The following is a 57,928-nucleotide window of genomic DNA, read 5'->3' on the forward strand; positions in this document are numbered from 1 at the left end:
CACCCCCCACGCCGCCTCCGCCCCCGCCACCGCTAGGTACGCTTCAGCGGCGGTAACGCAAACGCCCTCTGGCACCTCCTTGTTCGCCATCATCCCCTTGAGCTCCCTCTCCGCCTCCCCCACCCGCCCGGCCCCCAGCCACGCCCTCATCGCCACGAACCCCACGCTCGGGTGCTCCGCCGCCGCTCCGCCCGCCGCCGCGTCTCCCCGGAGAACCCTAACGCACCGCAGCACCCCCTCGTAGTCCTCCGCCTGGAGCCGCTCTGCTGCCAGGAACCGGAGGCACCGCCCTTTCAACTCCTCCAGATCTAGAGTTCCGCTGCCGCCGCCGCGGCCCTTCGCGGCCGCGATTCCCTTCTCGCAGAGATCGAGCGCCTCTGTCAGCAGCTTCGAAGCATCGGAATTCCCCTCCGGCGATTTCTTGGCGAGATCGAGCTTCCCGAACTGGAGGTACTGCTCCGCTAGGGTTCGGAATGCCGCAGGCGATCCGAAGAGGAGGCTCTTGGACCGATTGAGGAGAGCGATCGCGAGATTCCGATCGGCGACCTCCCACGCCGTCCGTGACCTTGAGAGATTGAGATCGAGGAGGAGCCTCAGCTCCTCCTCGCCCCCGATCCCATCGATCGGGACCGTGGAGGTCAGGTCGATGGCCCTCTCGAAGCAGCCGGCGGCGACATCGAACCGGCCGAGTTCGTGCCAGATCTGACCGGTCTTGTGGAAGAAGGACGCGGACTTGAAGGCGGCGGAGGGGATCCCAGCGGGGTTTCCGGCGAGGAGGAGGAGGTCCGCAGCAATCTGGCGGAGTTCAGCCTGGTCCGTCCGCCAGCGGACGTCGGTGCGGAAGCCGGCGGCGTTCGAGAGGTCGACGCAGGCGTTCCAGAGGCGGTAGCTGAGCTTCCAGATGTGGAGCTTGGCGGGTTCAGTGAGGGGGAGGGCGGCGGTAAGGCGGGAGAGGGAACGCCGGAGCCTGGTTGCGAGCTTCTCACGCGAGGAGAGGTCGTCTGGGGAGAGGGATTCGGCTTCTTTGATGGAGGACTCGAGGTCTTCGAGTAGGAGGCGGAGGGGCTGGGAGTCGTCGGATCTCGGCCGGCGGTCCGGCGAGAGCTCGGAAATTCTCATCTTCTTTTCGGATTCGGTTTTCGCGGGAACCGGGAAAGAACTAAGAAAGCCAGAGTTTTTTTTTTGAATGACGAAAAATCCGAATGTTGGTTGATGTTAAACTGAAAGCGAAATGCGACCGTCAGTTATTTTGAGACAAAACTTAAAAAAAATTATATGTAATATTTGTACTTATAAGGACTTTTATGTAAACGTTTCAGGTCAAATCACCATGGCGGAAACCAATGTATAATATTTACATATATCGGGTGTTAAATGTACATTTAATGTAGTCGGCAATGCAGTTGCTGACTTCCGTATACGTAGTATCATTTTACCGATAACACCCTTTAGATGAGGAAGTGTAGCTATACTTGTTTGAGCTTTTTTTTTTTTCTTTGATTTGGTTCTGTCTTTTCATTGACCTAATGAACTGACTACTGAACTAGCTTAATTGATAGGATTAAAATATAGAGACAAAAAAGGGTTAGAGAGAAATCTTGCCAAACTTATATATTGCATAGATTCTCAATTTTGGTCTTTGTTAAGTTGCAGTGTTATGATTATGCCATACACGTGAGTTTTTTTGGAGCCTTGTTGAGTCAAATTTGTTTCACTTTAGAAAATCTTAATTATATCGGACTCATTTATTTGTAAACTGAAGAAAATGAATCCATGTTCAACCTTTTTTTTTCTTTTTATGGACAAGCAATCCATTACCCTGATATTATAGCTTCGCCTAAGAGGCTAAGAGTTATGTATTAGCAATAATTTATATAAATAATATATTAAGTTTAGATAATTAATAAATAATTCAAATAATATTAATATATAAATAATTTATATTTTTTAATTAATATTATTTATATTAGTAATAGAAATCAATATAAATTATATAATATATTGCAACTATAAAATTAAAATATAACCAAGATTATTATGCCAAATTATAAATAAATATTTAGATAGAATCAAAATTTTGTTAGATTTTTTTTTTTTTAGCAAAAATAGCTCGAATGCAAAGAAGTCGTGCCAGAGCTAAGCCAGGCCCTTTCTTTTTTTTTTTTTTGTGGTACAAGTGGCTACTTATCTCATATACATCTAACATGAGTACAACCATTCAGTTCAGAGGGAAGTAAAAAGTATAAAGAAGGAGAGGCGTATGATGTGGGCGTTCAAAGAAAATTCTCGAAATGCCGGGCGACGAAAAAGACAACCCAATTTGCTGCCCGATTTATCTCCCTGAACACATGTACCTCCTGAAAGTCAGCCATCAACTGAGCCATCCTACGAGACTCCCGGAATAAGGGAATGACCACCCCCATATCGATCTGCTCCTCGGATCCAGTCGATCACCACAGATGAATCACTCTCAAGGTACATTCGCTCGGCACCAAGTACCTGCCTCACATAGGATATACCCTTTCAGGTTGTCTGCAACTTTGCCTCAACCATTGTAAGTCCGAGCAGGCGCCACCCTCTTGCTACTATCATCCCTTTTGACCTTCCCTTTTGGCAAACGAAAAACCATTGTTTAAGTTTCATCAAAAAAAAAAAACCATCGTTTAAACGGTCCAGATCGACGGGATCTGATTGGGATAAATTGTGATGATATACGGAAGGAAGGTGTGGTTGGCGGGGAGAGATGCATGCGTCCACTGTTCTCTGCTGGCTTCCTCCGGCGGCATCGCGTCGCGATCGTGGCTCTATCGGCGCCTCCGAGTCCGCGGCCGAGACTGACGGGATCAGCGGCTATTAACGGCTCGGTACTCTCCAACTCGACGGCGGTGGCGAGGATGGGGACCGGCCGAGGAGACCGCAGGGATCCGAGTTCGAATCCGAAGGTTGCCAGGCTCCGGGAGCTGATGGCCAGCGATGCCGCGAGTTCCGTAATCTCCCTCTTCTTCCTTTATTTTCTTATCCTCCTCTATCTTTTTCCTCCAAGTCTTCCACAGTACTTGGCTGTTGATTGGGATTTGGGGAGTAATTTATTTTCCTCTAATCTTTAACCCTTTTATTTCTTTTCCCCCCCTAAATTTTCACTTTTTCTTTTAAGTTATGATGCTGTGAGCTGTTCTGTTTAATTCTACGAAATGTTGTGCTTTCGCATTCTATGAAATAATTGTGAACTTTCGTTTAATTGAATCGTTACTTTTTAAGCTGAGAAGGTGCTCATGTGTTATCCATGAACTTGTTATGATGTAGGAGTAGACAGCGTCAACATATTGGCGAGCACGTAAGGTTAAATACTACTGTAATTGATGGCATTTTTGCCCCTAGAAGTTGATGATATTTGACAAGCTTATGCCTTTTAAACATGGAGTTTAAATCATTGCATGCATTTTGGGGAAGAGAAAAAATCATAAAGCTCATTCTAGAATTCATATATGGCAAAACGAGAATATAGAGAGCAGAACTAGGAAGAGTTGAGTGAGAAATTCTTGATCTTCTTCCTCTTGAATTTCTTCTTTGTCTTCTTCAAGGGGCTTTTTGAGGCAAGAGCGTGGTAGCCGATGCCTTGTTCTTGGGCTTCTCTGGCTTTGCTATGGCTGCAATTGAGAAAATTGGTATCCATAAATAAATCCATAAATAAACCTATTAAACAATGATCCAACCTCTCACATATTTATTTTTTTGGTAAATAACCTCTCACATATATTTGGTAGGGCATGATATGTGAGAGATCTGATCACTGTTAGATTTGTTTTATTTTTGGATGCGAATTCCCTCAGAGGCAGACATGGTGAAGCTAGAGAAGCTCAAGAATAAGGCAAAGGTGGCCATTGCTCCTGCCTTGATAGCCTCTTTGAAGAAGACAAAGAAGATATTCGAGGGAGCAAGATTATCAAGGGAAAGGCTGCAAAGGATTCAGTGAATGCAGGGGCCTCCTTGCAGGCCCCTTCCTTGGCCTCAACCTTGATTGCCACCTCAATTGTTAATAATGGCGAGGTGGAGGGAAGATATGAAAGGGCAAGCTTATATTGCTGTTCTGAACCAAGTGGATCTGAATATGATAGGGCAAATATTGCATGTGAATAGGCGACACACTTGACTTCTTGTTTTTCTTGTTTTTCCAAGTTAGATTTTATATGTAGGACATGATCCTGGCTTTCTTCTAATTAATGTTAAAAGATTTTTGTACTAATGGGAGGGAAGTAATTCATTATTTTATATGTAAATGAACCTTTACTTTTTTTTCTCTAGTTCACATGGAGAAGATCAGAAAATTTCTTATTTTCTCATATTTTCTTGGTCCATTTAGAAGAGTGAAGAATTTGTTTGGACCGTGTAGAAAGTGTCATCATGATCAAAGACACCTTCTCCAAGTCCCAGCTCTTCTTTCCTTCTACTTCATGAACAAAATGAATTTGCCCAAATTTCGGTTGGATCTTCCCCTCCCTCAAAAAAAGGATAAAAAAATAGAATCATACAAAATTATGCAGTTTTCCCAAATATATAGATCCTTTTTCATTTTATGTATGTGTGTGTGTGTGTGTGTGTGTATATATATATATATATATAAGTTTCTCTCATTTGGTTTTGGAGAAGATACATAAACAATTTTCCTTTATATTAAATCATTTATACTTGAACATTTATCAAGGAGGACCATCTAGAATCATATCCTTCTCTCAAATCCAAGCATAAGCCTATAAAGTTTCACATATGATGATGTTTGGTCTGCCTATGGCCTTTGCTTCCCTTTCTGGGTGGAGGAAGGACCAGATGTAGCAGTGTTACAGAAGCATGTGCTCCTTTCAAAAAATTAATGTGGTTTCTTTTTTGTTCTGTCACATTAATAAGGAGCATTTTTAGATTTTCTTCTGTGACACAATAAAGACCATCAAATATAGTGAGATCAAAGGGATCAATATATATAATGAGGAATCTAGATGCTAACTGAAAATATTTGGCATTCTATAATTGAACTTTAATTCTCCTTTTGTCTAATTAGCTTTTGTTGAGGTTGTTTTCATAGTCTTCTTTTATGCATTGATAAATGCATAACAAATTCATAACAATGTGAATTTTTAATCAAAATAGTACCTTTATTCCCGTATTGATCTTGCAAATTGCAATTCAATATGGATAAAAATGCCAACTTTTAAGCTGATGGGAATTGAGTTGGAGAATACATACAGACATTCTTGAAGTAATCAATTTGACCAACTTATAAAATAGTTTACCACATCGAAACAAGTTCTCCTGCCAATAGTTTGTATATTTGAGTTTGCCGCTGAGAAGATGCTGCAGCACCATGTAGGGCTTGATCCTTTCGCCAGTATGTGTATTATTTCTACATGTCCAATAGAATCAGCCCCCACCAAAAAAAAATAAAATCTCAGGGCACATTAGCCCTTTCTATATGTGATGCTAAATTTCCTGCATCATTCAAAGATTGGGTCAGCTTATTTGGCAGAAAAGCTTAACGTTAACTTGGCCTTATTTGATCGTTTGTTCCCAGCCCTTTCCATTTTCTTATAATTTCATGCTGATAATATGGACCAAAAGTCTAATCAATTCTCTTCCAAAACATATACTTCTAACTCATGTTTATCCTTGTGACTCATTAACAGTGAAGAAGAGTACACTGACTTGAAACTATATTGACTGTAAATGATTTTTGCCAATGATCAGGTGGTTGGGAAAAATCCTGGGAGGAAGGACTGACTCCATGGGATTTGGGACAGCCAACACCGGTGGTTCAACATCTTGTTCGAAGAGGAACCCTCCCAAAAGGAAGGGTTTTGGTTCCTGGATGTGGCAGTGTGCGAGGCTTGCCTTCTATTTAATAGTCATTGCAGTTTATATTCTCTGCTCGAATTCTGTTTTATTTTTTTTAAGGAATGGAACATCTTTTTCTTTTTTTAAAACAAATGTAAAACATCAACTAAAACTATATTGAATAAATTAAATTTTCCAAATCCGGATGGTGGCATCCACCATATTGCTAAAAAAAGTAGTAAATTATATATTGGTTAAACAGGAATTACAGAAATTTGTTATACTTTGGGTAGCATGATTTTCTGTTCTTAAAAGCACTGAATGTGCATGTCTTAATCATTCATTCTTTCCTAACAACAGAGGTTTTTCAAAACTCTTATATGCTAATTCTGACAGCATATTTTACTGGTTTTCTTAACTAGCAATGCATCAAAAGAAAGTATTATTAATTTGGCAAGTACACAGCAGCTGCAGTCGATACAATAATGGGTGTCTATTTTGTATACTAAAGGATCTTTCTTGCTAGCTGTATTGTTCCTTGATCTTTGATCTCTTATTTAGATTGATATTTTTTCCTGAATCAGACCTTCTTTTGTTGTAGTGCTTTATTTAGCTTTTGTAAGAACAGCCTGAGATGCATCCACTTTGATAGTTATTGCCTAGTTTATTTTGGCTATTTCATGTTCAAATTTTCCCCTTTTCATCTAGATTTCGTAACAATAGCATCGGTTATATCTGTTTTGATACTAGTTACTAAATTCATTTAGCTATTTTGATATTTTCAAATGATTGAGTTGTTTTTGTATAACAGGGATATGATGTGGTTACTATTGCTGGTCCTGAGCGATATGTAGTAGGCTTGGAAATATCACATAGTGCTGTTAAGAGAGCCAAAGAGGTACAGTTGATAGCAAAAGAGTTGAAAGATTTAAATGATTATTCAAGGTCTTGATTTTAAGCAAGTCAAAAGATTATTTTGAATTGACCTTGTTTTGGTATGAGATTTGCAATTAAAAAAATGTAGTATTAGGGAACAAAGGGGAGCATGTGAGACTTATAATCTATCCAAAAGAAACCCTCAAGAAGAGAGGCAAAATGAACATTGAATAGGTAATCTCTTATTTTAAATGTGAACTCAGCAACGCATAGGATTTGAACATATAACAAATGAAGTAACTTTTATGGCATAACCAGATAAGGGTTGCATGTCCGAACGACTTGTAATAGATATAACATATCCAAATGGAAGTTTTTGCAAAAGCATGAGTTTTGGTCAAAAAAATATGAACCAAGCTGCTGAAATTCATAGGAACACATTGATATTGGTTGAAATAAGTGAACTGCTTTTTCTTGAATATATGGATGAAGACTTGCTATGTGTTTTGAGGCATAAGTATTTAGATTGGCTAGTAAAATTTCAAAACATTTAGCAAGGAATGAACTATTTCAGCCAAAATATAAAGCATGGTTGAATCATTCTAAGAAGACTTGTGCTACATTGACTACTATTTTTTGGGCCAAAGATGTGTTTTTACATGCCAGTGAGTTAAATGTTATTCTTCTGTTTGCATCTGCAATTGCGTATGTTGTGCAGTAAAAGTTGTCACCTTTTCCATCAAATCATATCATTATTGCCTTGTCAAGGGATTGTGCAGTATTTACTATAAAATATCGTTACTTGGTAATCAATGAAGGATCTCCAATAGCCTAGAAGGCCCTAAGAAATTATAGTGTCAATTTAGATATATGAACAAGATAGTTATGATCCAAAAGGTGTCAGAATATTCAATCAAAAACTTTCATCGCATGATGGACTAATGTGAACTTATCTCCTTAGCTTATACAAAAATTTGCTCTCATGAAATTTGACGGTAGCAAGTCTTAATACAACCTAGTCAGCATTGATCTAATATGCCATAGTAATACTAGCTGGCATTGTTTGATCAATAAACAAATGCTAATAGGCAGTATTCAGATAATTATATATCTATTTATATAGCTGCTCACCATAGACTTAGAGTAGACTAAATAAGGTCTATTTATCGTAAATATATTACTTTTGAAGTTTAAACATATTTTTGAAAAACAAATAAGATAGTAAGATTTCACAGTAAAATTAAGAATAAATGAAAAAAATATAAAAAAGGTGTCCCAAGCAAGTACCAGGTTGCTTGACCGGGATGGGGCGGGACACAGAACAATCCATTCCATGGGAAAACCGGAATGCTCCGTCTTACAGGATTTAGAATCTTAGATATAAGTGAGCCCATTCATAGGGTTATTATTGTATTCTGAGCAAAATTAAGTACCATTCCCAGTTCTAAAGAAAACATGGAGTCTTAACTAGAAGAGGTCATATATTTCAAAGGAAAGACTGTAACCCCTTTCTTTTGAAACAGTTGGCACTTTATTAGTCATTCAAATGCACCCGCATCATGTTATGAGGCAAAAATAGTGATTATGGCCCTAACTGAATTGTTGCATGACCTCATAAACCCATCCAAGAGCCAGCATTAAAATTATAAAATAAATAAATAAATAAAATAAAATAACACTGCATTTCTTCTAAATCTGTAAATCATGCTACTATTTACCTCTTGTTTCATTATCATGTTTCTTGCATTTCTTTATCAAAATCGCTATCTTTAACTTGAGACATATTAGTCTGTCTTTCCTTGGATAATTGTGTTGGTTCTCCACTCTCTCTGGTTGTCCGCTTTCTATAGGAGAAAGTGCCTTCCAGGAAGATGTTGACTCACCTGTGTCAAATCACCTGATCAGCTGGTTGTTATCTTTACAAAAGTCTTGGATTGTAGCAATCATCAATTTGTCTATTTCAAGCTGAATGTGGAAGGGATATATGCACTTGAGAAATAATATGTTTATGTTGTGGTCCATTGCAGACTGTTAATGTAATAAGCTGTAAACAGCATCCTGCTATAAGTGACTTTGGAGGGATGTTTTACTTTTCATTACCATTCACGTCTCTCCATCCTTATTTGTCTTGTTTGATACTCAAACAGCCAAACTATTTACCTAAATTAGGTATCATGAATCTGACTTAAGATAATTCATGGCACAATATTTGTTCTCTTTGTTAATATATGATGGAGGGGACTTAGCATACTAGAGCTAAAGACTCTTTTCTCTCTTGTTGAACAGAGATTAGAGAGAGAGAGAGAGAGAGAGAGATAATGGCACTTTTTTTGCCATCCTTCCTTACATTATAAGCCCTTCCTCTTTTGATAATGACAATGTGCTTCCTTGGTGGAAAACAAAGGCAGAAGCTCTCGCACATTAATTGCCTTTTGAAGCATGTTCCTGTCCTACTTAATTTTACATTTGTTTATAACTAAAATCTTATAGATGTTGGAACTCTTTGATGAATGTACTTTGTTGCCATTTTTGTGTTCTGCCTCATATGATTCATGTTGTTTGCTCATGTATTTACATTATGGAGAAAGGATTTATTCAGTTGACGACAACTCAATGTGGTAAGCTGTCTTATAATTTTTGAGTTCAAATTAAGTTGACAAAATTCTTGTGATTTTACAGAGGTTGATGTCATCAACCACAGACACAACCATATTTGACAATAGCTAGAATTTGACCTATTTATTGTGAGATGAAAACTAGATTCTCACAAGATTCTCAACTAGTAACTCTGATCCTTTAAAAGTGCACTACTTAGAAATGTACCATTTGGATGAATGATGATACATACATGAGCTGCTCTTGTAAAAGTTTGGTTTTTACACAAGGATCTATCTAATGTTTTGCTCATCAAGTCAATGGCAGTGGTCTTCCTCTTTGCCAAATGCAAATTATTGCACCTTTCTGGTAGCAGATTTCTTCACTTGGCAGCCGACTGAGTTGTTTGATCTTATTTTTGATTACACGTAAGTTATCATCTTTGTGCTTATGAACCATTTCTTGCGTATCTTTTCTTATAAGAAGCTCATATATGCAATTTACTGCAGATTCTTTTGTGCAGTTGATCCATGCATGAGGGCAGCTTGGGCAAGAAAAGTTAGAGATCTCTTAAAACCAGATGGAGAGCTTATTACACTGATATATTTGGTGAGAACCCTTCTTATAGTTCTCAATAATACGACTTTGTTTTCTGTGTAAATAGAAGTTACTGTCATTGTTGTCATGACTTTTGCCGTCGTCATCCACATCTCTTCCTATCTTCATCACTTTCTCTGTGGACCCTCACAATTCTATGCTGAAAATGCTCATAAATGGGCCGAGCTGACTCTTGCAATTTGTTGTCGGCCTGATATCAACCATCTTATGACTGTGGTGTTGCAATGTTTTTTCTTTAATGGCAGATTAGTGATCAAGACGAAGGACCACCATACAATGTGACTGTAGCTGAGTGTGTATCTTTACCTCTTGGATTATCTGTTTACACACTCCCTTTTAGTTTTATTATTGTCTATCTCATCTTTAGTTACATTAAAATAAAAATGCTAACATATTTGAGGTAATGGTACGGCCACCAATACTTTGCTTTCTTGCAGCTATGAGAAGGTATTGAATCCTGTGGGTTTCAAGGCTCTTTCGATTGTAGATAATGATCTGGCAGTTGGGCCACGCAAGGTATGCTGTGTGCTCTTTGTAACTTGATTATGCTTTTCAGGGAAAATTTGCGCATGTCAAGTTGAAGTTGTTGTCCAGTACTCCAGTTTGTTTTGATATATTGCTTTTGCTTTTTCCTTTCATATTTGCTGTATGACTTCTTGCTTGCAGTGGAATCACCGATTGTAGGAGACCTTGGGGCAAGTGACAAGATTGAACTGTCAAATGATACAATAGAAAATTAATGAGAACTTTCCCGCACAAATTGAGATTTTACATTCGAATGACACATTAACTAAACCCAAGCTGCCTATCTATACATTCTCAGGCCAGTAACTCCTTCAGAATCCAGTGTCCACTTGTTAATCGCTATCACTGATTAGCATTAGATGGAACAAAGATTTGGTGTTAACAATATGAACACTTATCCAGTAGGCAGACGGCCTTCTCTAGGTTGCAATTCTGGTCCTTGCCACTTGCACTGCTTGCAGGGCAAGAGATATGGACCTTCCATTGAATGTGTGCAAGTCAAAAGGTTACTCCATTTTGGTCGCTAACTGTTGGTTGTTGCTTAGATTTCATGAATGGAATAAAATTTTAAAATTGTATGTGATTTTCTGAGGGCCCACAAAATGGTGGTGCTGCAGTTAATATTGACAGGCTTTGATGGTGACAGTGGCTTGGTAATTTAGGATCCTAGAACCAGAGCCATTCTGTGCTGGATGTTCATATGTACTAGTATTAGGTGTATGCAGATACATGTTGTATGAACCCCGGAATTTTCTCTTCAATGGTGACAGGTTTTAGGGTGTATGGTACAGACCTTTTCTATCTAACTTTCTTTAGGCAAATAAAGTGAATATCACAAATAAAGAACATATTCATAAGCTCTACTTTAGACAGTAGAGATGATTGCCCAGTACAACCAGGAAGTTTGCGTTATGATGGTAGAGATTTTGGTTCAGTGGGCTTCTTCGCATCCGCTCTTGTTGCATAAATTGCTTTGGCAAATATACATGTGAACCATACCCTAGTTTAGAAAAACTGTGTTCCAAGTTATTGGTTTAGGCATACTTTATTAAGCTTACAGTCTAGTGAAAGATTTTTGTAGTTTCTGGAGCTCTAATGCAATCATTTTCCAGGGAAGGGAGAAGCTTGGAAGGTGGAAAAGATGCATAAACCAATCATGCCTATGAATGAAGACATAATCAGGAGATCTCTTATCTCTCGATAGTTATTTGTAAATTGTAATAGGCTACCTGTTTTCTCCAGAAATAAATTGTCTGAACATAAGTCCCTGATGTGCAGGGAAATTCCTTGATTGGCAGTAATATGAAATCTTCAATTTCATTGTGAACAGAAGCATCAATACACTCATTTAGCTTGCAAGACAGCAAAGTTGTATGACAATTTGAAATACAGGATGATGATTCTCGAGTCAATTCTTTATGTTCATTGATTATTTTCATGTGCATTCTTTCAATTTGTGATTATAGTGAAGTCGTCATTCCTTGTGAATTAACTGTTGATTTGAAGGTATTGTATGTAAGCAATCACATATTTGCTCGCTGCACTAGTGTCGAATGAAGAGATGATTAAACTAAACCATGTCTAGCCAGGGTCATTTTTTTGCAACTGACAAATACTACATGTTTGAATCATTTTAATTGTTATACATCGATCACTCCAAATATGTCACTTCAGAATATCCCAGATTTTCAGCTATTGGATGGTCTAAAATTCTGACATCCTTGTAGTATCAGCTGTTACACATTACCTTTGAATTTCAAATTTTTTTGCAGGAGTTGCATGGTCACATATCCCTTTGCGTGTTACCCTCAAGTCAGCTTTGCATCACCATGAGTTTTTTATTTTGTACCATTGACCTAACAAGTGACAAAACCTCAATAGCATAGGGCTTCAGTAATTATGTAAGTACTTCTGTGGGGTTTACACCGGATGTACAGCCGGTCGAAAAATTTTCTTAATTCTTTTCTTGAACCTTCTTAGTTCCGACCGAAAATTGTCTTGATGGTGGCTGTACATGAAGAATTGCATAATAACCAGTTATTATGGTGCTTATTTTACAGACCATATGGATCACGAACTATCCCTAGGTGAGCTCGTTACTTTTAGAATTCCTGTTTCCCTGCTGAAATGAGATTGAAGATGGTATGGTTTTTATTTTCTATTTATGACGCACATCGAGACGCACATTGTTGCTAAAGATTGGAGAGATAATTCAATTAACTATAAATTCTAAAAAGGCTTGAAAATAATCAATTCATGTGTTTTTTTTCTTCTAATGTATTATATTTAAGTTTGGTCCAAGTCTTCCTCCAACCTCAAAAGTTAATAGAGTCTAGATAGACTAAGGTATCTTTTTAGAAGTTCTTGAATTCTATCTTTCTCGCCGAATTTGATTTTTTTTCCCTCCACTTGTTGGTTTGGAATTGCGATTCTTACCATCTCTCCTCCTTTTGTTCTCAAAGTCAAACAATGTTTAGAACTCTTCTTCTATAGAAGTCGAGCCTATTTTAAGCCTTTGAAAATTAAAATTATTATAGAAATATTCTAAATCTGGCAACATTAGAACATCTTTTATATAAGTCTAGCATGTTTTAATCCCCTTTTTTCCGATGAGAAATGAAACTTAAGATCCTCTTAAAAAGCCTACGCACAAGGCATCAGCATACAACAAATAACATAGAGTTCATCACTAGAATTCCAGATGAAGTCCTCACCTAAACTAGTTGCCTTTCTTGCAAGTCAATCAGCCACCTTATTTCCTTCAAATTGCGCATGCAAGGCTATAAAATTAGGAACCCTTTGAACTATAGACTAAATATCTAGCAAGGATGGGGTGATGAGGAATATCTATCTTGTCCTTGCCATTAATCCAAGAAATTACCATACAAGAATCACCTTCAATTTGATAGCCGCTAACATGATCCAAATGAAAGCTGCATGAACATCGTCCTGAGCTCCTCGAAGTTTACCAGCCATGAGAATGGCTCTTCCTTGATAATCTCTTGCAACAAAGCTAGCACTAGCATTTTCTTCCTGCCCTTCACCATAAATCTTTAAGATACATGGCTGTGAGGGGACACCAACAAAGAGAAATGGGAGAGGATAAGGGCTCTATAGCAACCAGATCTTTGGGAGCACCTAGAGAAATGGAAATTTTGAGCATCAAATGTGTGATAATTTACAAGCCAACCAACTGCCATGAGCAGTATAGCATAAGAGAGCTGATTCATTCTCATGGTTTACAGCTAGTTTGAACTATAAAGCCTGGAGAAATTCCTCCAGATCATTCCATGAAATATACTTAAAAACAAGAAAACCAAGCTCAGTAAATTGTATTTTGAGTAGGGTGATTTTTGAAATAATAAAAAAAAGCCACTTTTATATAGTATCAGGATTGTGCAAGCTAAATTCTTCTATGTGCAAGTTATGTTACTAATCAGTGAATATAAAAAAAATGATTCTTTATTTATATAAGTTAATGCATGTTTATAATTTACACATGTAACATTTATTTATTTAAATTTGAGTTCTTCTAAGTGGCTTTTTTTTGGGATACTCACGAGACTTCTTCTCTCCCTTTTTTTTCTATCTTTTTTTTCAAATTTATTTGTGCTAAAAATGTATGATTTACGGGATTTGTCATACAAGAAAAAAAAAACATTTCAACTTTGCAACACAGTTTATATATACAGTCAACTCGGCCATAGTGATCGGATAGATCCGGAGTTGGAGATGTGCTGCAAAGGGACGGTCGTTGCTCTACGATATTTATAGACTATTGAAGGAGTATAGCTCTTTTATGGCTACGCATGTCTATATAGGAAGGCATATGGCACGGCTGACTGGGTTACGTCATTTATTGCCAATCGCTTAGGGGGTTTTATATAAGAAAACTAAGAATTCTTGCCAAAGCCTTTCAGTGAGCTACTGTTTTCTAATTTTGTTAGCCTCATTCACACTTAATGCATGTAAGCAGTTGTACCAAAAAAACACGCAAAAAAAAAAAAAGGTATGTACGTATAGATATTTCTGTGCGGATATTCCGTAAGCTTCTGTGAAGTGGAGGTTGATCCAGATTCCAGTTACGGATAGCGAGCTCCGCGCTCCATCGTGCCACGTCCGCAAATTCTCTCTCTCTCTCTCTCTCTCGTCTTGCCTGATGATTCCTCTCCAAGACCACCGTTTGATCCCGAAACCCTTGCCATTTCTCCAAATCTCGGCTTCCCATCCTCCAAATCCTCACCAAAAATGTTTCCCAACCAAAAAGATCCCAGCTTTCTTCAAATTTCCTACTTCTCACTTCCCAAATTCTCTCGCGATCCAAGTTTCAGCCCAGAAGACTGCACCTTTCTTGAAGATCTTAGCTTCCAATCTCCAAATTCCCCTTGAGGACTCGGTGTTCACGAACAATCTTTTGAAACCTCACCACTTTCTTGCTCTCATGGCTGCCATTTCTTTCCCTTTCCCTTCCTCTGCTGCTGAAACGGAGCTTTCTGCTTCAGATAAGATCAATATCGAAGCAATTCTCATCTCGATCGATGATTTCTTGAACCAAAACCCATTCTTTGTCGCCGGAGTCACGTTCATTTGGCTCGTTGTGATACCGCTGACCCAAGAGTATCTAAAGAAGTATAAGTACATCAGCGCCATTGATGCTTTTCGGAAGCTAAGGGATGTGCCCAATTCACAGCTGCTGGATATTAGGAGTAAGAAGAGTGTTCAGTTTATGAGTTCACCCAATCTGAATATTTTTGATAAGGATGCGGTTCAGGTGGAGTTCGCTGAAGGGGAAGAAGAGGGCTTCGTGAAGGAGGTTATGAAGAATTTTAAGGATCCTGCGAATACCATCATCTGTGTTCTTGATAGGTGAGCATTGACCTATTCTGTAAACTTTTTATATTTGCCATGGTAGCCTTCTTTTAGTTTATTCGAGCATGAACGTGCTATGGCACGGAATCAGAACTTGGAATTTTAGAATTTCTAGACTTGCTTTCAGGATTAATATCCTAAACCCTAAACCCTAAACCCTTTTTATATTTTCCATGGTAGTCTTTTTTTAGTTTATACGAGCATGAACGTGCTATGGCAAGGAATCAGAACTTGGAATTTTAGGATTTCTAGACTTGCTTTCAGGATTAATATGCTGAGAAAATGCAAGGGAAAAAGATGAATGGAAAATATACTTCTTGTGGCTTCATGAGGTTTGATTCATGTGCTGCAATCTCTTGTGTTTTTCAGCTTATTATGTGGGAGAGTGGTGTTTGCAATTTGTGTATTTTATCAAATAATAAATATTCATAAATTTGGCGAGCAATCTGTATAGGATCTGTAAATAACTTGTGTTGTGCTTTGATCTTACTTGAAATCACTCAAATTATGAACTTAGCCATTGATTTTTTTTCCCTCTTTTATTATTCTCCAGGGATGAAATAAGCAGATTTATGAAAATTCTTGTAGTTTGCTATTTATATAATGGATGAATCTAAGCACATTCTTCATCTTGTTTATGTCTTTACTATGTGAAACAATCTTCATTATGATAGTATTTTGGTTTTCCTTATGAAGGAGACCATACCTTGTCTTACTGATAAATCAGATTTAGTTGAGGTCCTGCTTCTAAGATAAATAGGTGTTCAGTTGGGGAATTTGGTCTATCATTTCCCTGCCTCTCATTGGATTGTCTGCATCAGCTCCAGAATCGCTCAAACCATGTTCTGGACACCGTCATCATACTGCTTTGCTCCAATGAAATGAATGTTCTATATCTAATGCCTGGAGGATCCATGTTCAGATTTTGTTTTTCGAACATTCTTGATTCCATATGGTCAACCCTTGAATCAGCAATTGCTTTCCCATATATTTGGGGTTGGATTTACAAAACCACTTTATATTTGCTCATCAACTACAGCTTTGTTTTCAAATTAGGTTTTCTTCACATTCTTTCTCATTACTCTAATGCAGATTTTCTGATATTCTTCCTACTTTCTTGATGTTTCGACCCAGTGCCATTCTCTCTTCAGACTTTTGTCTCCTCTGACTATTGTTAGATATGCCCATATATCATATGTGGAACTTTGTACTAAACTGATGTAAATTCTTTTCTTTCTTTTATGTGATATGTGATCCATACTGATTCCTTTTTATTATTTTTTTTCAATGCTTCTACCTTAACATACTTACCTATACAATATGCATTTGGACCCTTTTATATGCCTACCATTATTCCTGTAGATCATTCCCATGTAATATCATTGGGCTATATATGACTAGGGAGCATATGGAACTCAAATGTACCTCATTTATTCCTTGCTCTGATTGAAGTGTATTCACCATCTCTCCATTCTCTTCCACAATAAATCCAAGTTAATGTGATATGGTCACCTAATGGTTCTGTTGGCCATCTATTCAACCAGTATGGCTTTCATTCTATATGTCCTTTAAAATTTTATTTCATATACTCTCCGTAGTCTTATTAGATTCTTCAGGCTCTTACCATCCTGATTTTCCTCCAGAGTTCATATTGAGCAATTACCCCTCCATAGTGCATATTGAGCTTCTGGTTAGACATGGTCTAGTTTTGAATGCCACTGGACATTTTCTCTACAAGAAGAACATAGTGATGAAAAACTCAACTGATTGTTGTTATTTGACTACTAGATATGGAAACTCACTGTTCTAGCCATTACCATGTGCTTTTCATGCTGCCACATATATCTTGAATGGTCTCAGAATTAGTTCATAATCGTTCCTTTCTATATTAATTCCACTGACCTCAATAGTTGAGCTTCCTGACCCATGACATAAGTCCATTAATCTCGATCTTTGTTCCTTTACAGTTTTCCACAATTTTATGGTGTTAGTAGTTTCTTAGCTCTGATTTTCCATATCTTGCCTAAACTTTCTTTTACATCCATTCTAATGCCTTTTCTATTGCGGCTTTATTACCATATGATAAGTGCATGAATCTGCATGTTGTGAATCCTTTGTAACAAGTTATGAAATATCTTCTCCATTGTTGATGATCTCATCATGCGGAACCAGATTGATATCTTAATGCTTCTCATTATCAGACCATCTAGTAAAAGAAAAAGGAACTTTAAAGCTTTGCATTCACTCTTCCCTTGTTCTTGCTTCGTTTATCATAGATACAATTAAAAAGTGGATTTTGACTGAAAAGATTAAGATTGACACGCTTCAAGGTTCCATTTTTCCTTAGATAATTTGATCAGGAGATGGAGAGTTTGAATTTCAAACTTTGATTTTACATTTTACAAGTTTAGATGTAAATCTTGCTTCGTGCATCACCAAATGCCATGAAAAACATGGAATTATGACTACATGCATGCATTTTTTCTGGTGGCTTACTTTTCTTATTTGTATACTACCAGAAACAGCTTTTACTGCCAGAAAAAATCTTTGTTGCGCTGGCTTGCAGTCCTGTTGCTGAGTATCGTTTCTTTTGTGTAAGGTAGCTTTGATGGTGTTTCCTTAGAAGTGGCCGAACTTTTGTTCAAGAATGGTTTCAAAGAGGCATATGCAATCAAAGGTGGACTCAGAGGCAAGGATGGATGGCAGGTTACTCTTCTGTTGCTTTGCTCGTAATGTTAATAATAAGAAGAATGGCAGCAATATTGATGTTGTTGTTTTGTGTAGGCTATTCAAGAAACCTTACTCCCACCATCCGTGCATGTTCACCCAAGAAAGAGGAGTAAAACAACAAACCCCTCTGAAGTTAACAGTCAAAGGACAGATGACCAGAACAATGGCAATGGTCAGGCACTGGCCTCTTCAAGCATTCATCACAACAGAAATCAGAATACAGGATATGATTGCATAGACTCTGTGGAAACTGCTTCAGAAGCAAAACTTGCTACCGAGAGACTGTTGTCTCCATACCCTAATGTACGATTCTCAACTTCAGCTTCTTATAGTGGAACTTTTTGTTCTAGGTTCAATTAATTAAATACATAAAAATGCCTCACATATATATCCATGTTATATGCATTCATATAGATGGAGTACTTAAAAGTGCTTGTAAACCTTTCTTCCTCTTGAAGGAGTCCCCTGAGCCATGACCCTAATCCTAAAACCAAAGTTAGCTATTCATGGAGTCTTATCATACAAATAAGTGATGCATCTACTTATGACCTACTTAATTTGTGAATGCAGTATCCCGACTTGAAACCACCCTCTTCTCCAACTCCTTCGAAGCCATGAGTATTTTTTTGTTTGGTGCTGATGTGCAAGGTTTGCTGCTGGAAGAGAGGAGAAGCCATGACATGCATAGAGCAAAATTTTTCTTCTTCTCCACCATATTTGAGCATTTGTCATGGGCATGAATGACTAGAGAGCTATTTGGATTTAGGGGTTGTTCGGCGGCATGTGGCTTCACTTACTTGCAATAGAATTTGCAGCTCAAAATAGAAATGTTGCAGTTGCATTTGTGGGTATCTTATTAGTTTGCCTGTGATTGTAGGAACTATTCTTTTTTATTTGGATGCCTACAGCTAACTATTTGTAATTGCAATAGATTTGTTTGATTGTTTGATCCACTAAGATTGGTCTTTTAGAAAATTTATGTACTTATTCAGTACAGCATTAAGCATTTTATTTCTAAAATACAATCATATCACTGTAATACATTTTTTATTATAGTATACATTAAATTATACAATATTATAATATAGTAAGTACATATATATGATTCATATATATAATATATTACAATTATCATTTGTTAGACTATAAATATATTGTGATATGATTATTAGATTATATTGATACAATGATATATTATCATATATTGGCATGATCTTGGTGTTATTATATTACACTAGTAGAGGTGGAGCAAGCTCTACGAGGACAAGAGAAGTGCGAGTCATGGTATCAAAGGGTGCAAGTTAGTACTTAGGGCATGATTGATTAGAGGGAGCTAGACTCTGAAGGAAAATTGGAATGAGTGACTTTCATTTTAACTGTTTGGTCAGAAGGAGTCTCATTGCCGAGAGAATCGGAATGCCTTAATCCCACAAAATTTAATTCTACTTTCTTCTAGTATTCAAATTTTACTCCGATTTTAAATCTAATCACGAACCAAACACATCGGAGGATATGGTTATTCCGTTTTTCATTTCAGTCCATTCTAATTTTGTTCCTAATTTCGGTCGCAAACTAAATATGCTTTTAGTACCAAAGATATATTGCAACCAATGATCATGTGAACTGGTGGTTGATTTTTTTTGTGACCAGTTTTGCAACGGAGGAGCCAGCGGAAGCTACTTGCGGTAAACTGACTTGAAAGCTGCCAGATGCAGACAATATGTATACAGCCAAATAGCTTCTTAGAGGAAAGTTCAAATCTTCCAAGGAAAATTGTAGCAGGCCAAGTCTTTTGATATTTGTAAAACTGAATGTACTACAAATGGGATTATGAAAATTTTTAAAGCAAAATGCAAGGGACTATGAATTTTATAAAACAAAAGGATTATGAAAATTTTTCTAAGCGAAGCCAAAGTGTTTTTAGATTTTTAGGATTGAATCTGCTAAGGCCTAGGCTAGCCAGCCCAAAGGATTAAACATTTCTACTTTGTAATTCAGAAATTCCATCAATTTGAGAATGACATTGGGGATTATGAAATATTTCAAGAAAAAAGAAAATGATTATGAAATTTTTTCAGCCAAATGCAAGGGTGCAAGGAGTTATGAGTTTTTCAAAAAAAAAAAAAAAAAAAAAAAACCTAAAAAATTTGGCCCATGCAGGTCTCGAACCTGCGACCTTCGCGTTATTAGCACCACGCTCTAACCAACTGAGCTAATAGGCCGGTTTGGGCTTCATGCGAGTCATACTTAATATGTAATATAGATCGTTGACTGTGTATACAACTCCCCATATTTTTCATACATTTTATCTTTAACCAACTACTATTGAATATGTATAATATAAACATGCACGTATATATGGTTAGTTTGAAATGGTCGCATAAATACAAAATATACCTTTACAAAATTTTTCCTTCGTTGATTTAGGAGTTGCTCATGTTGTTTCGTTTTGGTTTTCTTTAATAATAATTTTTTTTTAAAAAAATTGCATTTAGAGCTTAATCAGAAAATAAAGTCTTGCCTAAGAAAAAATAGCTCCAAATGACATATCTAGTTTTAGCATACAGACAATATGAGCAATCACTATTTTCTGAGTCTAAAAGCATTGTGTATGAATGTGCATGCCCCTAATTAAGGGTGCACATCAAATATTCTATGAACCTTAAGCTGCAAAATTTGGAAATGATTAGGTGCATTATAAGCTTTAACAAACTTATTCCAGTGTCCTGTGAAAAGTATAAAATATAAGCACTAATAAGGAGAGAGATCAAGCTCACTTTCATAAATGTTCACCTCATTCAAATAATCAACTTTGTATTGAGAATTCCAACAAGAAGAATTGTCCATAAGATACTCTTGATATGAGTTAGCTTGATGTATCATTCAACTTACCCAATATGGAAGTAAAAAAATAAGAGTTTAATGTCTAGACCACATTACAAAATGGTTACAAAAATTCTAAATTCTTTTCAATTCTTTATATACGGTAATCTAATATATTAAAATTGTAGATTCTGTGTTGTGTGCCAATATAAAATAAAAATTGTATTGAGGTTTTCTTTTTTCTCAAACTAAAAAGCGAACTCGATTCTCAAACTTCTTATATATTTTTTTTGTCTTTCTCGAGCACCGTTATCTAAGAAATAAATTATAGAACTCTTATATATTTTGTATGTGCACGTACATACATACTTAATCTACTTATGTAGACACAACAGACACACATATATATTAATTGAATTGTATGTTCATTGTATAGGATGATAATACATTACTTTTTCTAAATACTGAGAGAGAAAGAGATCTCAAATAAACCAAATATATTGGTTTAAAACTTTTAAATATATATGATAGCTGGATAACCCAAATACAAGTATCATGACTTTGAAAATTGTAAGATATTAGGCACCAAAATTAATAGTTAATCTAGTCAAAGATTGTTGCTAAATTATATTGTTAAATTTTGGGATTAATTGGTTACTTTATACATTATCAGAGCTCAAAAGGTGAATATCATTTTATGAGTTTAAATATAGAACCTCTCTGCAACGCATTTTCTGAATAGCGGATGCTCACAAACAAACTTAGTTCTTTGACCAAAAAGTATAATATCGCATGATCTATTATACATCGATGCTTAGCAACAATGATTCTTTTTACATTGAATACTCGTCCAATATATGTGATAGTTAAAATTGCTTATCATTGTAGAGAGCGAATAACATTTTCATTCTGTACAATAAAGTACACTTAGCTTGATATCTTTTTCTTTAAAAATAAGTTGTTATATGAATGCAAGGGATTATGGATTTTTTTTTTAAAAAAAATGGCCATGCAGGTCTTGAACCTACAACCTTCACATTATCATCATGACACTCTAACCAACCAATCTAATAAGCTAGCTAAGGAAATCCTTCTTAGTCCTAGTTGTAAAAGTAATACTCAAGCATTTTTGCTAGTTACCCTATAAATAATAGTGGTGTTTGTATATGCCTGTTCATGGCTAAGATGAGCATTATTGAAAATATAGCATACACACATATAAATACTATATTTTGCATTTATGCTACTAATTCAAACTTCCACAAAAAATTCTCTTTTTTGATCTAACACGATTTCATGAGTTAGGGGCTTAGTCTCTTTCTTGAACTTCTTTTTTTCTTTGATAACTATATCTTTAAAACTTGCCTAGAGAACTTAACCAAAAAAAATGAAGTCTCACCTAAAAAAAACGTCCCAAAGGATGCCTAGATTGTAAGTGCAAACAACATAGACAGTCACTATTTTTGAGCCTAAGAGCATCGTGTATGAATGCACATGCCCCTAAAAGTGCACATCAAAACTTCTATGGACCTTTGCAAAATTACAACATGATGGCAACTTGCAATGCTGAGAAGAATATAAGCTTTGCTGAATATATTCCAATGTCTTGTGAAAAGTATAAAAGTACAAGCACTAGTTAGGAAATAGATTGAGATGACTCTAAAAATTATTCACCTCTTTCTAATAATCAACTTAAAGTAAACAATTCTGTAAAAAGTCATCAAGGAGATAGTTTTGATATGAGTTAGTTTGATATGGGCCATTCTGCTTACCTAATACAAGAGTGAGCATGCAAGAGATTATGCCAAGCCCACATCAGAGAATAGTTGCGAAAAATTGAATTCCTTTGAATTCTTTCTATTGTAATCTAACATATCAAAACTATAAATTCTGTACTGGATGCTAATATTAAAAAGAAGAATAGAATGGAGGTTTTCTCTTTTCTCAAACTGAAGAGAGAACTTGAATTCACAAACTTTATTTTTTTTTCTTTGTATTAAATGGTAAAGCAAAAAGAAAAGTAATAACTAACAGGTAAGTGAAACAAACTAATGAAATTGATTTCATAAGGATATAAATACAAGCTTTGAAGCGTAAAAAAAGAGAGTCTTGATAAGAGAAGAGATAAATCATCTCCGTTTCTCCAAGCATGACCAATTCTATCACTCGAATTCCATATAAAAGGAGTAAATCGGCTTTTTTGCTTGTCTATGAGACTTGAGCTACTTTATTGATGATAGAAAGACGTCCATGACCAACTTCATACTTTATTTGAACTTTATGTGTAGGAAGGTTGATCCTCCTTTACTCTACTCAACCTCTACATGCAAACATGTTGAACCTACAATCCGTGAATTCTTCGATATTTATGCGAAAGTAGGTTGAACCTTCGCTCTAGGTTGCTGAATTCCCATATGAAAGTTTTGAACATCCGTTTCTCGGGCAACAATGGTACTACATTTGTTGATCGTTGGAAGATGACTTATCACCAAGAAAGATTTTGGGTCCTAAAATCCTAAGAAGAGATCATCAGACCAACCACTCTATAGAATTGTAAAATAGAATGTGACCGGTGCCTAGCAATACAAAATGTGTCAAAGGAGAATCATACCGATCTTTATTTCTTCTTTTATCATACAGATTGGACATTATTTCTAGTAATGACTTCTTTCAGGAGATATTATTTGGGACAGTTTGTTTTGGTAACTTCTTCTCTAGGGGTTGCTAGTGGTTTATCTGATAAATAACTCCATTTCAAGAAGTTGTTTTTGCAAATAACTATCTTACATTTTGATAGCTTCCTTTGTGAAGTTTATTTCAATGGCAAACTACTCATACATGGCCTCATGTCATGACCAAATATTAGCCTTCTAAGCATCCCAGCAGAAATAATTAACCAAATCTCATAATCAGTCTAATATTTTTGACCCTCTAAAATAGTTAGTACGGATTATTTTTCGAATATGAATATAAACATATTTTAAGTCTGTAATCGCTAGATTTTCTGAACCAAAAAAAAAAAGTTTTGCCAGCCCGAGGCCAAACCCTTCCCAAAACCAATCAACTGGACGGTAGACCTTGCATCATGGCATGATCCAACGGTCCTTGTTCTTCTAAGCGCTCCGGCGTGTCAAATCAAGTTCTAGCGGTTGAGCAGTTCCCGATGGACTCGATAACAAGTGCTCCTCGGATCAGCTATCAACACAGAACACAAACCAAACGTTCTCTGCCTTTGATGTCGACACGTATACAGTACACAAAGTTCTGTTCTTGCTGCAATTGTGGGACCCGCCTCTCACTTCGAACTTGATGCGTTAGTTAAAAGGATTTTTATTTCTCCGCTTGTAGGTTGCCACCGGAGAATATTTTACAACTGCGAACCAATAAAAGATTCCAATTCAGTGGCATATCGTAAATAAACGGCACTAACGGCTTCTTTTCCCAAACCAGTTTATTTCGGAGTCTCTCCGACTCCGAGAGTTCGAGTGCCGGCGTCGTCTCGAGTCGGCCTATAAATACTTCGCTCCAAATCCTCCCTAAATCCGCGCGTCGCCCCGGCTATTCTTCGCCCCAAGGGGCTCTCTAACGACCCTCTCGAGAACCCTAGAAATGGAGCAAGAAACCCTAGAAATCCCCGAGGATGGGATCGCCTCCACCGCCGCGGGCTCTCTAACGACCTTCTCGAAAACTGTAGAAATGGCGCAAGAAACCCTAGAAAACCCCGAGGATCGGATCGCCTCCGCCGCCGACCGGACGGCGCAGGAGCCCGCCGGCCCCTCGCTCTCCCGCACCGCCTCCTCCAGCCGCGGCCTTAACGCCGACGCCCCCGAGTTTGTCCCCCGGGCGCCGCCGCCGGGGCAGCACCCGCGGGTGGTGAAGATCCGCCACGCCCCCCCGCCGCCCCCGGTGATCCACGCCTTCCACCCGCCGCCACCTCCGCCCCCGGCGATGAGCCCGCCGTTCATCTCTCCGGTCCCGAGCCTTGGACCGTTCGAGTACTTCGGGGGCGGCGGCGCCGTCGCGGGCGGAGGATTTGGGGAGCATGAGGCGGTTCAGACGGCGGTTGATGTGGATCATGTTCCTCCGCCGGGGAGGGAGGGGCTCCCTGAAGAGGTTGTCCAGAAGATCACGAAGCAGGTCGGTGCTTTCTTGATTTTTTATGCTTAGTTTTTTTTTATTTTTTTGCGGGTGATTTTGGTTTTGATATGACGTTTACCTAATTCTTGCTGTCTAGTGACGAAGTAATTGGGGAGAATATTGACCAATTTGTTTTGTTTTAGGAATTTTTTGCAGCCAGTAATATTTTCACGTATTAAGAGTTTGAGATGCTCTTAGGAAGAGGTTATTCATTGGCGCATAATAGATTTTTTTGTATTTATGTGTGTGAATAATAGCATGCAATTTTTCACTTCTAATGCCTCTATCATTGTATTTTGGTATCAAGAAAGTTATTTGATGCCATGGGGTGTTCTGTTCGCTTTACTAAATTTCTATGTATTCTAGACGATACCCACTAAATGGATGATTTTGACATTGCTATTGAAGGCGTCATGCTTGTATATGAGGGAAACAGGCTGCTGAGGTTTCTAATTGCTTTTGTTGCTCTTCTTGACTAGTTTTTTCAGTGCAATACTTCTGTTGATGACTTAATCTATGAGCCTTCCTAACAAAGTATCCCCAGTCTACTTTATTGTATACTTTGCTATGCTGTACATTGAATAGTAAAAAGTTAGTTGAACCCGTCAATTTCAGAATGTTTGGACCAAGGCATTCTATTTTGTTGAATTTTTATTTAGAAAATCCTTTTCTATAGTTATTCAATGATATGATATTTAATTTAGAACTGAAGTGTTTCTTTGCATCTGATATTCCTTCATAAGATCAAATTCACAACCTTAGGGCAATTCCTCAAGTGCTAGAAATTGAGGAAAAAGTGTAAAGAAGGGAAGAGAGAAACAACAGAAATTCCTTTAATGTCCTGAATACAGTGGTCAGAGTCATGCAGGGCACATCATGTGAGAATAAAGAACACAAATACGTAAAACAGACTGATGGTTGGGCAGCTAGATAACAGATCCTTGAAGGAGCAAGCCGCTCCCTCCATAGATCTTCTTTTCTGCTGCTCCCTCCATAGATCTTCTTTTCTTTCTTTTTGTCTTTTTATTCATTGTCCCCCTATCTTATATCTCCTTTCCTTTTTCCGTCTTCCTGTCTCCTTCCTTTCCACTTAATTTACATTTTTTTCTTTTTATCTTCCTCTTTTCCCTCCTCTTCTCTTTTTTTCTTTCTCTTGTTCCATTGTTAGAACCAACTTACCTTCCCCATCCAATTCAAAATGAAAGACCTAATACCCATATAAAAAGGAAAATCAAAATTTTTAGAAACTAAATTGTGTTATCCCATGATCATGTATCGAGTGGCCACATACATACTATTAGTTTGTATTTTTGGAATAATTTGCTAGTATATAGGGTTTCTTTCATGTTGACAGGAATAATGAAATTTTAGGAGAATGTTTTAATAAACTCATCATGGTCTCATTGGTAATGAAGAGAATATGATAGTGAGGATAAAAATAGAGTTCCTAAAAGTTCCAACTAGAGTGATTTTGGTCTAATTAGCTAAAAAAACCTGAAACAGACCTTTAGTTGGAGGGGCATATGTATTTTGTAGGCTACATCTTACTTTTTCCAAAAAATTCTTCTTCTTTTTTTTTTAATCATTCTTTGCTTCTCTTTTATCTCCTTAATTTACTTCTTTTTCTTGCATGCTTCTTATCTTCTCGTTCCTTTCCCCTTTGTCTCCTTTTTTATCTCTCTATTCTCATATATTTAATTACTTTTCCTTGCCTTCTTTTTGTCTTTTCTTCATTCCTCCTCAAATGTTGCCTTGTGGAGCTCATGCCTTCCCCCCCTTGGCAGGCTCTTTCATCTCCTTACTTCTAGTTTGAAACTCATCTTAAGTTCCACATCATATATTAAACCTTCTTTATCATATATAACTTAAGATAATTCACTTAAGATTGAAGCATTCATGGAAGAAATGGTTATAAGTGAAAACAAAATGATTTGTTATGCAACTGTTGGAAAGTTACTTTATTAACTGTTGTAAATTTACTTTATTAGGTTGCATGCGTTTTGCTGCATATCATTATCTATTCTAATAGTCAGAAATGCATATTGATGATATAACTCCTAAAGGATTTTTTTATGGAACATTTACAAATGATCTTTGAGTAAACATTATATCCTATAACATGTATATATTTTTTATACATTTCAATGTATCTTGTTATTTATGTTTATTTGTTATGATTTGATTTGAACCATGGTTCTAAACATCGAAAATTGGTCCCGCATTGGTCCTTGGTCAGCACAGGACATGCCGTACCGCATATTGATCAACACCTTATACCATCTGAAATGCTCTTGCTACAACGTATTCTGGCCTTCAATTGTGCATGAATGTGATAGTGTATTGATTTGAATGCACTGATTACCCGGTTGTAATGCATATGTGGTCCAATCTATTATAAAGATAAATTGAATAACTTTACTTGTGCATTAGCAACTAAAATATATTTAATTTACATTAAATCAATGAACCGATGAAGAATACTGAAGATTATGAAGGTCAAAAAATCCCTAGTATTGTGGAGTAACATGTATTGGTAGTATCATTCATTATGTTGCCTCATATACTCCATGTACTGCATCAGTCATGATATACACGACTTCCATAGAAACACATTGCGGGTTGCGGGTTGGCGGTTGATTGACCATATAGAGGGTAAATATATGCTCTGTGGGGGTTGTATGTGGATTTAATGTGGAGCCTTGCGCATGAATCTGATCATTGTATGCTCTAGGGCATGAACCTGAGATGCATAAACCATGACATTAACTTCAACATGATATCAAAACTATCTAAAAATTCTTTTGTAGGAACTTTAAGTTTCTAAAGAGCATATAGCCATTTGTATCCCAAAGAAGAATTTTTTTTTTATCTTTTTTACTGCTTTTTGCCTCATTATAGATTCCATATTTACAAGAATAATGCATCTTTAAATGACAGGTGGAGTATTATTTCAGTGATGTAAATTTGGCAACTACGGAGCACTTAATGAGGTTTATCAGTAGGGATCCTGAAGGATTTGGTAATAATTTTTTTATTATTACATAGAGTTTGAATATTCCAAACTAATGGATATGCTATTTTTGTTTTATTTTTGTATGCTCTTGTTTGTTTATATCTGTTGTATAAAGATTTGTTTCACTCTCAGACTTTTGCTTAGCTGACGCTCTCTGGCTAGTGGATGCGGGATCACTGGATGCATGGGATGGCTCCCTCATGCTTGGCAGTTTTTGAGAATATGAGGCAAAGGAAGAGATAAACGGGAAGCGTAGTCATGTCTTGCACGAGAAACATGTTTAGTGACATTAAATGTTAGTTAAGAGGGTTTTATGAATTTGAAGTCTCTGTCACTAATCATACATGTGCAGTGTTTTTGTATATTTTGCTGTATTTTAGTATGGAAAGAGAATATAATATGCATGAAGTAGGGTGCTAAACTGCTAATTGTTCACTGAATTGCTAAATAGCATTCCAGCATCGTGTCTTAGGATGCAGCAATTGTAAGCACAGGTCTATCCTCTAGGTTCGTGCCCTTTAGGTGATAATATGTAGCTTTTGCCTCTTTGGTATTCGTGCTTCAACTCTCATAGCAAGTAGTTCTCCCAATTAGACAATAGTTTCAATACCCCAAGTCCTCTTTCTGACTCCTCTCTTAATATGAGTGGACTGGGATCCAGAAGGGCGTTGGATGCATATAAGCATATTTTTTCATCTTGCATGAGAAACGTTTTTGGGTGATGTTCAGTAGGCTTATATAGTTCTGGAGTCTCTTTGACACTAAACATAGACTGGTAGTTTGTTCACATTTTTTAAATTAGAAAAAAAATATAATATGCATACAGATCAGGTGCAATTTATTGTTATCCATATTGCTAAATATACTTAGGATATTGTATCTTTGCATGCAGGAATTTTGAATGCAAATCTGTCGCCCAAGGGTCACATTCCTCGAGTAATGGTTTCTAGTTTACTCCAGGTTTTCCCACAGGAAGCAGTTTTCTTTGTATGAGAAAGCTTTGCTGTGTCAGTTGGTTCCTTTCATGGGACACCAATACCATCCTTTTGCCACCCTAGACAGTATAAAAAGGCAACAAGTTTACTATTCATCTCAATTCTTTACTTGTTTGGGATTGGTTTTCCCCAAAACCACTAGCCATAAAAAACTCGAGATCATCAAGGGATTTCCAGATTCCAAATTAGCTGATAAAGCTCGTAAAAGAGTTGACTACTGGTCACAGTTGTTCCATAAGACTTGTCAAGGTGAGCACCTTGGAGTATTATGATTATGAAGTGAAGCATCTCTGAAGTAAGTAAAAAAGTATAATGCAGATCTAAATTTTATTGCAGAAGTGCTCTTCTGCGCATTGTGAGAAACCTCTAAAGCATTATTACTCAGAAAATAATGATTAACTTAGCTGAAGAAGATTGGTAGAAAAGATTTCTGGTGCATGGAAATCAGTTTCCTTCATTGTATTTTAAGGGGTTGACATCTTTTTTTTCTTTTTAATTGTTTGCTTTTGAGATTTGTATATGTAATGCAAGGTGTTATGTACATGTGATTGTGTAAGAAGACCATTGACTCATAGGCTGGGTGTAAATTAACTGTAAAACGTAATCCATCTTTTAACCATTGTCTTCTATCAATTTTTTAGAAAAGTGTAACTACCCTAAATGGCTCAATAGTCTAACAATTACAGCACTTAGACTACTATAAATGAGTCCTTGATCTTATGTTCTGTCAAGATTTTTGCACTTCTCTTAGCATCTTAATGACAATCCATTGCATTGTGACTGCACTTAGTGATCCGTTACATTCAACAGTATGATCTATTCATGCTTATGGTAATCTTTTAAATAAGGTTTGTCACCATGTACCTTGTAAATACACCTTTACTAGGAGTTACGATACCAAGGGACAAATAATGTAGTATTATTGGAATAGACAATCCAGTTATATACCATCAAATGGATTAGGAGGTGCAGATCAGCTTTTATAGGTGGAAGAGGTGGAGTTTTTTTTCCCCTCTTTTTGGGTGGGGGGACTATTCAATACGTATACATCGAATTGTTGAGATGTGGAAGAAAGTTAATGAAATATTTCTATTGCACATTCACCTTTTAGAGTAGTTATATTCCAGTAGACTTTGTTGTAAATTAGTTTCTTATCTTTTGGTTGTTCAGCACAGTATGCGGCCATGCTCATTGAGATGTGGTGAAGAGAAAAAGAATAATACAACCCATCTACCTATGATTTACTTTGTATGATAGAGGAAGGAGAGTAGCAAAAAAGAGTTTTGTGGTATAAAAGATGAATTCCCTCCTTAGCTTGAAGAGTTGACGAGTTTTTGCAATCCTGAGTTGATGATTATGGGCTAAAAAATTAGGAAGAGGAAAGCAACATGTAATTGAAAATAGGGGTGAAACTTTATTAACCAAATTGCCACCTTATGTGCTTTTAACTTCTCTACTGGAAGGAGTTATTTATATGTCAGTCTAAGAAGATAATAAATCCTTGTGGGCCATTTATTTGTTGCGTGTATCTTAAATTGTACATGGTATTTAAGAACTGAGGAAGAGTTATTGATATCTGGTGTTAAATGTATTCCAAATGATTATTTTGTTGTAAGGTGATAAATAATGCATATTATAATGGTCAGAGCAATTAAGGGGGGGACACTCACCCCCTCTATTTTATCAAAAAAAATAATGTTCAGAGCAAATTAGACAAGCAAAACTATTCTGTCTTATTGTGTGGTTGTTATTGTTTCCATTTGTGCCTTCCAAATATATTTATGAATATCCTTTCATTCTGTAGTTTGGTGCACATGATCTAATACATAAAATCAACATCAGATTTAAATGTAGTAACCAAGTTGACATTGTTATAATTATTACACCCTTATTTTTGGTGCAGTTCCAATATCAGTAATTGCATCTTTTAAGAAGATCAAGGCCTTAGTCCATAACAATCCCTTGCTTGCTGCTGCTTTACAGACATCATCAAAACTTGTAAGTCTTTTCAGTGAGATGCTTAATTGGGTCTAATGCCTTCATTATAATCATATGCCTTCCCAGCAACTGCTTTCCATAGTCAGCTACCCTGTTGCATTTTGTTCCTCATTCGCATTCCCTTGTATGTAACTTTCATACAGAAAAATTCTGCAGCAGTTTGCAAGTTGCTGGCACTAGTGTCACTAATATATTTATATGCTAATGCTTCTTGCACACTCTCTTCTGATCTTCCATACCTTTTGCATTTTATAGGTTGTTAGTAATGATGGAAAGAAAGTTAGACGCTTGCAACCCTTCACTGAGGGAGATGTTGAAGAATTGCAGGTTGTATTCAATCACTCATCACTGGTTCTTAATTATTTTTCATGTATTCTGTGTGACACCCTTTTTTTTTTGACTTTATATAGTCACGTATCGTTGTTGCTGAAAATCTACCTGAGGATCATTGCTACCAAAACCTTATGAAAGTTTTTTCAGCTGTCGGGAGGTTAGGATTTTTATGTGATATAGAAGTCATTTTTTTCCAAATTATGAAAATTTCGGTCATTATATGTTGTCAACTTATGTACTGTAGTGTGAAAACAATTCGTACCTGCTATCCTCAGAATCCTATTGGCAACCTCAATGGAACAACTGCTGCAGCTAATAGATCATCAAAACTTGAAGTGCTTTTCTATAACAAGGTACATCTTCTATTTGTCAAATGCCTTTTTTTTTTTTGCTTATACTAACCACTTAGTACTTTAAAAGGTTACATGTTCTTATGATGAATTGGAATCACCTGTTGACTTATCAGAGTAAAATCTGCTACATTGGTAGATTTTTATGACTAATGCTGTCTGTGGTTCCTGGCTAATTTTAACCAGCATATGTGAATAATTTTATTCGAATAATTCCTTGCTATTCAGATAAATCCATTCAATGCTTCCTCCCGAATAGCTTTAACCTGACTAAAACTGAATATAAAGGTGCTTTCAGTTTTCTGGAATCTCAAAAGTTCTTTCGTTATTGGGATTTTATTCAAGAGGATAAAAAATTGTTTGGCTGAGTAAATCTGAATAAAGTTGAAAAATGGTGATTTGTTCAGATTTATAGTTGAAAAGTTGTTATATTGTTCAGCTTTATTTAGGTTTATTCGGGAACCAAACATGGCCTAAGTTGTAATTTAATTAAATGAGATATCAGGAAACTCTATGATATTTTAAGAGTAGTGATACTCTTACATGCGGATCTATTAAATGACTTAAACAGACTGATGTGGCATTCTGAGATGGCATTGCAACATCAGCTATTTCTTTTTAAAAGAGATGGCAATATATCAAGTAGGTTTTTTGTAGCTCGTTGTTCTCTTCCCATTTTCCATGCCATACTGTTTGTCACATCTAACTACTTGAAGTCACAATTATTGTGGTCATTGATGGTTATCAAGTGATGGCAGTACCAGCTCTCTCACCTCACCCCGATCTCCTCCCCCTCTTGACCTTCTCTCCCCCTTCCCCTCTTACCAGAATACACCTACTCCCAGCACACGCTTCTTCTCTCTCCCTTCCACGGCGGTGCTTAATGATGGGAAGTCCTCAACGGCTCAACTCCATCTTCATGAATCCAACATCAAAGCTTTGTCCTCCATCTCCCTAATCCCTGACCTCTCCTTGAGTGGTCCAAACTAGACATGTTCATGGTCCAGGCCGGGCTTTGCCCAAAAATTAACACAATTTGCTGAGGTCCGAGCCGCCCGTCCTGTGGGCCTACTTTCCAGGTCCAATTCTGGCACTTATTTAGGCTTCGAGCTCAGGCCTTGGGCTTCCTTAACAATTTTTCCCAATTTCTGAAAAATGCTAAAAAATACTAAATACGAATAATTAAATGTTTCTAACAGCAATTTCAATGTTTAAAAACTACTCTAAGAATCTAGATCTTCTTGTATTAAATTACATATCAACAAAATCTTTAAGTTTAATCATAAAAATCTAGAGTTAAAAAAATTTGGGCCAGGCCAGGCTTTAATCCTCAAGCCCGAGTCCGGCCCATCAACTTAAAACCTTGATCCAAGCCCACCCAAAAGACTTTGGGCTTCACCAAGCTTTTTCCTCTAGGCATCTTCGAGTTCTTCTACTCCAACCACTTTGACCATATAGATATGCTCTGCCAGGGTAATCACTAAAATGTCATCAATCCCATCGAGCCTCGAGAGAGGAAGGCGTGGGGAGGTTTCTTGCTGGTGACAACGACGACATTGATGACTCTCAGTTGGAGAGAAGATAGAAGGAAAATGTGAGAACCAAGATCACATGAAGAGAGAAGTAGGGCAAGACGCAAGAGAGAGGGGATGGGATGCTTTCTGTTCCTTTCTTAAAGATGCTGAAGTGGCATAGTATTTTTTGTTGTTTAGCTATGTTATGATCTGTGTGTGCACGTACAAGTGAACATGGAGCATGCTTTAATTTTCAGTAGTCACACGTTTGGAAATTAGTGATGACTGAGTAAATTTGTCCACAATTGCAAATTGATTTGAAACTTTGAAGGATTTATGGCAAACTATTATCAATCCATCAAAAAAAAAATCATGAATGAACTTAATTTGCAAACGAGCTTGTTCTTGTTTAGCATAAATAAAGAATGGCCTTTTTTATTTTTATTTGTAAATTACTTGCATAAATAGATATTGTAACCAAACCCCTCTCCGGATTCTTCCATTCTTCAGATGTCATATTCTTTTGTTGTTTTGGGTTTCAAAGTTTAGATCGATTCTGGATTAAAATAGGTCTGACTCAAAATCTTTATCTACATATGATCCTTGTATGATTTTACATGATTTTTTTCTCAATTTACTGGTTCATTCACATGTTGGTATATATATTTTTAATTTCACATGCAGCTGCATGCATTTGTGGAGTATGAAACTATTGAGGATGCTGAGAATGCAGTATGTTCTGAACTTCTATCGCAACTGTGTTTTCCATTTCATGTGCACACTTTGAACTTCTTTGGCTGAAGGCTCTATTTATTACTGGGCATACAGGTCACAGAGCTCAATGATGAGAGAAATTGGAGAACTGGGCTTAGAGTTCGTATACTATCTAAATGCATGGTACTTCCACATCATTCTTACAGCCTTTCGTCTTTCTAACACATTCATAATAGTCATTTTTGTCATTCAGTACCAAGAAATTTTTTGTTCCTTGCAATTACAGAAGATGGCCTGGCTAAGGTTTGACGATATTCTGGACATCAGCCTATTTTAACTAGTATAATAATTCAAAGTTAATGGATGATAATTGCTGGACTGCATCCAGACTTTGTGAAGCATGTAAACCTCCTCTCAACCCCTTAAAAAAATTAAATTGTTAATTAATTAATAAACTTTGTATTAATGGACTATTGAGTCATAACTATTTTCCTTCAAAAAATTTCAGGGGAAATATGTCCTGAATATTTTAAATTTTCTATGAATCATTGTCCAGCTTTTGATTTTTGTTTATTTTTATTTTGGACTGTCAGCTCGGCTTAGGCGGCTAGTGAGTTGTTTCATCTATTGCTACTTTTAGTTTTTGTGGATGATTTAAGTAGTAAAATTGCTGTATTTGTTGATCAGATGCTTTAGAAATACATGAGATGTTGGGTCGTAACTCATTCAGTCATTTTCTATTTAACTGTTTAAAAGTATTCTGTATATGGGTCTGCATGATATTTTATCAATGAGATGTTTGGATGTGATGCTAAATCTCTATGTTGGTGGTGGTGGTGGTGATTAGTTGAAATTGTTGTTGCAGGTGGTCGCTTAGGCAGTAAATGGGCCTTAGAATGCCTAGGCGACCTTTGCCTAGATCACCATAACGTAAGCACCTGCACCACCCAAGTTTTGAGGGCCTTTCTAAGCAGCTGGGTGACATCTAGGTGGTGATTTCTGAATAGGCGTTTGGCCATTGTTTTATGTGTTTTACATGTGTTTTTTTTTCCTCTATGCATGTATATGCATCTAGTTGTATGTTGTATGTGTATGCGTATGCATTCGCATGCACAGAGAGAGAGAGAGAGAGAGAGAGAGAGAGAGAGAATTTGTGCGTCTCAGTGTGTGTTAAACCCTTTGTTTATTTAATATATACAAGATCTATAAAAAGGAAGCAGATTACTGAGTGGATGATTGTCTTTTACATTAAGTAGTTGCCTTCTGGGTAATTGCTTTGTTGCCTTGTCAGTCACCTAGGCTATAGGGCTTGGTCTGCCAACGTGTATTGCCGGGCTTCTTGGGTTACAAGCGTCGCTCAAGTATCCTAGTATAGCATGTAGATGCATCCAAGATTCCCTATAGTTTGTAACTGAGTTTTCTCAATTCTTTCAAGTACATTGAATATGCTAATTAGGTAAATTGTAAGTCACTTTGTCTTCCCTTTTCAAAACAGACAAAACATGGGCCAGGTCAAGGCAGAAAAATAGGACATGAAGGTGATGCAAATGGAGATGAAGATGAAATTGCCACAACTAATCAGCCAACTGAGAAGCAAGTGGAGGATCCATCTCAGTCATTTGAGGATTTAATGGAGCATGTGGTAAGCCATATTCATACAATTTTTTGTCATTGTCTGAAGCTTATAGTGCAGCAACACTAGTCGGTCAAACCAATTTGGAAAGTTCACTCGAGTTTTCAATGCATGCTATGGTTGCTTTTTTTAGGGCATTCTTATTAATGAAATATATAATCTATTGATCCTTCATGCTGAAACTGAATTTGTCTCATCTAGCCCTGGAAGGAGTACTGAAATATGGTGCATCATGGACAGGGTGAGGAGAATTTCAATGACAAGGATGGCATGGCAAGGCGCAGCAAGGGGCGGGGACGTGGAGGAAAGGGGCGTGGACGGGGGCAGTACCACCATAATGACAACCGTAATGGGGGCCATGCTATTGGCACCCCACCTTCAAGCCACCTAATCCATGCTGTTCAGCAGCCGGCGGTTAGCAAGCAACCACCCGGACCTCGCATGCCAGATGGCACAAGGGGATTCACAATGGGACGAGGGAAGCCACTTAACCCCATCAATACAGATTGATGGCCTTCAACATTAGCTTGATGGCGCTGTACTTTGTTATGTTGATTGGGGTGATTTGGATAAGAGGGTCTGGAGCAGTGATTATCATCAGGTTTATCAATTGCTGTCGGCATGGTGAGCAAGTGTGATCTTGGACTTGATTTCAAAGGAGAATTTTTTTTTCTTTTTTTTTCTTTTTTTTTTGATCCTTGCTCCTATTTGGGGGGAGTTTTTAGGTGTCCTCCAGGACTGATGTCAGTTTGTCCTTGTCACCTTGTTACATTGTTTTTCCTTCTGATGCTATTTGACAGTTTATCATGTGAAAATGGAAAGAAAGAAAATCTAGGAGAGGTTGAACTGGTAAATGTAGACTGATAAATGATGTCCTCTTGAATAATTGATATATTTGTATGTGAATCTATTATCTTAGCTATAGAAAATAAAGCTTGTCAATAAATAGTCTTGCTTTGTTTGCCTCTTTGAATTTTAATTTGTAATAATTTCATTTTGATTTTGATACAGACAATTATCATTAGCTATAATTGGCATCGCATAATGTTTGTGCTCCCTTATGGAGATGGAATTTGGCATCCCCGGAGAAATTGGAATTACTTTTCCCCAAAAAAAATTTGAAGCAAGCAAAATTCTCTGAACGTTGTCCATCTGATAATCTTGACCTTTCATCAAGTATTTGAAGCAAATCTACGGCTAGCTTCGTCAACACGTCGCGTTGGTAATGGGATTGGACAGATAGCCCAAAAGGTGCAGTTGCATTATTTAGGGCATGTTTGGGGCCTTGCTGTTATCTCCAACAGGATCCACGAGAGACGGGAAGTGCCGGGAAAGGAAGGGACCGAGCAGGAGAGACGCAGGGCCCGATCCCAACCATGGTAGAGGTTTTTTTTCTTAATTCCTGAAGGGAAGGGAACATCCCCAATGATCCCCCCCGCACACACCCTCTCTCTGGCTTCTGCTCCCCCACCACCCCCAAAAAAATACAGATAACAGAGTACTGAAGTCATTATCGATATCTGCAGAAAGTTATTACCGATACGAGGAGTTACTTCGCATATAGTCATTAGCATGGACTTTAGTAGAGTGCTCTAATTCTTGATTTGCGCACTTTTTGATGGTGGATTTTGTGAAACATTTTTGGAGTGGACACGGAACTTTAGTTCAACTTTTTATGCATATTGTTGTTAGAGCAGAAAAAAAGAATGCGTTCCCATATAAGGTATTATCCGCTTTGGGGGCTGATCATCATCGGGCCACTGGCCTAGATCAGGCGTTATATATCCCTCACAGGTTTTTCCTTCAAAAGCCGCCTCCTAACGGAAAGAATTTTTGCCCTTCCATTTAAGGCACAATTCTTTCCGCTATTCAATTGATGTGGGACTAATTTATCTGTTAGATGAGAAAAAGGGATGCATCCCCACAGGCGGTATTGTCCGCTTTGGGGGCAGATCATCCTCGTGCTAGCGGCTTAGATGGGGCACCATATACCTCTTACGGTTTTGCCCTTCAAAAGACGCCTCCTGAGGGAAGAGGTTTTTGCCCCTCCATTTAAAGCACAATTCTTTCCGCTACTCAACCGGTGTGACACTAAGTCCAAAACCCCCTCCACCCCCAACAATTATTATTATTAATTTTCTCTCTCCAATTTATTCTTCTTGCAGATTTTTTTTCTATTGTTATTGTTGAGAGTGATCCTAAGCTGGTTGATCTCATTCTGCAAGTGATCGTGCCTTTCTACATACTATCAAACAATACGTAGATTTTCTAAGTAGAGAGCATATAGATCCATGTGCAACAGTTTTCTTAATCTTTGAGACCAAGAAGCACCTATGAGGGCTCTCTTCTGCATCTAGCAAGATAGAACAATTGGATGCAGCCTAGGGCACTGAAATTGCCCTTAAAGTAACAAGAGCCTTGTCCTTTCCTAAGGTTCAATGCTCCATAGACCACAATGAATCCATTGGCCAGCACTCTCTTCCTCTCCTTAAGTACTGATTGGATAGAATAGAAATGCGTCTTCTGTTAAGAACAAAGATAATAATTAATCAGCATGGCTTTCCGCAAAATCCTCATCTTTTTTCTTTTCTTTTCTTTTCTTTTTCTTTATTTTTTCTTTTTTTGTTTGGTGGAAATAATGGTGGGAACACCAGCTATGTATTTGAGTTCAAGCTTGGAACCTCTCTATTGGTTTATTCTTTTTTTGTTGAGTAATTTATGTTCCTATATTTATTATGGTCTTGATAGAGTTTGATGCGCATTGCTTAACTGCTATTTAATCTGGGGAAGTCCTGTGAGGACACTGATCTCTAGCTCGAAGGTCAAGCCCTCAACCACCGAGCTACATGCAATACACATTTTTATCTTATATAAGGAATTTGTTTTACTTATTTACATATATTTGGATCATTCATTTGATATAAATTATAATATTTCATATTTTAATTATTATTTTTTATTAAAAATTCTTTTCTCTTTGATAAAAGTGAAAAATGAACATATGTTATTTTATTCTTTATGATATTTTTAAAATTTTATTGTTAAAATAGTTAAAATTAACTCCAATATACTTCTATTCATATATAATTTTTCTTACAAGCTTTCTATGAATAGATAGTCATGATTATTTTATTTATTCTATAATTAGAAGGTAATAATGATATTTGATAAAAATAACGATATTTTATATATATGCTTTATCTTAAATAATTTTTATTATCAATATTTTAAATAAAAATCTAATTGAATTAGCAACCTAGCTAGATTCTTGACTAGGTCAGTCTCCATGTCAATTTAGGAGCTATACTTTAAATCCTTATTAGTTTCCATCCTTTATGATTATATAATTAATATCAGTTTTCATCACTAAATTTTGCTAAAACTTCGGTTTATATTCAAAGAATATTCGGCTTATGTTTTATATTAGGATAGAAAAAAAAGTATAAATAACGTCTAACTTATTTTGGCATCTGTTAAGAACAGACATCCAGTTAAAACCTTACTGTTTGTAGTGCAACCTGGTGCAATCAAGGAATAATTATCAGGTTTAAATAAAAAAAAGAATAAGTATCAAGACTCTCTTAGAGTCGCAAAGAGTTTAGATGAAAGAACAAGATGATAACTTTTGATATGAGAATGTTGCGTTTATCACAAAGGAACAAATATGTTAAATCAAAAGGAGGTCCAATAAAGGTGTCTATTCATGAAATAATTAATTAAATACCACTTCATCTGTAACATAGTAAATGTAGGACCAGCAAAAAGTAATGTATGCAGATGAAATGTGGATTTCATAATAAAGGCCATGGCTAATGCTATTATACGTTTTTCCCCTCAAAAGAAAAATGTTGTTATTTATCTTAAATTGCACCATATTCTCTATAATATGAACACGATGGCTATGCCATCATTTTACTCAAAAAAAATATATCATTATTTTTTTTTGAATTTAAATTCACGGTTCTTTCTTCTTTTTCTTTTGATAAAAAATTCATGGTCTCAATGTCGCGAAAGTCTAAAATCTAATTAAGGTAACCGTATTTTGGTAGATCATATGCTTCATGGTGTGTATGTGTTAATCGATGGCGGTTTCTCTAAACTCGATTGACCTATGTTAATATACATCAGAAGAATTAGAGTGAAAAAATAGGTAGAGCATAGCTAAGTTATTTAGTACTTCAATGCCATAATTAAGTATAATAAAAAAGCGCCGCTTTAAGACTTATGACATGCCATCTACTTTGAGAACTAATACTTGATATAATTTAGAATAATCCTCAAAGATGGAGAATTAACCTGTACCTCGGAGTCCTTCCATCAATCCTCAAGGTTGGTGAATTCCACATGCTCTAGCCATAATTTTTTTCCCCTTGAAACAAAATTATCTTGGTCTCCGAAGGCTCACTTGAAACCTTTAGATAGATCGCACGTGTTCGAATTTGAGAGATCTATTTGCTTAATTTCCAAGAACAGGATATACTCTTGAAGGATTCATGGTTGCACTTCCCTAAATAAATAAAATTCCATCTAGCTTTGCCAAGGTAAGGAAGATGTTCAGGTCAGTGGAAGTGATAAATTCTTGTTCAACTTCTCTAGATCCTTAGCTCTCAATCTTTAATTCATGCAATTACATTAAAAGCCTCTTCGGCTTTTACAAGAGAGTGAATTAATTGTAACACTGAAGTCCGCTTCGATCCCCTCTCCACATCAATAGATCCATGTGCAAACATCAAAACCCATGCAAATCATAGACTCAACGTAAGCAGGTAGTCCTTATCTTGAACTGAAACCAAGGTTAGTCCCTTTCCCAGCATTCTCTTCAAGGCCAGTGTTAATATCAACCTATATCTTTATTCATCTATTCCCAATGTTGCATTGAGATTTCCTACGCTTAGAGCCCCTTGACTTCAAGGTTGTGCAGGAACTACTCGAATAAATAAAAGAGTCCCACCACATGCACGAGCCACAGACCTCTCACTCTCTCTCAGCCTTCAATGTCTTTAATGGGCACGAGACAGAAAGGAGTGTATTTAGGGAGCATGATACGGGGTGCAATGGTGTTCTCTCCTTTTCTTTGCTCATCGTTTCCTTCCCCTCAACATTTCCTCCCCCTCCTCTCACTCTCCATTGCTGGGAAAGCGTGCAACTCGCAAGACTCCAAGAAGGAACAGTCAAAATAAAGCCCATGGTCTTGGCGCTTTCCCATAAATGCCTCCATCCCCCACCATTCAATACACCCCCTCCTCCCTCTCATCTCTCTCTCTTTCTCACTCTCACTCTCACACACACACGCATTTTTAAAACAGGATTGATCACAGTTATCTATGTGCATACCTCTGTTCCCTCCTATGGACATTTAAATTGTTCTCTTTGTAGGGATCAGAGTCCATTACTTTACTCTGGACCGCTCTTCCTGGTGGGGACTGGAGTTGATTTGTCTCTCTTTCTTCCTTCTCTCTTGAGGCCTTAAATGCCTCTCTTTTCCCACCTACACATACACCCGAGCGCGTGGGGGTGTCGGAATATCCCCCGACCCTCGAAGCCGTCCCTCGCAAATACCACCACACATACTTCCCAACTCCAAAAACAAAAACCCACCCACGCCGCGGGAGCCGTGCGGGAACTTTGAAACGTTGGAGCTGCGCTTCTCTTCTTTATTTCTTCCATTAATGGCCCATGAGGCTACCCATCCATGCACGTGGGTGTCCGTCGTGGCCCTCCAATCAGGGCCGTACGCTGCATGTGCCTGATTAGACGCATCGTGGGTCGAGGAGGGGCGGCTTTGACTTGGGCCGTGCTCTTCTTTCCTGGTGGGTGGAGCCCACGGATCGCTAGCTCCTGTCATGCATCTAGTTCACACCCCTCTTTTTTTTTTATTATTTTTTATTTGATAAATCAAATATGCCGCACCATCCTTGTATAGATATATTTAGAAAATAAAAATAAAAGACTCAAAAATTGAGCCGAAACGTCTGTTATGGAATCCCATAATATAATTCTAATATAGTTGGCCACATGAACCACCATCCAATCAATTATACTATTAGCTTCTCAGAAAGTCCATTATTCGCCAGCAATCACAGAAGAATGAGATTTGATTCTGCAGATAACGAAGTTATGCTCTAAATGAATGTGGGAAGCTCTTAAGTTTCTATAGCATGAGTCAGGTCTTTCCATGCAATTTTTTGAATGCATATGCATATACATATATGCCCAACTCAATGAGGGCATATACCAAGGGTCAAGTAAACTAGAACTGTGAAAAAGCTACAGTTGGCCGGCTTCTGTTTGGATCCATTACCCCATAAAAAAGTTAAAATTCTAATATTATTTCTTATTAAGTTATGAAAAGGGGGGAAATATTGGACATCTTCTCCATTAGCATTTTGACTTTCTTGTGTATAAAATCCACCAAAGCTCGTACCAATATATATATGATATGTTGCATATATCTTAATTCGACTGTAAATTCATAAATTAAAATTTATGACACTTAAAGGTTTCTTTCTTTCATTCAAAACAGTGGATGATCCACCGTGCTTTTCATTGACAAATGAATTATGCATAATATCGATCTTATGATATATTAATGGTTCAATTATATCTAAACATGGAGGAAAGCAGAAAATTGAGAGCAGTGTTAATGGATCCAAGATTACTTCACAATTGCCTACTCACTGAGCTAAGTTATTGAGACGTGTGTGAGCAATAGCATAAGCATCGAAATGAACAAATTAATAGGCTTGGCACTATGGCACTCCAACTTGAGCTCGTGACTTTTGACCCGGAGCATCACTAGAAAGACTAGCAAAAATATGTGAGGTGCTCTTCTTGTTACAATAGACTGAGAGCATATAGCATGAGTCAAAATGGTGATGCCTTCATGAGTCCAACCAGCAGAATTCTTTAACGAATGTAAGGAACATAAACTATTCAATTTGACTTCCACATTTCTCCAGAAGAGTAAAACTAACTCGGTACCATTTTTGTTTTGCTAAACATTCTGCAGTCAACACATGCGCGACCAAAGTCCTGTAAAATAATGTTGTGAACATAGCATCATGTGGAGAAGAAAAAGGAGTTATCAAAGTGAGCAGTGGCATAAAAAAAATCTTGAACATCTTTACTATCAGTTGTTCAAGCCAACTTAGACCGGACCATGCCGATTTGATTCGCAAGTTCCATGCAAAGAGCAAAAACTTTTTTGGTTTCGAAAAAAAAAATCACTAAAATATTTTTTCTAAAGATCTGTTGCCTAAATATATGATATCTAAAAAAATAGTTTTTACATGTTTGATTGACTATGAAAAAGTGGCATAATATAAAATTTTTATATTTAATTAAACATCTATTTTTTTGGAAAAATTATGTGAAATACTTATTATACTTTTAATAAAAAAATCTATTGAAAACTTAAAGGCATTTTTAAATAAATATATATATATCTTAATTTCCAAGCAGTGGTAATTAATTTTTTTATATTTTATATAAATTTTTTCATAAAATATAAATAATATTTTTTTTTTCAGCTCTCTCTCTCGTACCTTTTTTTATAATATTTTCATCTCTTTTGTCTCTGTGAATCAAATGAGCTCTAAAGCCACCAAGGTGGTAACCTGGTGGTAAGGGGGCTTGAACTCCATCCAAGTTGTTTGGGTTCAAAACGTGCGGGCGTCGATTAAATCAGGGAACCGCATGCCCCACGCTCGGATGGCTCTGTATGGATATACTTTCCTTCCATCAGTACTCAGGTGGCGCTGTGGTGACGTACTCACATGTGAATGGCCCAATAAGATTTTCCACGGATTGGGGAGGGCATACGAAAACTTGTAATCCACATTGAATATTTTCTGGCGGAAGGGGGCAGTTGCAGGTGGGTTCTGCCCCTCCCTCTCCCCTCCAATTTTTTACCAAAAAAAAAATAAATCTAAAAAGTTATGTACAAAAGTACGGAAACAGCGAGCACCATACATGGATATATGGGTGAACAGGCACGTTTATATCCCCCGTGTGGTCCCACCTGAGTCGGGAAGGGCAGAACGAGGGGCGCAGCAGGAGACGTGAGCAGGTGGGCATGCATTTAAGGATGGGATCATCATTGCTTGGGTACATCAGCTTTGACTATCTTTTGCATGTGTGCATATCTCTAGAGACATAAAGAGAGAAACAAGTGTTCTCTCTCCCAAGTCTCAGCTTTTCTTTGGATTTTTGCTAGCTGGCGGAGATTGGTGACGGTAAGAATGCTGTATGACATTAACTTTCTCTGCAGAACGGCATTTTGGGAAGGCTTCATGGCTCCCTTTATCGATGGCTCTCTCTCCCTCTCTCTTTCAAAGTCCTTGTGAAATGTCTCCTGCTCTCCTCTGAGAAATGCCTTCTGCCTCCTCAAATCCCCAACTGATCTCCCTACTCGTGTCACTTTTCCATCACTCCACAAAGTCACGAGAGAGCGAGCCAAAAAAAAAAGAGGTGAATCGTAAACTCATTCGCAGGGGGGGTGGGGGGGGGTTTAGAGAACGGAAAAAAGAAAGAACCTTGCAGACTTGAGCAGAAATGGGCGACCGCCAACTCAAGAGGAATCATTATAAAACCTCTCATGCTTCCCATAAATGTTTTCAGCTTCAACTCACCGTACTAAACTTTTGGGCTTCCCTCAAATGCTTCTCAGTCTCCATCACAATTGAATCGGTCAATATATTCATTCCATGTACCTTTGTCTTTGGAAATTGACCACCAATATGGACTGTGGTTGACCTAGCCATATGATGGTGATCGGTGGGGACTGAGACCTAGCTTTCTTATTGACAAGCAGCAAGACAATATCTTCTAAAGGCCGTCAGAATTTAATGGGTACAGAACTAATGTAAGATTTGATAATGATGGGAAAACTGATGTCTGCCGAAGGAAAGGTATCATCACATCGACCCTATTATAGATTTCCCAACCATCCTTGCCCATATAATACATTCTGTATGGAAATCTTCTTTCCATGGGATAAGCATTCCTTGACTCAACCACATGATGGTTGTCATGAGACCTACCTTTCTTATTGACAAGCCTCGAGCCAATATCTTCTCATGACCATCAGAATTTTATGGGTACAGAGCTATGGAAGGTTTGATAATGATGGGAAAACTGATATCCACCTAAAGAAAGGCATCATATGATGGATGTTTATAATTCTATTGTCAGCACTTTGATCCTACCCAAGATTCCACAACCATCCTTGCCAATAGAATACATTCTTGCATATATGGAAATCTTTTTGAGTGATAAGCATTCCATGCGTGGTTTATTCATCATGGAAATAGCACCCAAATATTCCAACAGATCTACAATTTGTTATAAGATGCAAGAAGAAAGAAGAAATCCAATCCACCAAAACAATGCATTAAAAGTGGTGGATATGATTCCAAAACAAACAGCTCCAGGTGGGTCCCTTCTGCAGTCAAGACAATATATGTGAGCTAATGGTAAATTTTGGGTCAAAGTGGTAGATTTTCTTCCCCCCCAACAAAAGCAATTCTTCTTTCTTCTTTGCATCTAGAACAATTTGAAAATAACTTACAAAATTCTGTTAGCAGGTAATAAATATCATTACAACAGAAAAGGGTAAAGGAGTTCAAATAAGAAAGCCACGTATCCAAGGGAGGAAAACAGCAACTAGGACTGCCACTATAACAAGCACTGGGAATACAAAATGTCCAACTCGCTAGATCAAGAAGACAGGATAAAATAAACAGCACTGAGAGAAAACAAGAGGGAAAAAGAAAAATCTATTTTCTGTAAATGTATTGAAACCAAAATCCAGGCCTCTTTGTCAATTCTAACTCTCTCTCAGTTTCATCAGCAAGGATCCATCCTTCCAAGTCCTATACCTGCAGCTCAACAATATACATAAACTTAAGTTTTAGATTTTCTGAACACAAATCCAAATAATGCAATTTTGCAAGATGCTTTTCTGGAAGGATTTTTTTTTACACTAGTTTCTGTCAATGAAACTGTGATCCAAAAGTGTAACCTGATGAAATTTTCAACAAAAAACTTGGATGTCAACAACACAATATATGGTTGTGATCAGGCATGGCATGTACTCACAAGCACCCCATGCCAAAGCCATAACAAATTTGTCTTCATTGTGGAAGAAACGAGAAGCTGGAAGAAGTATTTTTAATAGTAGAATTTCCATTATATTTCCAAAATAAACATTCTTCTTTTTTGTTTTTTGGGAAAACAAGTGAGGTCGTGGAAATATACGTCGAAATTAATAACGAGCTTCTCTTTGGAGCATAATATATATCTATTTGGAATAGAGGCAGAAATTAAGATCCACCAGTTAACTTAAAATGAAATATATATCTTATTATAACAAAAACTAGCTAGCCGACCATTCAATTTTTAAGCCTTTGATTCTGAAAAGTTCTCTACGACGAAGGGCCAATCCACCTTAAACTCCTTCCTTCAACACACAGTTATGTTATCTGGTCCTATAGTGTGAATGCCAATATCCTAGTTAGGTAGCAGCATAATTTACTCCCAACTTCTCCAAGCAATAGCTTTATGATTCAGATTCTCTTTCCTTACAGTAGCAAATTAAGGATTCTTCAAAATTTTAACAAAAATTTCATCATGCTATCATTCTTCTATGCATTTGAAACATTATCATGACTGGATACTTCTAATTGCTCGCTAGTTTAATATAAGAGCATGTCAGAGAATGCCAATTCCTTCCTCTTGTACTAACAACTGCCGACTTCCTTTTACCTGCATAACTTAAGATTCTCAAGATGCTCTATATTACATGGTTAAGATCAAAGCAGGAACGTGGGAAGATATAAAAATATCTCGTCAATCTTGTAAGAGAAGCGAAAGATTATTAGCAGCTAGAGGAGTTTGAAGCACAGAACTCTCCATCTCTACGGTGCTCTAGAATCGGCTAACCATGTTATCCAAAATGACCTTCATCTCTTAAAGCGTAACCATTCAAAGATAACTGGCAGATATGTCAAACTTAAAGAATGAAATAGACAAATCATCGTCATTAACTCGCACTATGTACGTAGTATGAATTACTCGATGCAGATTAATTCCAGATTATCTACAATGATTTTTATCTACCAGACTGAGTTCGATCAGGTCTTAGATAATTACATAGAACAGTGCATGGCTACACTACTTCTCCCAATGTATTTGACCTACTTAATTGAAACCCACCACCTCATATTTGAGCCAAAGTAGCTAGTAACTTGTCACAAATTCGTGATAACTGCTAAAATTCCGCTCTATTTCTCTTCTTATCAGTTATGAAACTAACATTACATGTATTTATATCATCTCATCACTATAAGCGATGCCCTACCAGCCTACCAACTTCGTACTCTCCTAGGAAATTATACATGTATATATATATATATATAGTTTGGCTACTTTTACATATACGAGTACTGTTACGATATCATGCAGCTAATTACTCTCAAGCTATTACCTTTGACTGCTAATGCAGAAGAACTACCCTTGACACTAAAATCAAATAGAAGCATACTGTTATCATAGAAGGGGAAGCAGTGAGAAAATAAGGGTAGTAAAATATATAGAGACCTGCGAGGACATCTACGACGACGGCCGGACGCTCGGCCGCTCATCCTTGCCCGGCCGAACTTGGCTTCATGAACTGCCCACCCAACGGCCCTATGCTCGCAGCTGACGCATTCAGGGCGGCGACAAGTCCTGCTGCATCATACGCTCCATTCGCACCCAATCTCGCCACCAGCTCGCCGTCATAATTCCTCATCATCAAGTGGTGGTTGGGACGGGGGTCCCGGGCATTTCCCGCCGGGAAGAGCTGCTCCCGGCCGAACCCGATCCCGCCCACCCCGATTTGGTGATCGGCACTAACGTAGCCATGCACGCCGGCGCTCGGCAGCCCGCCGCTGAAATTGGGGGCGGATGAGCCAGCGGCGGACTTGTACTTGGAGAGCTCGGACTTGGCGCAGGAGAGGTCCATCTGTAGCTGGCGGAGCTGGTGCTGGAGGATGGAGATGACGCCGACGCAGCCATAGACGGGGTCCCGGAGGCGCATGTCGGCCTCGTAGGCGAGCGAGTTGACGGCATCCTCCCGCTGGTACGGGTGCAGCTCGTTGAGCAGCTTCGTGACGTTGCTCGCGCCGAAGACGCGGTGCACGTGCACGAACTTCTGCGGCTGGTCCGGCGGGAAGTAGGGCGCGAAGACGCAGTCCGGCTGGCACTTGCGGCGGAGGAACTTGCAGGCCGCGCATGGCGAGCTGGCCGACGCGGCCGTCGAAGATGATGCCGCAGCCGATGACGCCGGGACCGGGGCTGACGACGACGCCATCACCAACTATCCCTTCCGATCTCTTCGCTCGAATACCTTTTCATTACATGATCGATATATATGAACGAAAGAAAGAAAGGAAATCGGTATAAATATGGCAAGAAGAGAGAGGGAAGGTTTGGTGGTGAAACGATACGTGATCGTTTAGAATATGGGATGAGAAAAAGGGAATAAAAAGAAAAAGATTTCGATCCTGGAATTTGTTTTGCCGACAAATCCCACGATCCAACTGTAAAGATAAAAAAATCTTATAATTGGAAAGGATGAGCAGAGAACAGAGGCGTCCAGCGTTCTTCTCAAATCTACCATCTGCAGCTTATTCTATTTTATTTTATTGAAGTTTTCGAGAAGGAGAGAGCGACCAGGAGTGGGACGCGTTGGTCTCCTATGAGTAATTTATTAGTGATTTTTTTTTAAGCAATAACGAGAGATGTAAATAAATATCTAGCATGAGCATTTTTCTTGGAGTCGATGGTTGGAAAAGAGAGAAAGAGAGAAGCGAGAAAGGGCGGCTATCGGATCCGACGGCGACGGCGACGGCGACGGCGACGGCGCGGTTAAAAAGAGAAAGCTCACCTTTTTATTCTTTCTTGTTTGGCCGGGTCCCGCCCTCCGCTCTTCGCTGCGCCTCCTTTTCGCCTCCCTCTTTTTTATCTCCGAGTAAGCGAGGGCTGCACTAGATTCGATTGGATTAAAGCCAAAGCCAGCGGAAGGGAGGGGATTTGGGAGTGGGACGGGGAGAGAGAGAGAGAGGGAGAGATAAAAGAGGGGGAGCGAGGCGAGAGATAAGCGGAGGCGAAGCACAGAAAGATGGTGGAGGGGAGATGGAAAGGCGAAAAATAGGAGGAGGAGGAGGAGAGAGAGAGAAGGAAATGGATGTATATGTGTTTGTTTTAGTCACGCGAGACGGGAGCAGGAGAGAACACGGCGGTGGGAGAGAGAGCTGGTTTCTCCTTCTCCCCTCTCTCTCGACGCTGGGGAGTAAATAAGGAAGGGAATAAATGGGATTGGGGGGTCCCGGAAGGACGACTGGGGTGGTCGCATGGCCATGTCTCAATGATTTGACGCTTTCGCCCCATTCTAAACCCATAATCTGAAATAACGGCTTCACCCTCTTCATCCGTGGTCCTTGTAAATTTATTTTTAAACATGCAATTTTTTTATTAATATTTGGCATGAAATATTAGTATAGAAATTAGTGTTTGATTGGGAATATTAGTATAGAAATATTATACACGATAGAAGAAGTAGAGGGAGAAAGATTAAGACTATATGGCATGGATACAAATAATCTGAACAAATTTCTATACGATATTACTAGTTTACTTCTCTTTTTATTTAGCAAACCCAAGCTATATAGGGTTTGTGTCTGAAAAATAAACCTAGTGAGATACTAGGATTATTTGGATCCTGAAATTAAAGCCAATGTATTATAGGGTTGGGCTTGATTTTAGGTGGACCCAAACCCAAATTTCAGAATATTATATGATTGGCTTTGGTGATTGCTTGACGGCTCTCTTATCACCATCCAAGGTTTGACCATAGAAGCAAAAGGTTTGTAGTTAGTCCATCTATTCTATCCATTCAATTTGAGCTTCTCTATAGAAGATGATATGCTAAAATGGAGGTTATATATTTATATACAAATATAATTTATTTTTATTTTTTATTTTTTTAAAAAAATAATTAGTACAGAGTAGTTGAACCATAATTCACTTGTTCTTCTACATTCCTGTCCATGGCTCATGGTTTGATAATCCGAACCATACTAGTTCATCTGAAAAATGAATTAGGTTTGCTAGGGTTAGATTTTGAAAATTTATTATTTGCAGAATTAAATAGTTTGGATTTAGTAAGACACTTCCTGGAGATAAATAATATACAAGAATTTTATAAGATAATTAGAAATATAAGAAGAGAGATTAATAATATCTAGCATATCTCGAAATAATTTCAGCAAAATCTAAACTATGCAGATTAGTTCATTACTTCGAACTGATTTTTATTTTGCCTTTGTTTTCGCAATTAGGTACCTATAAACTATAATGAGATCGTTTTAGCAATTAGTTACCTATAAACTATAAGGAGGGTAATAAATGTTATAACAATTTTTTAGTCCTCCATGTAGGTATAGGAATGTCAACAAGTTGATCCACAGGCAACATTTTATGTCATTTCATGCTAAGTCAATTCAGTCAGGATCATTGCTCAAATTTTTGAATATGCTCTTAGTGTAGCCCATGACATTTTTAGTCATGTTATATGGAGGGTAAAATAGATATTTTACTGCACATGTGAATGCATCAGACCGCACCTGGTTTACAACTCTACATGTAAGTGTATCGGCACAAAAATATTCAAAAAATCTATCTTTTCTAGTAATCCCATATTTTCATGAGGCTCCATAACATGTGGCTGCAATATTCGCACTTCTATAATAGTTCTATATACTTTAAATAAGGGATTTTTCTGCATATATATCTCTACTAATCTGACTTATTCTAAATGCATTCGGTAAAAATTACTGTTTAGTGGTTGCCAACCTAACACTCTTATAATGCTTCTATTTTAGATAGTATGGTTTTTTGCATATATGTATATACAAATATAGTTTGCTGCAAATGTATCGTCAAAAATCAATATTTGCATATATACACATCATTTCAGTCTATCAACACTAGCATGCTTGTAAAATTTTTGGCTATCAATAACAATATCCATCCATCCATCCATCCATCCATATATATATATATATATATATATATATATATATATATATATATATATATATATATATATCAAGTAACTCTATTATCCTGTTACCTTTTTTACATGAAAAGCTTATATAAAAGACAGCAATCCACAATACAAATTAAAGGTTGACAATTTAAAAAAATACTAAAACAAAGGATAATAGAATTATCTTATACTTAAAATGACTACATATTGATGCCAACAATCAACATTGTAACATGATGGGCAACACTGCAAAATAGTGTAAATCAAGAGCAATATATGCAAATACAGATTTTTGATGGTTACACATAAATAAACCACATTGTAGGGGTATGCATGTGAAAATTCCTAAACCAATATATCCCTCATGATTCATTTTTCATTTTGTGTGTGAGAAACTAGAGAAGTGCACATTCTATAATGAGACTGTAATTATCCACAAAAATGACTTTAATCAAATTAAAGGATTGCAATGATCCATAGTAGATTCTACATGCATCGCACATGCCAAATTATATTATTTATTATATAGGAAGCATAGCAACTATTCCTGTAGTTAAATATCTTTATAAATTTTAATCCCAAGATAATTCCAAAATCAAATTTTATCTTTCTCGACAAAACCAAAATTTATTCTTGAAACAGTAGCATAATAAGAAACACAATTATTTTAAGTTATATTTTCTTTTTGAGAACAAAGATGGGGTCGCTCCAATCATTTCAAATAAATGATGTAACTTACTCGGGTCAAATTATTGTCAGAACATATTTGCTGATTTAAACTTGTAAAATCCTCCATTGGAGAAGAGCTGCAATAGCTATGTTTGAAGTCCAGTTTCCGACTAATAATTTTAGTTATTTCTTTTACAAACACATATCTAATTGGCCGCCACTATTATGAGATACTACTACTACTATTATTATTATTATTATTATTTTGGATGGAGTCCACTGGACTTATTCATTCAACTGTATCTCTCCAGTACAAGTTTTGTAATTTGCACGATTCTTTCCTCTCAATTAATGAGTGGCCCTTAGGCTGAGACAGAATGGTATTATTGAGAGTGGCCCTCTCTCTCTCTCTCTCTCTTTCTCTTCCCCAACCCTGCTCTTCACTCTTAATTGAGATATTAAGAGTGGAAAATTAAATGAACCTTAAGGGTGGAAAATTTAAAAGTGAAAATTAAACGAACCTGGGTTTAAATACATGTATGACATTAAATGCAGATATGGTATGATCCTCTCATCACCTTATTAGATCCCTCTGCATTGAATGCAATGATAGCCACAACTCATAACACCTCCATTCCCTCCCCGACACAAAAGCAAATAGTAATGAGAATAATGACGACGTTATCGCTAGACTGGATTTAACAGGAGGACATGGAAGAGGCATGCTGTGGGTGGATCCCTCCATTTAGAGCGATGGGGTCAGGATGGCACATCAAATATGGTGACCCTTCGACGGACTTTGCGCTCTGCCATGGAATAATAAGCGGCCAAGCTAGCTCGCAATTAATTTCTTTTACATATTCTACCACTTGAAGTGTCAAGCTTCTTCGTGTACATGCCCAGAAAAATTAAACTAGATAATTATTATTTTTGAACCTAAATTTTCTATGTAGATGTGCATCATATATACTTTTGATAGGAAATTTCATGTTCACAAGAAGACACTCTCATTCTTAATGCAAACATTACAATGATGTATGTTTTCAGCAGCACACACACACATAAAAGAAAAGCTGCTAAAATTCATAAAATTGTCTCTAAATGTTTATAGTGATAAACTCGTGCTTGAGAGGGAAAGTAGCCCTTATAGACACCATAGTTAAAGTTTTGGCAAAAATATTTATATTTCCATACTTCAAAAATTATAGAGGCAAAAAGAAATTGCCGTTGTAAATAGAAACTTTTAAAAGATACTTTTTTGTCACTATAGAATATTTTAGAGCAAATTATTTTTTCCGTTATATATGCAAATTGTTTGTAGAGGCAAATACTATTTGCCATGATAAAACTCATAACTGAAAAATTATTGTTCTCGTAGTGAAACTTAACTCTTTCAATATGATGACGAGCCGAGGTTAAATTGATTGACTAAATGGTATAAGTATTGTTGGAATTTTGATTCTAGCTGACTTGAAATAGTGTGAGAATATATAACATGTGCCACCTGCTTAATTATGTACCATTTTAACCTACAAAGGGTCTATCCATACAGATAATATATATGCATTGTGCAGCATCAAATGCAATGATTCGATTTTCTTCATCCTACTGGAAGTTTCACACGATGATATTTGTGTTAATAATGACTAACCAACACATGCACTTGATTCAAACGAGGTTGTAACTCTATAATTACACCCCTCCATTTTGAAGTCATTCTAGGTTCAAACTAGGTTGTGTTTTCTCAAGTGTTTGGCAGAGATCGATTTTAGTGTTCGTGAGTATCGACACTAGGCCTGATAAACTTAAAACCTACTTGCACTTGACCAAGACTCCATATGAAATGACTTGGAAACTTTTGGGTTCATTATGCTCCAAGGTTAGATCCTTAAAGCATCTTAGGTTAGGACTCTTATACCTCTATGCTACATTTAGTTCCCGAAATGAGTATTGGAATGGAAGGGAGATTCTAACTCCGGCCCCGCACACGCATTTGGTATGACAATAAAGGATAGAATCATATTTTCTTTGAAATAATTATTCTTTCATTTGATGAAAGGGCAATTTTACTTATACATAGAAGGAATTGTTATTCTCATGAAAATAGGAATTAGTGATATTGTTGACAAAATGGTAACAAATAGCATGTTTTGATAAGAATTAATTATCTGTGATCATGATATCAAATAAAAATAAATAATTTAGTATACATTTAATTTGACACATTATTTTAGTAAATAAAAATATCAAATAGCATGCATTGTAATCTTATATCAACCAATACTTACAAAGTTTTGCTTTGTATCATATACAAATAAATGCGCATTGGTGCAAGTTAAAGAAAAAAGAAAGATATAAATATAAATTATTAGATAGGATTGAATACAAAAGGCAAAAACATATTAAATAAAAATAACAATTAATATAAATTAATAAATAAAATATAAATGAACTAAACATTAAAAAATAAATATATCAACATAAAAACTAAAGTATAAAAATATAAATAATTGATCTTAAAATTTAAGGTAGTGGATTTAAATTAAAGGTATGGAGAATAGTAAATAACAAATAATTACTAAAATATAAAACCCAAAAATTTAATATACATTTAAAAAATTAATATAAAATAAATATATAATCAATTAAATTATCTATTGGAATTTAATTGCTATTTTTTTACCTGATATTTTTTTTAAGTGTATATATATATATATATATATCAATCTCAAGCTCACCTTCGGATATCAGGTATCAAAATTATCATTATCATAAGTTAAAAAATTTTTAAAAGAAGTTAGCTATTATGATACGATGTAAATTAATAATAATCCTCTTAACATGAAAATTCACAATCCTACATGTAAGGAAAAAAAAATAAACAGCTGCGTACTCTTATATGCATATGATAGCACCAGCGTTTATGCCGCGACAACTAGTAGAATCAAAACAAAAGCAAGACGGAAAAGAAAAAGTTAGATCCTTGAATGCGTGAAGGTAGGGCAAGGTAATGCGGAGAATGCCACGACTCAACTATGTTTAAAATCCTTCTTAGGGATGGCACGTGTAACCCGTTATAAGAGTCAGGGATGTAGAGAGAGAGAGAGAGATAAACTAGACAGCTAGGAAGAGAAGACAGCTTGGAGGGAGAGGATATTACATGTCGAAGAATGATATAGAAAACATCTCAATTGTGCTAGCACGAAACTAGCTTATCAACGCTGCTGTTACACTAGAAACAGTCTCTAAGATCTATAGGCCAATTACACTCTCCACTATTCTGAAAGCCTCATCTATGTAGGTAAGGCAGGGTGGGCGAGCACACCCTGGCATGCTACTACATGTACATGGATTAGACGGCTCGGATGGTGTTGTCTTACCATAAATGAGCTCTTTTCTCCACGGACTCTCCCCGCTTTGCGCACGAGTTCTTTCCAATTTAAACAAAAAAAATTACTACTTTTATATGTAATCCATTTTCGTCCCCATTTTTTTATTTTCCCGGAAGCAAAAAGTGATAGGGAGGATCGCGTACTTCTCGCGAGTGCAGAGCGTACGACGGGGGACGCGGAAAGGAAGGCTGAGAGAGAGAGAGAGAGAGAGATCCGTCCCTTCGAGGTGACCCGTCCTTAATCTGACCGTGACGTAGACAACCCACACGCCCCGCCGGGCCACCGTCCGGTTTTCAGGTTGACTTCAAGCATCGGCTGCCGTGAAGTAAAAAAGAAAAGAGAAATAGCGACACGTCAACGTCAGTACGTTCCTTTCCTCGCGATGCGTGCTACATATATTTATATATTTAAACTTCTTCGCTTTAAAAAAAGCTTTTACCCTGCAGGAGTTTCTTGGGGGAGGGAAGGGTAGGAGACAAAGGTTCATGGCGTTGGAAGAAGTAACCGTACACTTCGCCTATCGATTTGATGTATGTTCTCGGCTTCACGTACTGATATGGCAAGATGAGGGAGTCTATGGGGATTTACGTTTTGCCTTTTGGTTGTTAGGTGTGGAGGGATTACGGGGCGGTGGGGGGACAAAACGGAGGGAGGCTGTGGATGGGGCGGTGGAGTTGTCGCAAACGGATGTGGGCATGAGCCATCCCATCATAGGGATCGCCATGGTTGCATCATGGGTGATGGATGCTAATGTTGCTCCATATATGAACTCCCTAAACTTTTTCTTACACTAAGCAAAAAAAAAAAAAAAACTTTTTCTTACTCATGCGTCAAGAGATGGTTGGTACGGTAGAGGAAAGGGCGGTCGGATCTTGTCATGCTATGCCTGTGCAATGCTGGCATCAAGAATTAATACCTTTTGAAGGAAGACTTCCGCTCGTTCTATAGCTTTGAAACTGGAATATAGGTTTGCAATGTAGAGTGGCGTTACGTGCCGTGGCATATGTACCAGTAGTTGCTCAGAGATTCCATAGCTCACAGCAATGATACTGACTCGAAATACTTTGAGATTCCTAGCCTTAGATTTTTGATTGCGGGTTTCTCCAGGATGTTGCTGCAATAAACACTAAAGAGAAGCACTGCTGCATCATAGGGAACATTGATAAGCACGCCATAGTAACCCCGGATCTGGATTCCCTCCAGGATGGTATAATGGATTAAATATTGCTGGTAGTTCAATTGGCAATGATGCATGTTTGGTCAATTAAATTTCATCGTTTGTGTGGATATTGCCTCTTCATGATGTTAACCAAGATACAGCTACAATCAGGATTGAAAATAACCGCTTCGCAGTGACCAACTGAATATATTATTGACATACAAAAACGGGTCAAGTTTCAATTCTTAAGAACTTAGCCCTCCGATTATGATGATTTTGCCACTTTTTATTGGCTATTTTTTTCCTAATAACCGACGCTTTAGCGAGACTTGAATACGGCAAGATACAGGAAAGGTTTTAAGATTAGTTCATTTTTGGAATAGACATCCAAGAACTGTAATTTACTGATTTGAACGTACGTCCACCCGGTCTGTCCTTGCTGACCATTCTTGTCATCAAAGAAAGAATGTGTTGAACCATCGGTGACTGATTGGGGACCCCTTTCCCTTCTAATCTCTCTCCTTTTATGTTGTTTCTTTTGCTATTTCGCGTGTAGTGGGTAGCTAGGCGTAGAGAAATAGATGTGATTCGGTATTTTGTTTACGTTTAGTACTTGCAGCACCAGAATGAGGGCATTCTTCTGAATTCAAGTGAAGCTCTAGCTTTAAGAGGTGCCCTCTGGTTGATAGTATGACTATAAAAAGGCCCATCCAAATATGTAAGCAACAAAATCCAACCTGTACGTAACATAGTACCACTGAAAAATGATACCTCAAACACATATCTATATCCGTATCTATATGAATCATAGACTGAATATGGCTGGGGATAATAAAATTCAATATACGACTCAAAACCTAATACGTTTATATAACCTACTCTACATGCAAGATCATCTACAACCGCATTATGTCCTGAGTGACATTAAGGAGCCTGTCTCATATGCAATCGTATCCTTACGAGATCTAATAAATCGTGCACTGACTTCTATTCTTTGTAGAACGTGTAAACTGAAACTCACCAGTGAATCGAAAACCATCCTACAGTTGCGACTGTCATAAATGCTGGTCTTATATCCTCCACTCCCTTCCTGACCAGCAAATCTATGACCACCAGAACTGTCATTTATAAATTTTTAATAATTTTAAATTAAAAATTATTTAAATACCATAAGTTCAAAAAATATTCCTAAAATATGTATTACGTATTAGTAATTTTTCATAATTTTTGGTATTAATTATATATTTTAATTATTTTTAAATTAAAAAATAATTTTTAAATATAAATATTTTAAAAAAATAATTTTAGATCAAATATATATATAATCCTATAATAGATGTTACATATAATTTTTTAAGCCCGTTGGCATGTATCAAAAGTTAGCTATTTCTCTTTTTTTTATATAAATTTAAGCATAGACCACTATGCACAAGATCATATAAAAATATAAATAAGTGGACACCAAATTTAGCTAGAAAAGTGGCTTGCATACCCCTAAATATGTTTCTAATTTTATATATTTTTTAAATTTTATTATATTATTTTATTTTTTAATTTTTTAATCCATATATATATATTTAATTTTCAAAAATTATATATAATTTAAAATTTAAAAAATTTCATATCATCGTATAAATCATCCATAGATCTATAGCATATCATAAAATCAAGCCAAAATCAAAAATTTGGGCATCATCTTTTTATATTTTGTAAATTTCAAGATATTTTTTTGGCAAAAAAAAAGATAATGACGTAGAGAAGAAAAAGCATACCTTATTTAGAATTGAATCCTCCTTCAATTATGTTGAATCAGCATACTTTTTACCGTAGGAAAGAGAGTATTCGGATAGGTTGGGAAGAAAACATACCTTATTTAAGTTTGATCCTCTTTCAATCACTCCGAATCAGCATATTTTTCGCCGTAGAGAAGGGAGGAGGGTATTCGGATAGGTTGGAAAGGCCTGAGAAACTTATCGGGCCTTCCCAACCAATCTTTAAAACAAAAGGAGGAGAGGGGAAGAGGGGCCGGTTCGAAACTGATCCGACTCCTTCGGTTCGCATCAGTTCTGCA

At 37.1% G+C, this 57,928-nt stretch overlaps 4 protein-coding genes, 1 non-coding gene and 1 pseudogene across 7 annotated transcripts in view; 3 read left to right on the forward strand and 3 right to left on the reverse strand.

The window, feature by feature from the left end:
• ATSPO22 (Tetratricopeptide repeat (TPR)-like superfamily protein) overlaps positions 1-1,206 on the reverse strand; it is a 3,788-nt gene extending 2,582 nt beyond the window's left edge. Inside the window, exon 1 of the mRNA XM_039134500.2 lies at positions 1-1,206. This exon is cut by the window's left edge and continues 197 nt beyond it. Within this exon, the coding sequence (XP_038990428.2) occupies positions 1-1,119 (1,119 nt within the window). The 5' untranslated portion in view covers positions 1,120-1,206.
• Positions 1,207-2,698: 1,492 nt separating this feature from the next.
• Positions 2,699-11,849, forward strand: HOL3 (S-adenosyl-L-methionine-dependent methyltransferases superfamily protein). Its single transcript, XM_008790039.4, has 8 exons — positions 2,699-2,982; positions 5,737-5,867; positions 6,635-6,721; positions 9,622-9,722; positions 9,804-9,903; positions 10,158-10,204; positions 10,350-10,428; positions 11,550-11,849. The coding sequence occupies exons 1-8, from the start codon at positions 2,748-2,750 to the stop codon at positions 11,601-11,603; spliced, it is 834 nt and encodes a 277-aa protein (XP_008788261.1). The 5' UTR covers positions 2,699-2,747; the 3' UTR covers positions 11,604-11,849.
• A 2,649-nt stretch (positions 11,850-14,498) lies between these two features.
• Positions 14,499-18,990, forward strand: LOC103706068 (Rhodanese/Cell cycle control phosphatase superfamily protein). The gene is made up of 4 exons (XM_008790040.4): positions 14,499-15,303; positions 17,910-18,012; positions 18,091-18,339; positions 18,607-18,990. The coding sequence occupies exons 1-4, from the start codon at positions 14,597-14,599 to the stop codon at positions 18,652-18,654; spliced, it is 1,107 nt and encodes a 368-aa protein (XP_008788262.3). The 5' UTR covers positions 14,499-14,596; the 3' UTR covers positions 18,655-18,990.
• Positions 18,991-20,184: 1,194 nt separating this feature from the next.
• TRNAI-AAU (transfer RNA isoleucine (anticodon AAU)) lies at positions 20,185-20,258 on the reverse strand. The gene has a single exon. It is a non-coding gene; the product is annotated as a tRNA-Ile (tRNA).
• Positions 20,259-24,322: 4,064 nt separating this feature from the next.
• LOC103706069 (la-related protein 6B-like) lies at positions 24,323-36,452 on the forward strand. 2 transcript variants are annotated; one of them, XM_008790043.5, is made up of 10 exons: positions 24,328-24,996; positions 27,934-28,015; positions 30,908-31,002; positions 31,258-31,329; positions 31,413-31,492; positions 31,580-31,688; positions 33,884-33,931; positions 34,028-34,096; positions 35,409-35,555; positions 35,787-36,452. In XM_008790043.5, the coding sequence occupies exons 1-10, from the start codon at positions 24,469-24,471 to the stop codon at positions 36,054-36,056; spliced, it is 1,500 nt and encodes a 499-aa protein (XP_008788265.5). In that variant the 5' UTR covers positions 24,328-24,468; the 3' UTR covers positions 36,057-36,452. The 2 variants fall into 2 exon arrangements, with proteins under 2 accessions (XP_088570998.1, XP_008788265.5); XM_088714872.1 differs by lacking the exons at positions 35,409-35,555; positions 35,787-36,452 and adding an exon at positions 34,779-35,402 and having other exon boundaries at positions 24,323-24,996.
• An 8,745-nt stretch (positions 36,453-45,197) lies between these two features.
• On the reverse strand, positions 45,198-48,855 carry LOC103706070 (protein ASYMMETRIC LEAVES 2 pseudogene; annotated as a pseudogene). Its single transcript, XR_015974876.1, has 3 exons — positions 48,475-48,855; positions 47,145-47,934; positions 45,198-45,424 (listed from the first exon to the last, which is right to left on the reverse strand). The product of XR_015974876.1 is annotated as a protein ASYMMETRIC LEAVES 2 pseudogene (transcript).
• Between the last annotated feature and the right edge of the window lie 9,073 nt (positions 48,856-57,928).

Source organism: Phoenix dactylifera, chromosome 2 (assembly GCF_051530095.1).
Source record: "Phoenix dactylifera cultivar Ajwa chromosome 2, Ajwa_hap1_PhDact_Kaust_v1.1, whole genome shotgun sequence".
Lineage (NCBI taxonomy): Eukaryota > Viridiplantae > Streptophyta > Magnoliopsida > Arecales > Arecaceae > Phoenix > Phoenix dactylifera.

What these genes read in the sequence shown, in the direction of transcription:
- LOC103706069 (XM_008790043.5), top strand. Translation starts at nt 24,469, where the DNA reads ATGGAGCAAGAAACCCTAGAAATCCCCGAGGATGGGATCGCCTCCACC. An exon ending in TCCAGAAGATCACGAAGCAG is followed by an intron (nt 24,997 to 27,933) that starts GTCGGTGCTTTC and finishes TTTAAATGACAG; the next exon opens with GTGGAGTATTATTTCAGTGA. An exon ending in AAGTGCTTTTCTATAACAAG is followed by an intron (nt 31,689 to 33,883) that starts GTACATCTTCTA and finishes TTTCACATGCAG; the next exon opens with CTGCATGCATTTGTGGAGTA.
- HOL3 (XM_008790039.4), top strand. Translation starts at nt 2,748, where the DNA reads ATGCGTCCACTGTTCTCTGCTGGCTTCCTCCGGCGGCATCGCGTCGCG. An exon ending in GATGGCCAGCGATGCCGCGA is followed by an intron (nt 2,983 to 5,736) that starts GTTCCGTAATCT and finishes GCCAATGATCAG; the next exon opens with GTGGTTGGGAAAAATCCTGG. An exon ending in TACAATGTGACTGTAGCTGA is followed by an intron (nt 10,205 to 10,349) that starts GTGTGTATCTTT and finishes GCTTTCTTGCAG; the next exon opens with CTATGAGAAGGTATTGAATC.
- LOC103706068 (XM_008790040.4), top strand. Translation starts at nt 14,597, where the DNA reads ATGATTCCTCTCCAAGACCACCGTTTGATCCCGAAACCCTTGCCATTT. An exon ending in GAGGCAAGGATGGATGGCAG is followed by an intron (nt 18,013 to 18,090) that starts GTTACTCTTCTG and finishes TGTTTTGTGTAG; the next exon opens with GCTATTCAAGAAACCTTACT. An exon ending in TGTTGTCTCCATACCCTAAT is followed by an intron (nt 18,340 to 18,606) that starts GTACGATTCTCA and finishes TTGTGAATGCAG; the next exon opens with TATCCCGACTTGAAACCACC.